General features: G+C 38.7%; 1 long non-coding RNA gene across 2 annotated transcripts; it reads left to right on the top strand.

Moving 5' to 3' along the window:
* The first annotated feature begins 35,759 nt into the window (after positions 1-35,759).
* LOC140231631 (uncharacterized) lies at positions 35,760-46,276 on the top strand. Of its 2 annotated transcripts, none has more exons than XR_011901448.1 (4): positions 35,760-35,861; positions 39,263-39,360; positions 40,969-41,044; positions 44,442-46,276. It is a non-coding gene; the product is annotated as an uncharacterized lncRNA (long non-coding RNA). The 2 variants fall into 2 exon arrangements; XR_011901449.1 differs by lacking the exon at positions 35,760-35,861 and adding an exon at positions 36,269-36,336.
* Positions 46,277-72,089: the final 25,813 nt, after the last annotated feature.

Here is a 72,089-nt window from a genome sequence, read left to right as displayed (position 1 = left end):
TCGATGGATAGAGCGGATGAAACACGTATGCGATGGGTACACAGCGGATTCGTAGCGTTTTCCAACGGATGGCAAGATTTTTTGTACGCTTTACATCCTCTTTGCATCCGTAAGTGCAGTGGGACCGGGCCTTTAGATTGGGAAGTGGTCCATAATGTGAATTTCAAGTGTTCAATCGATACTCGTTTACGCTCTTTTTATTTCAAAATTTTTCATAAAGCTATTGCTTTAAATGATTTTTTGTTTAAGATAAAGAGAAAAGATTCGCCTAACTGTACCTTTTGTGGAATATTACCTGAAACAATTGTTCGCTTGTTTTGCGAGTGTAATGTAGTAATGCCTTTATGGAATGATTTGTTGCAAATAATTTTAAAACATGATAGTGATTTTAGTTTGGATAATTTCAAGAAAATATTTGGAGTTTCTTCAGATAAATTGTTATTTTGAAATGGCCGCCAGCTGCGAGTAACACGTCACCTTATCACCTCTCCCGAATCTCATTTGGATATCTATCTTTGGATACTGATATTGACACCTCCTGCTATATCAACTTATCATAATGAGTACCCAGACAAGGAAGGTGCTGCCAAGGAAGGCAAAACAAGATAGGAAGAGTGATTTTGGGGTGGAAAACCGTGGCGCCACTCTTCCTTCTCCAAAGAACTCTACGCCGCTATCAAGAAGACGGGCCTCCACAACTAAGCCCGCCAGCCCACCCCGGGTAAGCAACCATCCCGAGACCACTGCAGCAGCAGCGGCAGCACCCTTGGCATCCGATACCATTGACGTACCCGACATATCAAGAGATTTGCATGACAAAGGAGCTGACGTAACTTCACCTGAAGGAATTGCCAGCTACTTCCACGAAGCAACAAAGAACTTCGAGCGGATGATAAAGAAAGCTGTGGAATCCTTAATAGAGAACATCAAACAGGTGGGGACACATCTGGGACAGGCGATCGAGTTTGAGAGCAGGAGAGTGACGGAGGTGCAGACCAGGAATCAACAGCTAGAGAAAAGAATGGGCGAGCTGGAAAAGGAGGTTGGTGCCCTGCGATTGGAAGTGGAGAAGCACAACTCGGCAATCAACAAGAGCGAAAGGTTCTCACGGCGCAACAACATCCGCATCGTGGGTATTCCCGAGTCCACCACCGGCGACGAGGATTGCCCAGCTCTCGTCGAGAAAATCGCGAAGGAGAAGTTTGGGATTAACATCAAGGTAGAACGAGCGCACCGTGATGGAAAAGCAACCAAGGATCGGCCCAGGCACATCCTCTTCAAAACCCTGTCGTACCGTGAGAAAGTCGACATCATGAAGAATCAGCGCCTGAAGCTCGCAAAGGAAGCGTACTTCATGACAGATGACCTCACTGCTGACGATCTGACTGAGAAGAGGAAGTGGTCCGCAGCCGTTCAGGAGCTGTACAAGAACGGCGTGAAGCTTCGCTTCTTTGCTGGGAAATGGAGGAACCAAACAGGAGTCCCGCACAACTTCCTCTCCTCCTGTTAGATCACTTCGGTGTGACTTCTGTATTCCTTCTCAATAACTAATTCATTATGTCATAATCATGTTCTTTATGTCTACTTCTATCTTTCCCCGATTATCCACCTCTCTGCCTTCCTTTCTCTGTCAATCTCTAAGTCTATACCGCGATTATGTAAATATTATGAATTTATAGTTAAATTTATATCAAATATCTCATTGTGTATGATGAATATTGTGTATATAGAATATTTCCAAAGATACAATCTGACTTCTGATGTATATTGTCTGCAGGGAGAGTTGATATAGCAACGATCTATGTTGTGAGATCTCAATTGTCCGATGCGGCTGCTACTCACGAGAGTAATTTGTAAATAATCTATTCTCTGTATGACTTGCTCTATTCCTTCCCTCTCTTCTTGTCTGTTTTCATCAATTCTTATGCAAATGGTCACGACCATGTCATGGTCCATGTGTTGTTCTTGTTTTAAATATGGATGAAATTAATTCACATTCACATAAAAATGTCCAATGTCGGTATTATTTACCTGACGAGTTCAATTCAGAATTCATTAATAATGAGCATTCTTTCAGTTTATTACATGTCAATGCCCGCAGCCTGTTAAGAAATTATGAAAATATGCAATTATTATTGTCTACGATAAATATGAAATTTTCCGCTATTGGTATCACAGAAACATGGCTTAACGACAAATCTCCCCCTTTATGTAACATTGATGGATATTCTGTTGTCCGTTCTGATAGAAAATGCGGACGAGGAGGCGGAGTCGCCCTGTTCCTATCACACACGTTATCGTGTAAAGAACGGCCTGATTTGATGTACAATGGAAATGAATTTGATTGCACATGTGTTGAAATTAATATGTATAATAGAAAAAACATAATACTTTGTGTAATATACAGGCACCCTCATACAGATAGTAATTCATTTTTGGATAATTTTGATGTCTTATTAGAGCTGATTAATCAAGAAAACAAAGATGTATATATTATGGGTGATTTTAACATTGATCTCTCGAGAGAAGAGCATATTCTTAGAAATAAATTTTGCAATATTTTGCAAGCAAATTTTTGTAATATTATAATTGATAAGCCCTCGAGAATTACGGTCAACTCATCAACGTTGATCGATAATATTTTTACGAATATTGACACAGATTATTCGAAATCTGGTCTCTTGTATAGTGATATTTCTGACCATTTACCTATATTTTTCATTTGTGGCGACACACAGAATTCTTATGTTAAGCAAAAACAACGTAAGAAAAAGCGGAAATTCACACTAGAAAATATATCATTACTGAACGATGATTTAATTACGGAAACGTGGGATGATGTATTGCTTTCTGCAGACCCAAACAGTGCTTATGACACCTTCTGGAATATATTCCTTTCTTATTTTGACAAACATATCCCCACAATTGAAAAGAAAAACAATAAAAAAATCAAAAATCCGTGGATAACAAAGGGAATTTTTCGTTCCATTAAGAAAAGAAATGCTTTATATAAAAGTAGTTTACGGTATCCTGATAAAGATAATGTTAATCGATATAAATTATATAGAAATAAACTTACACAGATTATTAGGCTCTCCCGCAGAATGTATCATACGGAAGCTTTTGTAAATGCCACTGGAAATATGTCAGCCACCTGGAAGGTTATTAATGACGTCATTGGTAAGCAAAAGAAGGTGTCAACATCTCAAATTACGAATAATCGACAAACGTTTTGTAATCCTAAAGATGTAGCATGTTGTTTTAATGAGTACTTTGTTAATGTAGGTCCTAGTCAAGCTTCTAAGATTGATCATGCACAGACAGATTTCTCGCAGTACTTGGGCACGTCAAACGATAATTCATTATTTTTCAAACCAACAGATTTTAGTGAGATTCTTGATATTGTGCATTCCTTAAAATCAAGTCATACATGTGGTCATGATGAAATGAGCACGTCTCTTTTAAAACAAATTGTTGGGAGTATATTGACACCTTTAGTACATATTTGTAATTTGTCGTTGTCAACTGGTGTATTTCCGAACGCATGTAAAATTGCAAAAGTTATCCCAGTATACAAAAAAGATGACTCTTCTTTTGTTTCGAATTACCGACCTATCTCTATTCTTCCTAGTCTTTCTAAAGTCATAGAAAGACTCGTTTATAACAGACTGTATGATTTTTTGTTACAAAATGATGTACTGAACCAAGACCAATATGGTTTCAGGAAATTTCATTCTACTGATATGGCACTAGCCCAGTTGTATGACAGAGTGTCGACTGCCTTAGCTGAACAAAAACATGTTATTGGTGTGTTCATGGACCTAAGCAAGGCATTCGACACTCTTGACCACACTATCCTTTTACGCAAATTACATTGTTATGGAGTTCGTGGCATTCCACTGGAATGGTTTGATGATTACTTATCGAATAGACAGCAATATGTATACTATGAATCGGTAAATTCTGAAGTTTTACCTATACATTGTGGCGTCCCACAAGGATCCATATTGGGACCACTACTATTTCTAGTGTATATAAATGATATCACAAATTCTTCTAAGTTACTGCAATATATTCTGTTCGCCGATGACACCAATGTATTTTGTTCCAATTCTGATTTTCAGTCGCTTTTAAGAACTCTTAATACTGAATTGCCGAAATTATCTACATGGTTTAAGAGCAATAGATTGTCACTCAACTTAAAAAAGACAAATTTTATTCATTTTCACAATAAGAAGCATAAAAATGAAATGCACCATTTGAATATTATGGTGGATGGTATATTATTGGAACAAAAAGAAAGTGTCAAATTCCTTGGAATATATATCAATGAAAATTTGAAATGGAATGCTCATGTGCAATATATCTCAGATAAAGTGTCTCGTAACGTTGGTATACTCTGTAAGCTTAAGTATTATGTCCCAAAGAATATTTTATTTATGCTTTATAATTCCTTGATATTATCGAACATCTCATATTGTAACATTGTTTGGGCAACTGCGAAAAGTCACATTGACAGTATATTCCTTCTGCAAAAGACAGCAATTCGTATATGCACCAATTCAGGTTATCGGGACCATTCAGATCCTTTGTTCGTAGAATTAAAAACACTAAAGGTAAATGATATTAATTTTTAGCAAAATTCACTTTTTATGTTTCGTTTGTATAACGGTCAGTTGCCATCTTCTTTTTTCTCATTATTTCATTTAAACAAGGATATACATTCTTATCCCACAAGGCAATCTGATAAATTTCATCTACAAAATCCTAAAACGGTGATGGCTCTGAAATCTATCAGACACACTGGACGTAATATTTGGAACTCTCTTCCTTCAGAAATTCGAACTTTAAAGTCTATGTATTCTTTCAAGAAAGCTGTAAAGACAATGCTGCTCTATGGATATCAGTGATCTTATAATGTCATTGCAATTGTATTGTATATGAAATTCCCTCGTGGAATTATCGTTGTTCTGAATTTATTGCGTAATGTTATGTAACCGACCATGACCTGTAACTGTTCACCTGAACCTCGGTGAGAAAATACTTTGCCATGCTTTGCTATTCAGAGATCCAGGTGTTCTAACTTTGTGTAATAGTGAAAGCAGACAGACCTCTCCTCTCTCCTTTCTCCTATCCCTATCTCTATTCAAGTCATCCCTTTCCTATTTTCCTATATGCTTTGTATTATGTACGAGGGCTGCATGCAAATCAAGCAATGCTTAAGCTGTAGCCCTTCTGCGTTATTCATTGCATCACTGTTCTGTTGGACATTTATGTACAGGCAATGAAGAAATGTATTGCTGTATATTCTAAAGGTAATGAAAAAACTAATTTTGTTAGCAACTAATGTTCATGTATATCCATTTATATGTATGGTACCATTAATGTATATGATATATGTTTATGTATCTGCATGAGCAATGATATAATGCAGGAACCAATAAAATCAAATCAAATCAAATCAAAATCTTTTTTGTTTTTGTCGTTAAAATATTTCATTTATATATGTAAATTTAAAAACATTATACAGGATTTTGAATTTTTTAAGTTAAACTTGAAAATTAAGAAAGAAATAGAGTATTATGTGGCTAAGAAACGAGGTAAACTTCATCTTCACTTTAAGAAATGGAAATTTGAGTTGTAAAACCCAGTAGATGTTTAACATAGACTGTATTTGTTAGGGTAGAACCTGCAAGATGTTATACTGGTGATTACCACAATAATTTGTGTATTGATCAAAATGATACTGCGTTCTTATTTCTTATTGATGATCTTATTTTCATTTTTATTTTTTGGTTCCATATGATCATAATTATTGTGTAATTTGTATTGTTTGTAATCAAGAAAATCAATAAAACATACAAATACAAAAAAAAACTATAAGCATTGATAACATACATGACTACAAAACCTAGAAATACACCCCATTGCAGGGAGATTTGAACGAAAATGGATATGATATAAAACTAGTTTGTATGAAAATTGGCTCTCGGGGTCTTTTGTCTGAAGGTAATGTAGGGCACCTGATTAAAAAAAAAGAAGATAGTTGATTCGGTAATTATGATAAATATTAAACTTATTTCGGGTCGGAATTGAATTCAAACTTCATTTTGTTATCCAAGGGATTTTTAAACTGAGATATTTAAAAGGGCATAGTTTTCATCAGAGGTGCATTCTTTTCATAATAATATCGTTTTATTCAAATTCATGAAATTTTTCCGTCGAGATGTTTTCATTGCAACTCATTGACAAATTGCCCTACATCGACGTAAATAAGCACTGAATTGATCAGTGTTTTAGTAGTAGCCATGATAAAAAATCATGGGCGTACATACTCGAGCAGGATTCGAACCTACGACCTCCTGATCACCGGACAGGCGTCATCTCCACTAGACCACCGAGCTTTCGCCCGATAGCAAGTGTTGGTTCCAGTCCTTATAGCATGCAGCGGGTACTGCTTTGTTATTCAAATTCATGAAATTCTTCCGTCGAGATGTTTTCATTGCAACTGATTGACTGATTTGTCAATCAGTTGCAATATCGTTTTAATTTAGTTATTAACTTTTCATATGCAGTGATATGCTCTTTTAACATCTTTTTCTTCATAAGTTTTCATAAATATCCAACCACCAGCCATGACAGCGGTTCATTTGCAAATTCATAATTTAATCATATTTAATGCTAACATGGTTTCAATCGTTGTTTTCGCTAGTTCTGATTTTGGCATGATTGGTACTAATGATTGTGAGGATATAGGAAAAACTGGCAACTGAAAGCACACATGATATAAAAAAAACAACATCATGACAATCATTGTCACTGGTGTTATTAAAAAAAAAAAAAAAATTGTCCATAAGTTATGAAAATTCTGTGGTTATTCCGGAGGGCTACGAAAACATTGACAAAAGCAAAACTATCAAGAAATTTATTAATGATTTTCAACATTTTTATCAGTTGAATTACGAGCATTGAAAACACCTCTGGTGTGATGGTGAATTAGGCAACCGTGTCAAACTGTCGCTTTATGTCTATTCATGTTGCGGTTGAAGCTGTCAAGGGTTGCTGCATGCAATAAAGCGAAGACGCTGCAGTTGCCTCTCCCTTTATTCGGGTATGGAGAAGGTAAGGGTCGTGGGTGTTTTTTTTATGTTTTGTGGGAGGAAGTTAGATTCTTAAGGACTAGGAGAATGAAGAAGGCATGACTGCTTGGCTCTGGAGTCAGAATGAAAGTGTACTTTATTCATTGTTCTCCAGTATATCAATCCAAAACATTTACATTTGATACATCACTGTACATCATGTTTACAAAACATGTCCAGGTGACTTTCCGGTGTTGTTTACGTTTACATCGCTGATATCGTGAGATGAGGTGAAGACAAATGACAGCGGGAGCGGAAAGGAAGTGGGAATAGAAAGTGGCTGTCAGCATATCAGAAGATCTTGATGAGAGAAAAAACCAGAGAAAGATAAGAACTTGACTGTGGAAGGGTGGCGGTGAGATGGATGACTATGGAATGAATGAGACATGCTGTTCAATGCTACAGCATAGATAGACATACTATGTCTTGTGCAGACACAATATTCCTTCCCTTCTTGGAAAAGAAACACATCGCTTATGTTGTCTGAAGATGAAATGATAGCCAAGAGTTAAGGAAGAGCAATAGACATAGAAATATACGGAATACAGTCACGAGTGATTTTCAAGCAAAACACGGTCATGATAAACTGAAACAAATTATGCTTTGCATGTCAAACTTCAGTGGAATATGAATCCATGCACTGTGTTATACATGAACTTGTATGTAAAATTATCTAACATCATCAACTTGTGAAGACAGAAATTAATACATCAACAGGTACTTTATGAGCTTTATACATGTACTCTGCATACTTGAATTTGGTATACCAACCAAGTTGTATCAAAAACATGCATATACATCGCATCTTAACCATAGAAACAGGAGATAGAGTATAGAGTGTAAAATGGAAGATAGTAGGCAAATTTGAGGGTACGGAGACTGCATTTCTTGCCTTGCTATTAAACGTGAATACATTTTTTTTTTTAGCACACTTGTAAACATTTCCGATAATATGCAATGCACGAATGAAAATCTTGTCATACGAGCAATGCAATATGAACTTCATTTTAAGCATGTAAACAGTGATCATTATCCGATTATAAGTTGTCCTAGCTTAGATTATGTCACAAATGTACACACAAGTAGTTATGTACATGTATCAAGGCTGTATGCATGGTTGTTTTAATGTGTATGTACACAGGTGGACCAGAATAATGGAGAACATTCTATATGATATAGATATAGTACATACAGGCTGACCAGATCAGAGGAGAATTTTCTACATGGTATAAAATGTAGCTACAGTACATGTATGCATGTGACAGGAAATACCGGTACATTATAGCTCACTCAATCTAGAATGATTTAACCCATTCCAGAAAATTCTGGGAAGTGCTTACATATTTGGATGAGTGAGGCACTGTCCCTGTAGCCCAGTGTGATTGGTAGTTAATTTTGGTAATGATGTTATGCACATAGGCAGTGAGTCATCCAGGATTCCTGGAATTTGGACTTGCTAGTATGTTCAGGTATGTGGCCCCAGGTTGAAGAAAATTACAGAATGTACTAGAAAGGGGTGAATGGATAGTATATAAGCTGGAGAAATTCTGCAGTAGGCAGAGTACTCAACACCTCTGCTCTGAGAGTTACGTCACTTCTGGCTCTGAAGCGACTTGTTATAGTCAGTCCTGTGTTACCTGCTGACCTGCTATACAAACTGTGTTTGTGGAGATAAGGCCTGGGAGACATTTTGCCAGCAGAGAATTAATTTGCCTACATTGGAGATAGACTCCATATTTTAGAGTCAACGGACATTATTACGGCAAAGCTGTGACGGGCTGGATTCTTTGCTGGACATTGTAAAGTGAATCATCATTCAACGCATCAACTGGACGTGGTCGTCATAACGTTTGGATTCTACACGTTTCGCTGTGAACCTTATACCGTGGACATATATCGCGGATTTTAGCCCGGATTAACATGGATTAATGCAACCTGTGTCTCTGGAGTTACGTCGTAGGAATCATTCATCGGCACGTCAAGGATTATTCATTTGTGCATCGAACGTCGCATTTGGACCTTTTCAATTAAAGGATTACCTGATTTCAGATACGTGTACGTGATTCCATTACCGATTTGTAATTGTTTCTATTGATCATTGTACTGATGTGAAAACCGATTACGAGTCTGTACCCACAATATCACTGTTAATAAACCGCCTGAACATTAGTTGATTGTTTCTTTTGTGCGATCATTCTCGGAGTGATTTTGGTCGTAACAAAATTGGGGGCTTGTGTCCGAGAAGTGAATTTAAAGCCAAAACTTAGAATTTGGAACGTTCCGGAATCCAGAATATTGGTACAGACAAAATACCAGTGAGTTGACTGTTCAATTGTATATTGTGTGTAATACATGTGACAATGTCAATCAGTACAATGGATGTTCAGGCATTTGTTCAGAGGACAGATTTGTCCCTCAAAGATTTGCAAAGGTTACGCAAATGTGATTTGACTGCTGTTGCACAGCATTTAAATGTTGATGTTCCACAAGGTGTAAGAAAGGCAGAGATTCTTGACTTAGTAGCTGGTCACATGGAGCTCAAAGAAGAAATTGACATTCCAGATCAAGCTCAAATTTCAGATCAAACACGGCTTGAGCTTGCTAAATTGCAAATGAAGGAGAAAGAAATGGAACTGGAAAAAGAGAAGATGAGATTAGAAAGAGAGAGGGAGAAAGAACAAAGAGAGATGGAAATAAAGAAATTCGAAATGGAGCAGCAAATGAAATTGCGTGAGATGGAAATGACTCATGCACAGACTTTTGGAAATCGTGAAAGGGCTCCCCCTGAATTTGATTTGGCAAAGAACATTCGATTGGTGCCAAAGTTTGAAGAAAACAGAGTTGATACATACTTTGTGTCATTTGAGAAGGTGGCTGACAGTTTGAACTGGCCACAGGAATTTTGGCCCATGCTCCTTCAAAGCGTGTTTGTCGGCAAAGCAGCTGATGTGTACTCATCTCTCTCAAAAGAGCAATCACGTGACTATGCTACAGTCAAGAAGGCAGTGTTGAATGCTTATGAGTGGTGGCCAGAGGCATACAGACATAAGTTCAGAAATTCGTACCGCAAACCAGGCCAGACACATGTTGAGTTTGCTCGTGAAAAAGAAATGACGTTTAATAGGTGGTATAGATCCCTGAAAGTGGATCAGGATTTTGATAACCTACGTGAGGTTGTTCTCTTGGAAGAATTCAAAAAGAGTGTTGCTTTCAGTGTGAGGTTGCACCTGGAAGATCACAAAGTGACAAGTTTGCATAAAGCAGCCTTCATGGCTGATGAGTATGAGTTGACTCACAGACATGAAAACAGACCACCTTTCGGAAATTTCTCTGGAAATAAGAGAGACAAAAATCAGTCGAGCAACCAACAGAATGCTGGTTCAGGAATGTTGTCGGCACCACAGCCTCAATCTGACAAAGGGTCCAGTACAAGTGCAAATGTCATCAGATGTTTTCATTGTCACAAGAAAGGGCACGTAAAGTCGCAATGTTGGAAGTTGCAAAATGGTGCAACGAAGGAGGTGGGATTTGTCATGTCAAAAAGTGTCCTACCCGAAAATAGTGTCCCTTTCAGTGAAACACAGGCCATTGAAAGTCGATCTCCCAAATTCAAAGATAGGCTGAAGCAGGTGGATGAGAGCTATCGTAGCTTTTTGTTTGATGGTGAGGTGACCCCATGTACTTCTGGTGAGGCAGGTAAACCAGTAGTCATCCTATACGGGGGCCTCTCAGTCGTTGATGGTGGATGGTGGTATGACTTTTCCACCAGATAGTGCAGTGAATGCAAAAGGCTTGATTCAGACTGTTGATGGCAGTTATATGTCAATTCCACTGTATAGAGTGGATTTGAAGTGTGACCTAGTTTCTGGTCCTGTTACTGTTGGGGTTGTTCCTGAGTTGCCCATGGCAGGCATTGACTTTTTGTTGGGGAATGACTTGGCTGGGGATAAGGTGGTTGCGTCTCCAGTTGTTTCGGATAAACCAGTGGTGGTTGCTGAAACTGAGCAGTTGCAGGAGGAGTTCCCTGGGATTTTCCCAGATTGTGTTGTGACTAGGTCTCAGGCTCGTAGAGCTGTTCAAGATGATGCGGATTCTGTTGATGTGGAGGAGAATTCCGGTGTTTGGTTGGCAGAAACCTTTTTCAAGGATTTGAATGATGGGGTTGCTGTATTAGGCTCCGAGGCTAACAGTGATGGGCTGTTTAGCAAGTCTTCCTTGGTTGAAGCACAGCAGGCAGACTCTGAGTTGAAAGGCTTGTCTCAGACGGCGTGTTTTGACGCTGAGGCTGAAAAGGTCCCTGAGTGCTATTATGTCAAAGATGGCATTTTGATGAGGAAGTGGAGACCTCCCCATAGGCCAGCTGATGAGGATTGGACGGTGGTCCGTCAAGTTGTTGTCCCTCCCTGTTACCGCGGTGAGATCTTGAGGATTGCTCACGAGTTACCTGTTGGCGGCCATTTAGGCGTCAGAAAAACAAAGGATCGGATCATGAGGCATTTCTATTGGCCAGGGTTGAATGTGGATGTGGCTGAGTTTTGCAAGACTTGTCACACATGTCAGGTGGCTGGTAAACCACAGCATTCAGTGAAGCCGGCGCCATTGATTCCGATACCTGCGTTTGAAGAACCATTCAGTCGGGTTCTAGTTGACTGTGTTGGACCTTTGCCTAGGACTAGGTCGGGTCATAAGTACCTCTTGACGATCATGGATATGTCTACACGGTTTCCAGAGGCTATCCCATTGAGAAATATCACTGCCAAGACTGTGGTAGATGCTCTAGTGCAGTTTTTCACTAGGTATGGGTTGCCCAAGGAAGTGCAGTCTGACCAAGGGTCAAATTTCATGTCAGGTATATTTCAAGAGGTGATGTATCGTTTGGGTGTGAAGCAGATGAAGTCGTCAGCTTATCATCCCCAATCCCAAGATGCGTTGGAGCGCTACCACCAGACCCTAAAGACAATGATTAGGGCATTTTGTGAGGAGTATCCCGAGGATTGGGATAAGGGCATCCCTTTCCTGCTGTTCGCAACGAGGGACTCCCCAAATGAGTCGACGGGTTTCAGCCCATTTGAGTTGGTGTACGGTCATGAAGTTAGGGGCCCACTGAAGCTCATCAAAGAGAAATTCATGACTGAGGATGATGAGGTCCACCTACTTGACTATGTGTCAAAGTTTCGTGAAAGGCTTTCAAAGGCTTGTGAGGTAGCTAGGGAACACTTGAAAGTGTCACAAGACTCTATGAAGAGAAAGGCAGACAAAAATGCCAAAGCCCGAACGTTCAAACCAGGTGACAAAGTTCTTGTACTGCTGCCCATACAAGGTGAACCACTGAAAGCCAAGTTCAGTGGCCCATACTGTGTCAAAAAGAAACTCAATGATGTGAACTATGTGATCAGTACGCCAGACAGACGAAAAGATCAGAGGGTGTGTCATGTAAACATGCTGAAAGAGTACTATGAGAGAAAGGCTAGTCAGCCTGTAGGTGTAGCTCAGGGGGTAGAAGAAGTAGTAGATGAAGAGGGAGAAGCTCAAGATGAGAATGGAAGTGCGCCCTCTAGTGCCAGGTTGTCTAACTCAGAGATGTTAGGGAAAGTAGATGAGGCACTGAACTATCTACCTGAAGATCAGAGGAAAGATGTGACTAGTCTGTTACATGAGTACAAAGAATTGTGTAAAGACAAACCAGGCTGTACCCCTCTGACTGTACATGATGTTGATGTAGGAGATGCTGACCCTATCAAGCAAAACCCTTACAGACTGAACCCGAGCAAACTGCAAAAAGCACGGGAATAGAGGTTCAGTACATGCTAGACAATGACATAATAGAACCGAGTAAAAGCAGTTGGAGCTCCCCAATCGTCATGGTGCCCAAACCGGATGGGTCTCAAAGATTCTGTATAGATTACCGAAAGGTAAACGCCGTGACGAAAACAGATTATTTCCCCATTCCCAGACTTGAAGACTGCATTGACAGGGTCGGAAATTCTGCATATGTCAGTAAAATAGACCTTCTAAAGGGATACTAGCAAGTGCCCTTGACCGACAAAGCCAGGGAGATTTCTGCCTTTGCTACACCAGATGGCTTGTTCCAATGCAAAGTAATGCCATTCGGCATGAAAAATGCTCCGGCCACCTTCCAACGGCTAACAAACCAAATCATTGCCGGACTTGACAACTGTGTAGTATACATTGATGACATCCTAGTGTATAGTGACACGTGGGAAGAGCACATTACACACTTGCGGCAACTCTTTGATCGACTCAAGGAGGCCGGATTGGTGATTAATCTGGCACAAAGAGTGAATTTGCAAAGGCCAAAGTGGTGTATCTCGGGCATGTAGTCGGTCAGGGACAGGTATTGCCAAGAGAAGCCAAGGTAGAAGCTATACTAGGCTTTCCCATCCCCCAATCCAAGAAGGAGTTGCTCAGATTTCTGGGCATGGCTGGTTTCTACAGGAAATTTGTACCGAATTTCAGCACTGTAGTCACCCCCCTGACAAACCTGCTGAAGGGCAAGGCAAAGTACACCTGGACTGATGAGTGTCAAAGAGCCTTCGAGAAACTAAAAGCAGTCCTTGCTAATGAGCCTGTTCTAGTAGCTCCTGACTTCCAAAAGCCATTCAAAGTGGCAATAGATGCTAGTGATGTAGGAGTGGGAGCGGTTTTGCTCCAAGAAGATGAAGAAGGCACTGAACGACCGGTTAGCTACTTTTTCAAAAAGTTGAACGCATACCAAAAGAACCAACCTTCACGAACTCTTCGACCCTCAACTTCAGGTCTCTTACATATTCCGTTTTCTAGGAAATCTTGGGGGGAACGTGCTTTCGCTCACGCTGGACCAACACTGTGGAATTCACTTCCTCGTGAGCTGAAAGACTCAAGCTCTATAACATCTTTCAGGAGTAATTTAAAATCCTATCTGTTTAGCAGTGCATTTTGAAGACCAGTGTCTTTTGAAGACAGACTTTCATGTCTTTTTTTTTTCTGCTTCTTCATCTTCTTCTATTACTGTGATGTACTTGTATTTTCAGTCTGTTTGCTTTGATGTACCTATTGTAAAGCGCCTTGAGCATTTAATCAAAGTGGAGAACGGCGCTATAGAAATTGTATGTATTATTATTATTATTATTAAGTACTCAACAATCGAGAAGGAGGCTCTCAGTCTCATCCTTGCCCTCCAGCAATATGAAGTGTACTTGACCAATAGCAGAGGGGAGATCACGGTCTATACTGACCACAACCCCTTGGTCTTTTTAGACCGGTTCAAAATGAAGAACAACATATTGTTCAGATGGAGCATGATGACGCAGCCATATAATTATGCACTCAAAATCAAACACGTGGCAGGCAAAAATAATGTAATTGCTGACGCTTTGTCAAGAGTGTAACATGAAGAGAGTATCAAAGGTGAAAAGTTTTCACCGCATATCACTTACAGTGTATGTGTTTTAAATAGCTCTATTAATGTATGCAAAACAGTTTGACATGATTGTATAAGCTTCGAGAATCCAAGCAATATCATTGTAAATGGTATCCATGAAAAGAGAACATGGAATTAATGCAGCTACAAGTATTCAAAAGGCATGTGATAGTACAGCTGTATGTGATTATTGTTGCTTGACTTGGATTATACCTCACATTCGTTGTAAATAACAATGAGAAATTGTGAAGGTAAAAGAAACCCTTGCTACGGCAAGGCTTTCTTTTTCCCATGGGGGATGGTGTCACAAATGTACACACAAGTAGTTATGTACATGTATCAAGGCTGTATGCATGGTTGTTTTAATGTGTATGTACACAGGTGGACCAGAATAATGGAGAACATTCTATATGATATAGATATAGTACATACAGGCTGACCAGATCAGAGGAGAATTTTCTACATGGTATAAAATGTAGCTACAGTACATGTATGCATGTGACAGGAAATACCGGTACATTATAGCTCACTCAATCTAGAATGATTTAACCCATTCCAGAAAATTCTGGGAAGTGCTTACATATTTGGATGAGTGAGGCACTGTCCATGTAGCCCAGTGTGATTGGTAGTTAATTTTGGCAATGATGTTATGCACATAGTTAGGCAGTGAGTCATCCAGGATTCCTGGAATTTGGACTTGCTAGTATGTTCAGGTATGTGGCCCCAGGTTGAAGAAAATTACAGAATGTACTAGAAAGGGGTGAATGGATAGTATATAAGCTGGAGAAATTCTGCAGTAGGCAGAGTACCCAACACCTCTGCTCTGAGAGTTACGTCACTTCTGGCTCTGAAGCGACTTGTTATAGTCAGTCCTGTGTTACCTGCTGACCTGCTATACAAACTGTGTTTGTGGAGATAAGGCCTGGGAGACATTTTGCCTGCAGAGAATTAATTTGCCTACATTGGAGATAGACTCCATATTTTAGAGTCAACGGACATTATTACGGCAAAGCTGTGACGGGCTGGATTCTTTGCTGGACATTGTAAAGTGAATCATCATTCAACGCATCTACTGGACGTGGTCGTCATAACGTTTGGATTCTACACGTTTCGCTGTGAACCTTATACCGTGGACATATATCGCGGATTTTACCCCGGATTAACATGGATTAATGCAACCTGTGTCTCTGGAGTTACGTCGTAGGAATCATTCATCGGCACGTCAAGGATTATTCATTTGTGCATCGAACGTCGCATTTGGACCTTTTCAATTAAAGGATTACCTGATTTCAGATACGTGTAAGTGATTCCATTACCGATTTGTAATTGTTTCTATTGATCATTATTGTACTGATGTGAAAACCGATTACGAGTCTGTACCCACAATATCACTGTTAATAAACCGCCTGAACATTAGTTGATTGTTTCTTTTGTGCGATCATTCTCGGAGTGATTTTGGTCGTAACAATTATGAATACACATCTTATAAACATGGTAAAGGGTTACACATTTCGATCAAACATAATGATTGAACAATAAACTTCTTTTGGAATCCCTTTCTTTTTTCATTAGTCCTTTTGTTTTCAGTTCGAGTTCTTTGTTGAAAAGTCCATCACTGGCCTCCATATATTTACAGTTATTTACAGTTATTTACAGTTCCTGTGGCACTGATATTTCTCAGCTGAATGTTCCTTTATATTTATCAGTCCACTTAGTTAACGAGTAAGGCATTCACTATGGTTCACATGATTACACCTGACCTGAAGTATGTAAGTCTGTCTGGTGGTCGCGATTGTCTGTGCGATCGTCGAAGCCCTGCTCCGTTCTGCTGCGGAGCGGTCTGACGGTCACGTTGCGTGTCATCGTGAAGGTCGAAGTCGGTGTGGTCGTCGCGTTCTCGCGAATCGGGCTTTTGTGGAGCGGGGATCTGGCGTATTTGCGACATGTATGTCATCGCTGTCTCGTTTCCCCTGCGAAGTTTTACGCTTCCACCTTTTCTCGCGATAACTACCCACGGTTTGGGGTCGAATCGCGAGGAGAATTTGTCTCGCTTTCTCTGCGTGATGATAACATGATCCCCCCGGGTTGACATTCCGTAGTCACGAGCGTTTCTTGTTGTCGTGGTACGCCTTCATGTTCGCTTTGTACCGCTGATCGTGTCGTCTCGCACTGGCGTACGCTCTGCGAGTTGGCGTTGGCATTGACGGCAACTTCGTGCGAAGCTCTCGATTGTATAGGAGCTTCGCCGGTGTCGCCAGTGTTGCCGGATGGGGGGTTGAGCGATAGACGAGAAGAAAAGCTAGCATAGCTCGATGCCAATCGCGGTTGCTATTCCTCGCTGTCCTGATCGCTTTCATGAGAGTAGCGTTGAATCTCTCTACTTCTGCGTTTGCTTGTGGATGGTAGGTCGTGACCTTGGTGACGCGGCGGTGTTTGACAGCGATCGCTTTCAGGTATTCTGCGAACTCCTGCGAAATAAACTGCGGTCCGTTGTCCGTCACGATTTCGTCTGGAAATCCATGCTGCGCGAAAATTTTATCTAGCCGCGATGTGATCACTTGCGATGTCGTTGATCGGAGGATTTCAACTTCTGGCCACCGCATAGCTGCATCTACGATGACTAGAAGCGTTTCTCCAGTCGGTAGAGGTCCACACAAGTCGATGTGGAGTCTGCTCCACGGAGCGCGAGGCATGGGCGATGGCTGGAGAGGCACAGAGGGAGGAGCTGGCATCTCAGCTTGGCAGGCTGAGCAGTTTCGAACTACTGTCTCTGCATCGACATCGATTCTAGGCCACCAGACTTTCGTGCGTAGGGCCTGCTTCAGTCTCACAATGCCCTGATGGGGCTCGTGTGCGATGTCGAGCGTTTGTTTTCGCAGCACAGTAGGGATGACGATGCGAGTTCCGCGAAGAAGAAGACCATTTTTCGTCGATAGCTCGTCGCGAACTCGTTGATACGCGGATAATCGCGGGTTGTCGGGCCACTTGTCTGTATTCACCGCATCGATCACCTGTTGGATTTCCGAGTCGGCTAGGGAGGCTGCTGTGATTTGTTGTCGCGAAAGTGCTCGTGGTATTGCGTGCGTCAGAATTGCGTCAATGTACTCTTCTGCGATATTTCGATCGCGATGAGGTTGATCAATCGGTAGACACGACAAAACATCAGCTGGGTTTGTCTCATGCACGTTTTCGTCTGCGAATCGAAGTAGTTATAGCGCTGTGGCTGTGTCTTGCCCAAGAAGACATCCACTATTTCCGTGCACGACAACGAATCGTGCTGTCGTTGAAAGTTGAGTCGAGCACGAAATTCTAGCGTTGAATTCCCCAATCACTGGCAAGGGGGTCGTTAACACATTTTCATTTGATACATCACTGTACATCATGTTTACAAAACATGTCCAGGTGACTTTCCGGTGTTGTTTACGTTTACATCGCTGATATCGTGAGATGAGGTGAAGACAAATGACAGCGGGAGCGAAAAGGAAGTGGGAATAGAAAGTGGCTGTCAGCATATCAGAAGATCTTGATGAGAGAAAAAAACAAATAGAGAAAGATAAGAACTTGAATGTGGAAGGGTGGCGGTGAGATGGATGACTATGGAATGAATGAGACATGCTGTTCAATGCTACAGCATAGATAGACATACTATGTCTTGTGCAGACACAATATTCCTTCCCTTCTTGGAAAAGAAACACATCGCTTATGTTGTCTGAAGATGAAATGATAGCCAAGAGTTAAGGAAGAGCAATAGACATAGAAATATACGGAATACAGTCACGAGTGATTTGTCAATCAGTTGCAATATCGTTTTAATTTAGTTATTAACTTTTAATTTAGTTATTAACTTTTCATATGCAGTGATATGCTCCATTAACATCTTTTTCTTCATAGGTTTCATAAATATCCAACCACCAGCCATGACAGCGGTTCATTTGCAAATTCATGATTTAATCATATTTAATGCTAACATGGTTTCAATCGGTGTTTTCGCTAGTTCTGATTTGGCATGATTGGTACTAATGATTGTGAGGATATAGGAAAAACTGGCAACTGAAAGCACACATTATATAAAAAACAACATCATGACAATCATTGTCACTTGTGTTATTAAAAAAAAAAGTCCATAAGTTATGAAACTTCTGTGGTTATTCCGGAGGGCTACGAAAACATTGACAAAAGCAAAACTATCAAGAAATTTACTAATGATTTTCAACATTTTTATCAGTTGAATTACGAGCATTGAAAACACCTCTGGTGTGATGGTGAATTTGGCAATCGTGTCAAACTGTCGCTTTATGTCTATTCATGTTGTGGTTGAAGCTGTCAAGGGTTGCTGCATGCAATAAAGCGAAGACGCTGCAGTTGCCTCTCCCTTTATTCGGGTGTGGAGAAGGTAAGGGTCGTGGGTGGTTTTTTTATGTTTTGTGGGAGGAAGTTAGATTCTTAAGGACTAGGAGAATGAAGGAGGCATGACTGCTTGGCTCTGGAGTCAGAATGAAAGTGTACTTTATTCATTGTTCTCCAGCATATCAATCCAACACATTTACATTATTTTGATACATCACTGTATATCATGTTTACAAAACATGTCCAGGTGACTTTCCGGTGTTGTTTACGTTTACATCGCTGATATCGTGAGATGAGGTGAAGACAAATGACAGCGGGAGCGGAAAGGAAGTGGGAATAGAAAGTGGCTGTCAGCATATCAGAAGATCTTGATGAGAGAAAAAACAAATAGAGAAAGATAAGAACTTGACTGTGGAAGGGTGGCGGTGAGATGGATGACTATGGAATGAATGAGACATGCTGTTCAATGCTACAGCATAGATGGACATAATATGTCTTGTGCAGACACAATAGGTGGTATGAGATTGTCGCACGGAGTGACTCTGGGCGTTGCTTGCAAGTGAGCTGGTGGTCTAGTTGAACTCCAAAGAATGAGAGCACGTGTTCCATGGCAACACGTACAATGCCTCTAAGCTTGATCTTCAGTTTGCGGTTTATTTAGCGTCCCAGTTGGCAAGATGGAAAGCCGTAACAGTAGTTTTGGCCATGCTCTTAGGAGTTTGAGGATGAGATCCCAATGCAAGACCGCATCGTTGCCGTTGGGTCTACAACTTTTATGAGGGCAATTAGGATGTGAAGTTCCAGCAGCTGCAAGGGGACGCACAGGAACGGTGTCGGGCAGTAGCTGGCCAGTTGGCCTGTTTGGCTTCGGTATGGCGATGATCAACATATGTCTTGCGCCAGATCTTAGGTATAGGCCTACCATTGGCCTATAAGTGAGGCAGTTGCTAGAAAAATGTTGTAGCTACCCAACTCCACGAGCAAACAGCTGATGAGGAACTTGGGGGGGGGGGGTGCAGGTCCTGTGCTTTGGCACTGTTTTACATTATGTCTACCTAAAATTAAAATGTTCTCTGCGAGGCGAGTAAAGGCGAGTGTGAATTGATAGTCTTGCCTATTTTTTGTGTCTTGCCTATGATTGTATAAATCATTTTGAGTAGTTTTATGTAGTTTATATTTGTTCTGTATCGATAATGATGTATTATGTTATGGAAACTTGTTTTTATTGCGCGGACTAACTGAAAAAAAAAAAAAAAACAGCCGTGGCTGACGTTCGTACCATGATTAAATAAAAAGAATGAATGAATGAATGAATGAATGAATGAATGAATGAATGAATGAATGAATGAATGCAAGAAGTAATTCAATAACACAATATTGTCTCCTGAATTGTAATTCACGCTTCATTATCTTGCGTCTCCATCACTGAATGCCTCTTAGTTTTCTGAGACTCAGACACTAGCATCACAGGCGGAAGTATTTGGACCTAAAAATATGGCCATTCAACCGTAACAACCATACGGGTAAAATGCAAGCCGCTTGGCAGCTCTTAAAAGTGTGTCTCTCTCGAAAATCTTCTCCAATCATCATGTTGTCACCACTGCACCTGCTCGTGTTCGTTGGCCTTGTCGTGAGCTCCGCACAAGGTCTCATTCCGAAGTCGTCGGTAAAACTTGTCGACAATGGCTATGCCGATGTTGTTGTCGCCATACACAGCCGAGTGAATGAGAGTGATGAACTCGTTCAAGCAATTAAGGTAAATAAAAGGTTTATTTTCTCCTTATCATAACCCACAGCTTTCTTGCAGCAGTAACTTTGATAAAAACAATGAGTCTAAAACCTGAGTGAACAAACACATAAAGTATATCCCTCGACTCTTTGTCATCATAAGACATAATAGTGATGGTGAATTATTTATAACATCATTTTCTTTGCCTTTGCCGTGTAATTGTGTGTTTGTATGTGTGTGTGTGTGTGTGTGTGTGTGTTTGCTTATCTAATGATCATGTGCCAACTACATTGGACCCGTCTATGATTAAGTTTTGTATGTAGCTTGTATAGCCGTCTTCAACAAGCCTCTTGCTTTCTTTAAGGTTTCTTTCCTTCATTAATGTTATGATTTCCATGACATTTGAATAATTTTGCAGATTAAAAAAAAATCATATTGATGTTGACCCTCAAATAAGAAGAGGTATGACAATGCGTTTGAAACCCGAGAAGTTTCAATATCGAACATTCTATGAATTGAGCTGGTGAAAACTTCCTAATTACCACTTTACAGATAATGGTCTCTGACGATGGATTTATCAAAGATTCGTACTCGTTTGCAAGACAGCATTTCAACAATGTTCAAGCAATGTTACTCACTTGCTCTAAAAGTTTGCTCTATCTTTTGATGATGTAAGAGCAACATTAATCTAATGTCAAAGCAATCAATGTATCCTATTTCCAATTTAGATATTATATCTCAAACAAAACATGGTGTGATCCTACTCCTAATGACAAATTAAAGGCATGCAGAATAGCTCCACAATATCTCTAGAACGAAGGGAAACGTTTCTGTTTGAAATATAAAGGGAATTCATTTCACAGCTTTCCATTAATTGTTAACACTGTTGTTGATACCCCCACTGTTTTTAAATAACACGTCAACATAAAAGGTATATTATCTGTTAGTCTACCTTTATTTTCAATCATCATGCATGGGCTCCTGGAAAATTGAGCCATAACTGAGCGGCATTACCCCTTTTTTAAAAGAGAGCACAACACGTCATGGTTTCATGCCATTGTCTGCTTTGACAATGTCTTTGAGGGGGAAGCGTTGTGAGAAGTAAAAAAAAAACAACAATTGTTGTCCTGGTTGCATGGAAAGATCTAGGGGAAGCATCTATCTGCCTTTAGGTTATAGTGATACCGTCTTTACAGTCTGTCATTATCTTCTCTCCAGCCTCTATCACAAACCATTATTCTATTGTCTGACTTTGTCATTTATGTACCTGCAGCCTTCTTCCATCCGTCAACGTCGCGTTAACAATGAGGATCTCCCATACCGCTTAGTTCGAAAGTTACTTATCTGCTTATCGACGTAACGAAATTCTGTTGTTGAAACTATAACCCAACCTTAATTAAAGGTGAAGTGTATTAATCATGAGCTCGGTAGAAACAAAATATATGATTTCTAAGTTATTTGTCATCTATGTATGTGTATACGTAAAGTTTGGAAATCTGAGTTTGTGGTTGTCTATTTCTTATCTCAGTATTAATCGACGCATATTATGTTGATATGAACAGAAAATGTATAAAATTTCCTGTAAATTGCTACCCTATTCTAGTTCTAATTATGGCTTACATACACGGAGGAGCAGCGATTTGAAATGTTGGATAAAAAGACAAAATTGAAAAGTTGTAAAATGACCCAAAGTTGGTAAGCCACGGATTTTGGCCCTTTTTACCATGTTTAATACTGACAAGTGAGTTTTTTAATGCCTGTTCGGTTGTTATGCGTTCTAACATCAGCATTCACTTGAAATCAAAGGAACATGATTGTGCTCAACTAAACAAACAACAAACAAATTTCAATATGAGCATTTAAAAAAAAAGAAAAGATATCGAGCTACTTATCTCGCCGAACTTTCACATTTACACATCAAGGTAATAAACAACTGAAGCGACAGGGGATTGATTTGCATGATCTGTCATCTTTGTTGTCAAAGGGATCTTTGATTTCATTAATGTTCAGTGCTTTCAATGAAAATAATCCAGCGGAGATATTCGCAGAACGAACGAAGGCGGGTCTGCTTTTGTCAGAGAGTTATTGTTGGCTTCTTTGAGGTCTTTTTCGCTCGGAGATGGTCAGCATGTGGAGGCGATTTCTCGTTGTCTGATCAGACGTCAGATCCCCTTGTATTGTATTTTCTCACTTCGTTGGATGCTTTGTGACGTTCTCCTGCTATCCTGCAGAGCAAGCACTCATATGTAATGGTCTGTTTGTTGTTGTTGTTGTTGTTGTTGCGATCTTCGAACATCCTCTCCTGATGGGTCGGTCATTGACATCTTCTGTTGCGTGGATTTTTTTTTTTTTAATTCTATCATTAATTTGTGATTGTCCCTGGGCTCACACCCTTTGTCTTTCAGCTACATGCATCTTTTCGGAACATCCTTTTATAACATTGTTTACACATGGTACACTGCAAAAAGGCCGCTGTTGATAAAAGACCGAGCTGGTGTTAAATTTCCTGTGCTCATTTATGGTGTTAGATTAATACCTCCGGGTGTCATTTCAAAATATAACATTGTCTTTTTTTTCTAATAGTTTCTTGTTACTGTTCTTATTGACATTGAACTTCAACTATTTACAAGACAATGAAGAGTTTTCCGATAAAATACTTGATTTTTTAGAAAAATAAAGTGTGAACACATTTGCACCACAGAACACCAGTTGGTGTGGTCTCCTATGAAGCTAGACGGGTGTTATACCATTGACACTAACACAAGCAATATCAAATCAACACCATGCAGTGTCATTGTTGAATTAACACCAGAGCAGTGTCAAAATATCACCAGCTACAGTGTCAAATTAACACCACGAAGTACCAGGTGAACTCTTTTCAACACCACCATAAAATACTTTCTAAAACCTGTGGGTGTGGTCCTCTAATGACACTTGATCGGTGTTAGATTTAACAACCATGGTGTTAAATCTGTCCTTTCCTTTAAAAACTGTCCATTCCCCGATGGCATTATTACTTAATATAATCATACAAGCAGGGCAACATTTTAAAGAAAAATTGAATATTGCTTCTGATGGTTCCATGCATGTGTCAACTAACTCATTACTAAGAGAAAGGAAAAGTAGTAGATCAAATTCAGATCTCGAAACCTTTTTTTTTTTTCGGAGTTCAATTTAACTTTATTGCAACAACCACATGTGCCTTTTCACCTACTTGCACAAGCAATTGTGGTTGATTTGTAATAGTTTTGTGTTGTCTGATGATATTCAATTCAATTCAATTCAATTCAATTCAATTCATTCATTTTCATTCTTTTTTGCCAACAAAACTATCACATAATAAATCTGGAATAACATCACAAACATAAACATTCGACTTTGCAAAAGATAAATGATACAGACAAACACAAGAATGCATACTGGCAAAAATACAAAAAAAAAAGAGAGAGAAAAGTATATGAAAAAATATGAAAAAAGGAAATGAAATACATAGCATGCATGGTGTAAAATATATATTTTTTCTGTATATGATTCGTTAATTCATAATCATCCATTCGTGCAAAAAACCATTGTTACCTCGTTCTTTCCCGAACGTTATCTTCTGCCAACGATAAGCATTATTGTGTGTAATCTGTATAACGTAGCTATCAAAGCTAATTTGATACATATTTTACTAGGTGCTTCAGATAAACCAGCTCGTACATAACTAGCTTATCTGTATATTTCCTACAAGATCCTTCTTTTTTTTTCTCGGTTGGTGAGGCACTTCACTCGTTTTCAAAGCGATACATAGCATATGATTGCCTAACGTAACAATCTATGAAATCCATAGTCAAACAAAGAATGAACTTGCGTAGAGAAGATGACCTTGATGGCTGGTCAATGTACTTTTTGAAGCATCTATTTTTGTTATTCTTCTTTGAATGCACTAAAAACTATTATCATTTATCACTGCATCATTTATCACTGCATAATATACTTCCCTTTTTTAAATAGTGTTTATTGTCGTCAGATGGAAATGCATGAAAGTACCATTTTATGTCATTCACTTCATGAATAATCATTGCAACACAAATGGCTATCTCATTGAGTTTAAAAAGATCACATCTGTTCCAATCACAAATTACCTTTTCTGCGCAAGCGCAAAGTGGAACTAACAAACTGGATTGTTTGATGTTTTCAACGAACTTTAGTCTTGAAAAGATAATTTCCTGTTAGAGAAATGATGCTAACAATAAACCCTATGCCAACCTTCCATCCCCCATACACAAACACACACACACACACACACACACATCAACATCCCTATCATTATACACCGTTAGTCGATTATCTCAAAGAAAAATCAGCTATTTTCAAGAATTTTTCCTTCCTAGAACGATGCATTTTTCGTCCTTGGAATTACGTTGTGAAAAATAGTTGACGTCGGTCTTCATGCAAACACTTGTTTGCAATCAAAGGGAATTTCCAGGCATTTTCATAATTTCATAATTTCATGTCGTGTAGTACATAAATCGGCAGCTCCATGATTAGATTTGTGGAAATCATTGTGGTCTTTGAGCAGAGAATCTCATAAATTTCCTTTTCATGCTTAGTTTGAAAACGAAATTATAAGAAGTGATGGTTAAGGATTCGGTTACGGCCTATAATCCCCAGTTGGTTACTTAAGGTTCGGTTGTACGCAGGCTCGTTATTCCCAACGCTCGTTATTCTGAAGGCTAGTCATTCCGAAAGCCCGTTCATTCGAAAGTGAAATAAAGATTGTTAATCCGGAACTTTGAACGTTTTTTCGAAGGTTCGTTATTCGGAAAATTCGTAATTCCAGAAGTGAAATAAGGCTCGTTGTTCCAAAGGTTCGTTAATCCCAAAATGAAATAATGTTCCTTATACCGAAGGATCGTTAGTCTGAAAATGAGGGAGGTTCGTTAATAAGAAGACAAATTAGGATGGCAATTCGGAAGTTTTGATTGTGTACTCATCTTTCTTTTTTCACTCTTGGATTAACGAACATTCGGAATAATGAAGATTCCTATCATTTTCGGATTGACGAACCTTTAAACAAGAAAAACAAACATTAGAAATAACCCAACAAAATAATGTTAATAATAACAAACCCTATTTCGACTGTACTGTATAGTAGCTAGCTTCACCACAAGAAAGCATGAGTGGGAGTTCGTAGTTAGAATGCATGATTAGGAGGCTCACATATTTCAGAAGTGATAACAATCTAATTCCATTACAATACCGGTTGCTGAACAAAATGTCACCTGAATAGAATTTATGCATATTTTTTTTTCTTTTGTTCTGCAGTCTTGAGCCCCCACTCACGGATTCTTAAGGTGCATGTCATCTTCCTTGTTCATTGTGATAAGTTATAGATATGGAAAACATTCTTATTCCTTATCTCATGCTTATTTCAGTCACTATAAATTCTAAAACTATGTACCCAGTATAACCAATTTATAATCATCCAAATGTAAGAGTCTGAGAATCACCCGCAGTTCTCCTTTAATGCTGATTCTTATGCTCCGCCTTTGCGAGCCTATACACTGAGCAGTTTGAGCACAGAAGATACGGGTCACCTTTATGGCGTGCATTTGTGTGTATTTGTTATTTTTTGGTTTTATATTCTGCTTATTTTTTGACGTTGTTCTTTGTTTTAAGTCTTGTGTCATTTAACTAATGATTATTCTGTAGCTGTTCTGGTGGTAACTGTCCTGTGAGGTGACCTGGGGGGTAATAATAGTTAGTTATCAGAAGGGTAGTTTTCAGGAGAGTAATTTCAATTTCAATTTCATTTTCGTATTTCTCGATGGAAAATACATAAAATATAACAAAATATAATAAGACAGAATGTCCAGCTTGGATATATACAAAAAGAAATAGGAATACAAACATATTATAGCGGTCGATGTGTCATTTTCAATCAAAGTAAAGGATGCAAAGAGAAATACGATGGAAAGCTTGTTGAGTGTAGGTCCCAAGGGTCCCAATATTGTCTCGGAGGGAGGAGGTGATTTCCATATAGTCTGCAATCGCACACTATTCAAACAGTAGTTGAAATACCTAAAAACATGTTACTGAAATGTCTTACTAAGGAGTTTTGAGAAATGGAGTTCCAACTGGCTGTAAACATTCAAACTGCTGTCGGTTTTCTTTGGACGTACAAAAGAATTCCACAGGTGCATTTGTGCCTTTGATGATCGGGGTTCGATGCCGCCGTCTTTCCGAGCAATGTGATCATTCATTTGGAACGCTAACATAATGTTGTTGTATTAAAGGAAATTAAATTTCAGCTTATAATAAGGCTTATGAAAAAGAAAGTAAATCATGTCCAGGATTATGTCAAAAAGTGTAAATCTGAGCCGTACGTTGTGAAAATATGTGAAACTGCATCCTTACTGGAAAGCGGTTTTAATTATCTTTCCGATCACTTCCGACAAATGAAACTGATAAAATGGTATTATCTTCAAGTGTAATTCTCTATTAATTCATATGTTAGATTAGTGTAAAAACATGCAAAGTCGAGTAATCTTAATTCTTATTTCATCAATTTTTGTGGAATCTTTATTCGCCCATCCCTGTGCCTGTACTTTTATGTACAGCTCATGTTTCATGAGAAGGGACGGCGAAGAGTAATTGCCATCATAAATACACAGTCAGTCCGCAGCACGTAAGCTAATGAGCCGATCCGGCAAGATTTATTCAGCACTCTCGTTGACGATCTTTGCGTTCGAAAGGTGTCTCGTCGTGCGAGATTTTGCGAGACTTTGATAAGGCTATGGTTTTCACAGTGTAGCGACTTGTACATACATTCGTCATGGCTACAAGTCACCGTAAATTGTTCTCCAGACTTTGATCTTTATTTTGATACTAAATTTGCGTATAATATCGGACCTTATCATGACTAAATAATCAGTTGAATTTGCGTAAATTTTACCTGCTTTTCACGGAAGATTTTGTCGTCTAAAGTTCTTTTTTGGTTCCTGACCGGATTAAGAAACTGTTGTTTCTGATTTTGACTTTTTCGTAGAGAGGAAACTTAGATGCTAATCATATATTGGAGTCAAGGAGACGCAAGCATGATTTATACTAGTTTTTCCGTTTTGAAATGTCTGTAAAATTCACTCCTAAGCCGGAAGTATGCTCTACACAAAGTGTACAGTGGCGCGAAAGAGCTCTCTCATTGGACAGTGCTTGCATTCAGCGCTTGAACTACACGCGTGCCTAGAAACCGCAAGTGGCATGAAACCGTTATGTAGCAGCGTAATGACGTAATGCAAGCGCTGAATGCAAGCGCTGTCCAATGAGAGAGCTTACTCTTGAGATTGCACGGTTTCAAGCTGATCAGCACTGACATCGATGTATATTTTACTGGTTCCTGACCGGATTAAGCAACAAATTGTCAAGATTCTTACATGGATACAAAGATTAGGAGATGGACTACCAAATAAAGCATTTTCATTGAGACGCAAGGTGAATTTGATATTTTTTTTTGACGTTTTGAACGTGTACTGCACGAATTACTTTTTTCATCAGTTTTCAAGCTCAAATTACGCTATGATATTTTTCATTTACAATAATTTGAGTCACATGTGACGATAGTTTACATATTTTCCTTGAATTCGATACCAAATTTGTGAACATAAGGTGTATTTTTGTTGTCGAAAGCCCAAGGACAAAATCCCCTTACGCAGCTCATTACGTATGCAAGCCTAGAGCGGGCTTGCATACGAGTTGAATAAATACGAGCGAATTATCGGGTGCTGCGGACTGACTGTACATATCTTCCTTTGAGAGAGACAAGTCATGATGCAAGCCACATGAATCAATTGTCTTCCTATCTGTGGGTAGCTCCAGTTTAGCACATACTTCAAATATTTCTTAGTGGCGGCATCAAACATGGGATCAAAGGGAATAACACTGTTACTCGGCTTGTGCCGAAAGGGTGGGTTGGGTGGTGGCGCGTCGCGTTGATGGGAACACCCCCCTTCGTCAAAAGCCCCCCCCCCCCCCCGGTTTTGCCGAAAGGATGCGTTGGGAGCGTTGGGTCGCGTCGCGTTGACTGGAACCCCACCCTTCGTCCAAAGCGCCCCCCCCCCCCTCCCCGGTTTTGCCGAAAGGGTGCGTTGGTACTTTTTCTCATGTAATATTAAAAGACGAGTTTTGAATTTATGTTTAACCTTCAAACAACCATTTCAAAGAGGCTATCGTCCTGATCGGTTTACACTCTATTACCACTTGGTCTACAGCCAGTTGGTCTAATAGACTGTTTAATATCAGTTGGTCTACTAACCAGTTGATCTAGTCATCATTTCGTCCAATTACTGTTTGGTCTAATTGTTATTTGGTTTAATTACTATTTGGTCTACAGTCAATTCGTCTAATAATAGCCATTTGGTCTATTTTTGGTCTAACACCAATTTATATCATCAAATACCGATTTGGTCTATTATGAGTTGGTCTAATTCCATTTCGCCTAGTCATCAAATGGTCTAAAATAAAACCAAATTTGTCCAATATAAATTTGGTCTACACATCATTAATTTTGGTCCATTTCCCAGTTGGTCTAGCCTCTGTCTATCATCATTAGTCTACGCCCATTTAGTCTAATAACCATTGATCTTATTGTCATTTGGTTTAATAGCCGGGTGCTGTTCGTTATTCCGAAGGTTCGCTATTCCGAAGGGTCGTTAAACCGAAACACGCAATTCCCTATACCTAGAGGTTCGTTAATCCGAAAATGAAAAAGGGTTCGTTAATCCGAAAATTTGTGGCGTTATTCCGAAGGTTCGTTATAAAGTTTTTCATGATATGTTTGAGAAAATATGTGATAAGCATGCACCTACAATAGAATATAATGTATCCCAGAAAAAGAACAGCCCAAAGAAACCTTGGATCACATCAGCGATTCTTAAATCCATCAAGAAGAAGCACAACTTATACAAAAACTACAGGTCTTCAAATTTTAGTGACGAATACGGAAACAAGTATAAAAGGTATCGAAACACTTTGGTAACAGTCATTAAAAATGCAAAGAGATTATATTATTGCAATTCTTTTAATCGTAATAAAAGTAACATGACAAAGACCTGGGATACTATTAATGAGTTAATTGGTAGAAAGGGTAAGAATAAGCATTTGGATATAGAAAAGTTAACTATTAATCAAGGTGGAATTGATAAAGTTGTATCTTCTGAAAATGAAATAGCCCAAGAACTCAATAACTACTTTGTCACTGTTGGGTCAAATTTGGCAGAACAAATACCAAATGGGCCTCCTAATAGTTGTTTTCAAGATTATTTGGGTGCCAGAAACACAAAGTCTTTGGCTTGGAAACCTATAAGAGAAGAAGAAATTATGGATATTGTATATGCTCTTGATGCTACAAAGTCTCATGGTTATGATAATTTGTCAATAAGATTGATCAAGGACGCAGCACCATATATTGTTTCCCCATTGACTTATATCTTTAATTTGTCATTGGAAATGAGCCAATTCCCAGATGCACTTAAGATTGCAAAAGTGACGCCTTTGTTCAAGAAAGGTTCCAAGGATGACCCAGGTAATTACAGACCTATTTCGGTTCTGCCAGTAATTGCAAAAATTTTTGAGAAATTAGTCAATGGTCGTCTAATGGACTTTTTAGAGTCCACTAAAATTTTGTACAGACACCAGTATGGATTACAGTACAAAATTATCATTAATCAATTTGGTTAATACATTAATACATTCAAATGATAAAGGTGAAATAACCCTTGGTATATTTATAGATTTCAAAAAGGCGTTTGACACAATCAATCATCGCATTCTTTCAGCGAAATTAGAATATTATGGCATAAGAGGCATTGTGTTGCAGTGGTTCAAAAATTACCTCTCAAACCGATCGCAGGTATTGTGCTACAAGAATGAAGTATCCAGTAGTAGAACGATAACATGTGGAGTACCACAAGGATCAGTGCTAGGACCCACACTGTTTCTATTATACATCAATGACTTACCTAGCTCATGTAACTATTTTCAGTTCAGACTATTCGCTGACGATTCAAATATTTTTCATACATTTCCTAAAGGTACAAAGGAAATTGATATGAATGATGTAAATGGAAAATTGAATGAGGTACAGAAATGGTGTATTGTGAATAGATTAACTATTAACTTGAAGAAAACAAATTATATGATTATTAAAGGACCAAGACAACCAATTGCAGTTAAAGGTGTGTTAACAGTCTCTGAAACGGTTATAGAAAGAGTAAATGTAGCATCTTTTGTAGGTATCCAAATTGATGAGACCTTGATGTGGAAGGATCAGATTAAATGTATCAACAAATGCATTAGGCGCAAAATTGGCTTAATCTTCAAGTTAAGATACTTTGTTCCAAGGCATGTTCCCATGCTTTTATATAAATTCTTTATACAATCACATATACTTTATGGAATTGAAGTATGGGGAAGTACCTACAGAAGCCACTTAAATTGCATATTTTTAGCGCAAAAAAATGGCCGTGAGAGCAATTACATTTTCCCCCTTAAGAACAGGTTCTAGGCCATTATTCACCAGTCTAGGAGTGTTAGATGTTTTTGACCTGCATAAGCTTGCAGTGTCAACCTTTGTATATGATCTACACAAGGGACATTTACCACATTCTGTAACGCAATATTATGAGCCAATGAATCATGCATACAGGACTAGAGGCAAAGATCATTCCATGCTTAGACTCCCGAAATGTAAAACGACACATGGTACATTTTCTATATCTTTTGTCGGATCAAAGTTTTGGAATAGTTTGCCCAAAAATGTTCAAGAGGAAAGAACAAGATCTTCATTTAGAAGAAACCTAAAAAATCACCTGTTAAAAGAAGTTTAGTGATGAAAAGAAATTTCAGTGTTCAGTTTAATGTACTTCTATAGTACAGTTACTTTAAAAGAGTACACCTTGCAATAAGCAGCTTAAATATACATGTAGCTATGATGGGAGAACCATTCTCGACTAGCACTTGTGCTAACTTTTGGTTCCCCCTTTAACAACATTATCTTCTGTTTTTCTATTCTTTTTTCTATTTTTTTTTCGATTATTTTTTTCAGAACCTCTGTCTATGCATATATGTCTACATTACATACTTATTCATTCTCTTTGCCTTTTCAGTGATAAATGTATCACAACGAAACTAAATGTATTATAACACATGTATTCTTATGTAAGGTAGATATAAGTATGTAAAATATATGCTTGCAAAGCTGTAAGAACCTTGTACAAAATCATTGTATTCTCATAAAAATTTCATGTTATTGTATCTTACACTGTGGAATTTCATGTTATCATGTTATCATATTCATATGTATGTTGTTAATAAACTCAACTCAACTCATTGGTTAGTCAGAAAATGAAATTCGGAACAATGAACCTTCGGAATAACGAATCTTAGGAATAAAGAGCCTTCGGAATAACGAACCTTTGGAATAACGAGCTGTAACCCTAATAGCCAGCCTCCTGGTCTAATCAGGTACCATTTGGTCCAATCATCGTTTCGTCTATATGACCAACTGGGCTATTTTTTTTTTTTTTTTTGGGGGGGGGGGCTTTTTATTGATGTGTACACCAAATTTATATTGGACATTTTTTTTTTATTTTAGACTATTTGATGATTAGACGAAATGGAATTAGACCAACTCATAGTAGACCAAAAATAGACCAAATGGCTATTATTAGACGAATTGACTGTAGACCAAATAGTAATTAAACCAAATAACGATAAGACCAAACAGTAATTGGACGAAATGATGACTAGACCAATTGGTTATTAGACCAACTGGCTGTAGACCAAGTGGTAATAGAGTGTAAACCGATCCGGACGATAGCCTCTTTGAAATGGTTGTTTGAAGGTTAAATATAAATTCAAAACTCGTCTTTTAATATTACATGAGAAAAAGTACCAACGCACCCTTTCGGCAAAACCGGGGGGGGGGGGGGGGGGGCTTTGGACGAAGGGTGGTGTTCCCATTGACGCGACGCGCCACCACCCAACCCACCCTTTCGGCACAAGCCCTGTTACTCCATCTCTTGAAACTCCTTGGACTTTCCAATTCCAGAGAATGTTCACACAGGGATCCAGCTACCTGTATACTGCAACTCGGAACAAGCTCTTCTTCAGAAATGTCACTATCATCATACCTTCACACTGGACTCCCAAGCCGGAATACGGTCCACTTGGAGAAAACAGATTTGACCTGGCTGACGTCATCATAGCTCCAGCCAATCCGCTGTGGGCACCCGATCCATACACCTTGCAGATCCAGGGTTGTGGCAAGCCCGGCAGCTTCATTCATTTCATGGATGAGTATTTGACCGACCCGGAAGTCGAGAACACCTATGGCAATCTTGGTGAGTCTTAAAAGAGACATTTTTTTTTTAAGTTTTTGAATCATTTATACTTCAAGAGGGCAAACCAAGCTCTCTAAATTTGAAATCTGTTGCGCTGTTAATTTTTTTTCCATGGAATAAACAAACAAAATTGGAAGCGCACTTGCTCAACCATGCATTCATTCTTTGATTTGTTTCATAAATTCACAGTACTAACAATCAGCGAGTATTTCATTTTCAATTAATCCTTGGGAAAGAAACAAGTAGGCATATATAGATCATCACAAGAATGCAAACTCTACATGGAAAAAAATACATAAAAGCTTCACTATGTAGTTCACCTGCTACCCACGAAGGACAATAAAAAATAAAAGAAACCTAAAATTGCATGACTACAGATAATTTCAAGTGAAAGAAATGAACAAAAAAAATGTGAGACAATAATTTGAAAGAAATACATCAACTTACTCTAGCAACGTTCATTATGCACTTGAAAAACATACAGTTATGATTAAAAAAGAACCGGGAAGATGAATAAAACCAAAACCTCAACTTCACATTCCTTCTAATTAGCAACGAAACATTCGGATCTACGTCCACAACACCCACTGCTTTTATAAAAGAATTCTTGAGTGAGATCATTCTTTGTCTCACCGTTGAGTACAAGGGCGCCGGAAGCGGGGGGGCAGGGGTGGCACTTGCCCCCCCAAACAAAATGTTGGGGGGGGCAAAACGAGTTTTTGCCCCCCCAAAGTGCCCCCTGTAACAAATAATTAATCACTGATTTAAAGACCAAAATTAACAATAAAGGCATATTTCTTGTCTAAATGTTGTAATTTCATAACTGAAAATACAAAAATTTTCGCCCCTTACGGGGCGAAAATTATAATACACTAACAACATACATTATTGTATCTATACACTAATAGTAACTTATGAGTAAATTTAGTGTATAGATGGTAGCCTCGTGTCCTCGAGTGTGCCCGCTGAAACATACCTTTAGTAAACCTTATGTTTTTCATTTTCTTCTTTGCTATAGCAGTATATGTTTTATTGTTCGAACGATGCGATCACGTTTAAGCTTTTAATGAATACATTTCAGATAAATTGCAAAGTGAAAGTGGTTCGCTCATTCTGCCCGTATCATAGTCCTTCGCAGTAATTTCTTTTACTATTCTTTTACTCAGAAATTTGATTTAAAATGCTCTATAAAAGCGACTTTTATAGTCTGTTTTTACAAAAAGTCTCTACCGTGGGAGGGGGTATCCCCCTCCCACACCCTCCCCCGCTCGGTCGCTTTGCTCCCTCGACGAGGATCTCACACCATCACAGTCATGATATACCCCCGTATGTTAAGATCATGGTCCTTCCAACTGATTTTTTTCAATATGTTAATTCCCTAGAAATTTGCTTTTAAATGTTCTATAAACGCGACTTTTATACTCTGTTTTTTACAAAAAGTCCCTACCGTGGGAGGGGGTATCCCCCTCCCACACCCTCCCCCCCTCCCCCCCCCCCCCCCGCTCGCTCGCTTCGCTCCCTCGCCGAGGATCTCGCACATCACATTATTAATGTACTCCCGTATGTTATGATCATAGTCCTTCCAACTGATTTTTTCAATATGTTAATTCCCTAGAAATTTGCTTTAAATTCGCTATAAACGCGACTTTTATACTCTGTCTTTACAAAAAGTCCCTGCCGTGACATCCTCGGCGAGGGTGTGGGAGGGGGGATACCCCCTCCCACACCCTCGCCGAGGATGTCACACCATCACATTATTATGTACTCCCATATGTAATAATCATAGTCCTTCGCAGTGATTATATTTCACTGTTTAATTCCTTAGAACTTTGCTTTTAAATGGTCTATAAACGCGACTTTTGTACCCTGTTTTACAAAAGCTCCCTACAGTGTGTGTGTGTGTGGGGGGGGGGGGGGGGTATCCCCCTTTTCACCACCCCCCCCCCCCCCCCGCTCACTCGCTTCGCTCCCGCGCCGAGGATCTCACATCGTCACAATGTGCCCCCGCTGAGATTTTGCCCCCCCAAAACCAGAAGTGTTCCGGCGCGCTTGGTTGAGTATATACACATAAACAAAAACTTCCCTTATGGCATTCTCAAAAAAGGAAGATGCTCACCTTCTATATTGTTTGTACAGTAAAGAGCAGCCGATGACCCCCTTTTCAGTGCGATGATAATTCGATTAATTAGCATGCTCTTTAAAGTGCGTCTGCACTGGCAAGAAACATGTCTAGCGCCATCATAAGGCTCATTTTTCTCTGTGGTGCCCAGCATTTCCCCCATAATGCCAAGCGGCGTGCAGCAATTAACCCCTTCCACACTGAATTCTGAAATCCCCATAGACTTAACACACAGACCACCAGGTTCCCGTAGGGGATGGTCTTGCAGCGCAGCGGCTTGCTTCGATCCCGCATTATGCGCAGTCCAGTGCATAGTATGTATACCATGATCGATGGTACATCCCATGATTATGCGTACGTTGTCACGTAAATCACTTCGCGATCTGTTCGGTGCTTTCAAACACTGTCTTCAACACTCAAATCGTTTATTCTGATCTTTGTGTCGAACTTCAATCTGCGTGCCATTATGTCGCGGATACGACTTGGTAAATGCTGGATCCAGTGGGAGGAGGTGCGAGCTGTTTATCGGCAAGAAATGAACAAGATAAACGTTGCCCTTCATGGCCCATCAAGCCATTTAACACAGGATGACTTTGCTGGTCATCTGCTGGATGTCCACCACTCGCACTGGGTATCAGCACTGTGTGCCAGGATTGCGGGATCAACCCGTTGTGAAAGTTTCTACATGCACTCAGACTGAGTCAGAAGCCTCTGATAAGCCAAGGTGGGTGAAACTCAACTTGTATGATATATAATTGTACCTATTTTTTATTCAGTTGCAAATGACATTCACTGAACGCTGAATTTATAACCTTCCAAATCCATGTAACGATAACGCTACCGTTACTTGAATTACCGGTACAGTTGTACCGCAGCGTTGATCATGCATTATAAGATGGCTAAGTAATTTCCAGCTTGCTGATTGGTCAAAGTGTACCACGTGATCATTCGCGAAAAGTGTCTATCCCTGCACGCCCGTGGGATTTTCGCGCACCCAAACTGTCTAATCCACGGTTGAAATTTTCGCGGTGTTCAAATTTTCGCGCATTTCGCGCAACCAGAAACTAGCGCGACCCGGCCAAGCGCGAAAAATTAGTCACGCGAAAATATCCACTTTTACAGTACGTAAGTATTCAACACAAGCTGGGATGGGGTAATCTCGGGGAAAGCCTAACGTTACTCTGGGCCATTTTCCAACGGTGAGTACAATTTCAAAATCTTTGATATTCGATTTATTTCATTATTTCTTTCTCATACAAGGTATATTCACCTCGCGTTTGAAATTACTTAGCCATCTTATAAAAGGAATAACGCATTTTCCCGTCGTTGTTCAGCGATATATGCAGTGCACTCGAGGTTTCTTCTTCGCATGCACACTCCACACTCGCCTTCGGCTCGTGTGGAGTGCGCATGCTCAGAAGAAACCTCTCGTGCACTGCATACTCGCTAAACAACTCCGCGGCATGCGTTATTCCTATAACTATCGCGATGAACGATGACACAATTTAAAACAGCCTTATTCACATTTTTTTTTTAATGATTATCACAATAAATACTGACGTCCAACTTACGACAAAAAGTACTATGATGACACAATGACTCGACCTAGGCCTGATTAAGTCAATTAGTGAACGTGTACGGTCACAGTAGTAGACCCAGCCGTACATGTAAATTATCACTAGCCGTATATGAACGTTTTCATTTTTAGCTTATTGTTCCTCACTAACCCAGCCTCAACAAATTGTCAAAATTTCTAGGAAGGGAAATCATGATCAATTCAAGATATGTTATCTGTTTTCCAATTGCAATCTCGAGATTGGTGTCATTTCTCACATGTGTGGTAATATTCAGGGGGACAGCACATCATCAGCTGTACATATAACGTTACATGTACTTGTAGGCCTAGATCTACAGTAGGACTAGGAACCGCGTGTACATTTGCTCTGGTACTACTAGTCACTACTAGACTACTAGTGCTGACTGTAGTACTAACGTTAGATCTGTAACTCTTACCGTCTAGTTATCTTAGTACTAGCAAAGATTTATGTGCGAGAGATAACGCATCTGGAGCTTTCATCACTCATTGTGTTGGACTTCATGAAAACTCAATAAAGAGCATGAAATTTGAAGGAATATTTTTCTGCACATCGTGTAGTACGGTATATCTAAATCAGCTATTGAAAATAATTTTTGGTCGTACAAAACCTTATGGTAATAAAATGCTTGACTACATGTACAGTTGTAGCGACAGTCTTATACAGGGCAGCTTGCATGCAACGTTGCAGACAACTGGGTGCAATTGAACTCACATGGTGACCGGCAATAGATTGCGCAGACCTGCAGCCTGTGCCTCCATGGGATATGGGTTACAAGTACCACTTATCGCACAATCCTGCAGGCAACACCTCCACTGGTTACAAAAATAAGATTTGGTATTCAAACCCTTGGACTGACTGGAGGCCCTGGCTGCAGGATTGCACAATCTATCGTTGGTCAGATTTTGTGAGCTCACTTGCACCTAGTTGCCAGCGCCGTTGCATTGCGAGCTGGACTGTATGAAAGACGTAGACATAATTCATTATGCCTTTCATACATGTACGTACCTGTACTGTACTTTTTCGAGTATGGTTACAGTTGTAGTTCCCTGTTTCGATAGGTTGTATAATATAACAACTAAGGACAGTTGGGGCTCAGTAACTGGACACCAATTTTACTAAGATTTAAAATGAGAAAATTTGGGTGTTTTTTACGTCAAATGGCCAAGGTCAAAGAGAGCATATCAGAATAAATTGATTTGATTTGTGGGCATTATTGGAAATACAAGGCCAGAACAAAAGGAAGGTACAGGCACATTTGTACAATGTATAATTGTCACACATGCAAAACTGCTATTTCATACATTTACACTGTACAGACCCTACACGCCAATGTACACTCCCATCAAATTCAGCACCTTTTCTTTGCCATCATAATATCAATATACAGTGTAGTAGAAATACTGATTTCTTGATGTCAAGATAGCTTTGTAGCGGAGTAATTGGCTGTCCTTGAGTGGTATACCTGATCAATTATGTGAAGCCAGATGAATATTGCACGATGGACGAGTGTAATATTCGTCAAGCTGAATGCAATATGTCTGGTATACCATGAAAGGGTAGCCAATATTATGATTATTATGTAGATCTGCCCCCAAAGATGCGTGAACAGTGGTTTGGAATTCATGGAAATCGCTTAAATTGAAATTGCATTTTACACTAGTTTATGAAATGAAAGAATTCCATGTCTCATCCACCTTTACTGGTACGAAAGCACAGTCGCACGCTACTCTAGCGCACTGTCATACCATCTCAGTAGGCTACCGGGCCATGCAGTATGGTGTATTGTTTCACAGAAATCTTTTACAGTAACCTATTGGGATTTTCATCTTTCTTCAACATGGTCATTGCTGCATGATTGGTAATAAAGGGGACAGACTACATGTTTTTAGTGTGCTGCTGAAACCTCTCATATAATATTCACTAATGTGATATGAAAAGTCTGGGGTACAGTACATTTGTATGCATGGTATCCAACTAACATTATGTTTTATGCTGTACTGCTCTTACCATGATTTACCTTGATGTTGGGCATAAAGTATACACGATGTATAAACTTATTTGCCCCTGTGCATCTTCTTTGTGTTAGTTCTCGGTCATCAGAATAATCTGACTTACTTGTAGCCTCTGCAGCTGATAGCACAACATCACAGACAGAAACCATCTCCACCTCTGCAGTTGCTGACAAACATTGTACAGCATTGTCTTCTATGAGGTTGTGCTCCTCTGAAATATGTAGTGCATTGTCAATCACCTCAGAATCCATAATGTCCAGTGGACGATTTTGATTGCATGGAAACCTTACTCTTTGCATGCTCTGCAGGTTGATTAAAAAGGTATTTTACACACAGAGGTCAGCTACAGTGTCTAACAGAGCCCTAAGGCGATGTCAATGTTTCAAGGCACTCTTGGAATTTTGTGCCAATGGAAATACATTGTGTGGAATAACAATGAGATTTAATTTTTCTTCAAAGTTAGATGTCTTTGGTTATATTGTGTAGTACAAGCTGTCAGTTCATATGTTTTTCAGAGCAACTACTGCTGAAGATCTACCTGCAGGAAGCTCTGTCCAGATACGTCTCGAACTCCCAAGGACTCAAGAATTGGGCCAGCCGGTAGATACTTCAAGTGAGATTTCTTGAAGCGTACATTGTAGTATTGATAGGGTCCGAAATTTATTTTGTGATCATTGTTTGTTCTTACAGCATAATCCTGTCGGGATGGATAACAAAAATATCCTATAAACCCAGAGATGCCGACTATTCTGGAATATTCATTAAGCCTGTCAATAGCCCTCCCCCATACAGTTTGTTTTTCCTGAGTGGCTAATAGTACGTGTAGATGGTTGCCTCTGAAGACACAGTACATGAATAGTGTAATGTATTCATACACAAACCTCCTTATCATCTGTTCGGTGATACGAAAAAAAAAAAAAGGTGACTTACAGTTACTAAGTAAGTTCAAACTCAAGACCTTTATTGGTCAACTAAAGCAGTCATGACATTGGGATGAGTTATTTTGATTTGGATAGATATGCTGATATCTAACACCAAACATGGAAAATAGCTCATGATTGGCCAATTTCTGGATACCTTGTAACGAACAGTGCTGGGAATTCATCTGACTTCTTGAGTCTTTTGCTGATTTTACCCATAAAATAGCATGCAGTATTTAGGATGTATCCTGCTGGAAACATCAAGTTATATACCGGTACTCATTGTTCCTGTTATTTCTTTCCAGAAATGTTCTGCTGAAGTGGAAGTTTACCATCAGCAAAATTAGTGTTATTTTAAGTTCTGCAGCCCAAGATATCTTCGGCCTCGTATCTCAGAGGAAAAATGCCAGCTGAAATAACTTGTGCATTGGAAGCAATGTTCTGAATAAGGAATGAAAGAATGCAAATGGCCATCCAAATGATCCAAATGTTCCTCTCAGAGAAAACATAAAAAAACATGTTTTCTTTGGTCAGAATACTGCCTTTAGTATACCAGACGATGTTTAGTTTGTGAGTTATTCAGAAAAAATGTTTTTATTTCGTATACCGGTATACAAATCAATTGATTTTATGAAAACTCTTAAAACCATTGCTTTGATAAGAGTGTGATCCCTCAGCTACATTGTAAAGGAACAATACATGTGTACTCTATACTCTACACAGTGTGTCCTACAGTGTATACCCATTGACCAATTACCATTCAATTTTAGGAGTTTGTTGTGAAAGAATGTTTGTAACCTTTACTTTTTGAGAAGTACACTGTATTATACTCAAGATCATTGCTGCTGTTTGCCACACATCATACTTTTCATGGTAAATGCACTGTACAATGATTGCCTTTTCAATATGTTATTCCCATCCATATTAAAAAGACAATATCGTGATCACAAATTGTGTGTAAAAGAGCATTTGCAACACCCTATATCTGCACTTTTTTTCAGCCAATTAGCATATAAATATCTTTGGGTACTTTTTTTTTTCACGTATCCCTGAGAATTTTCTTGACCATAATACATACTGATGTGTTCTTTCTAGGAGTGTTGTGCTACCTTGCTCGTTGATAACTAGGACTCTAAAAATCTAGGATCAAACTGTAAAATTTTGTACTCGACTCGACATGAAAATGTCATTTACTGACACTCATTCGGAAAATATATGTCATTAGTATAATTGAAAGTAATTATGACTTTGTTGCATTACATGTATGTGGTTAATTAAGTATGCTTTGTTTGTGTTTACAGCTCCTAGGAGAGCTCCTCTGCGCAGAGGAGTGTTGTTTTCACCGATCAACTCTAAGACCCTCCTGAACCAAGTCAGGTGAGTATCAAACTAAAAATTATCATTGTTATGCACAGGCTTATTGACAATAAAATGCCCACAAATTTGACCATGAATCCTTTTTATTCCTCTGTCCGATGGGTGCTTGAGGCATGATATTTTTGGGTTTTTGGTCTGTCTGTCTACTTTAGTATACGCGATAACTTGAGTAATACTGAGCGGAATTTGACTAAACATAGTCCGACTATGAAGTATGATTGGGCAATCACTTGATTAGAAATTGGTCGTAGGTCAAAAGTGAAGGTCATCTAAAACAGTTTATGCAATAACTCAAGACTGTATTGAGCAAATTTCAGCAAACTTGGCACAAGGGTAAAATATGATAGGGCACTAACTTGATAACATTTTGTGTAAAATTGGCAAGAGTCAAAGGTCAAGGTCAAATTCTAAAAATTCACTGTGTGATATTAAAACTCAAGACTGGATCAAGCAAATTTCACTAAACTTTGCACAAGGGTGAAGCAAGGTGGGATAATCACTTGATTAGACTTTGGGTAAAATTGGGTAAAACTTCAAAGGTGGATGTAGCAAATCTCAATAAACTAGAGCAATGTACAATGTACATATACCTCAAACAAACATAATGAATGTTCGATATTCTGAAGGTTCATTATTCCGAAAGTTCGTTACTCCGAAACACACATATTCCCAATACCTAGAGGTTCGTTAATCCGAAAATGAAAAAGGTTCATCAATCTGAACATTTGTGGCGTTATTCCAAAGATTTGTTAATCCGAAATGATATTTGGAAAAACAAATCTTCGGAATAACGAATCTGCGGACGGAAGAGCCTTCGGAATGACAAACCTTTGGAATAACGAGCTGTAACCCTATTGGGTACCATGTTACCAGGTCTAATAATTGGGGTCTGTGACAAGACTATGCTCTTGGCGCTGTTCCCAGGCCATGACCAGGTGCCAGTTGTAATACGATCTCACGAAAGAATGCTTGTGCGCGCCGTGTTCCTTTGTCGGTAGCCCTTCCCAGGCCCCAACCCTGTCTAGCACTTCTGTCTCTTTACTAGTAGTTGGTGTTTTTGTTTTTCTGATGGTAGTGGTCTCTGTCTTGGGTCTGTGTGTGTTTTGCATCTTTCATGTGCGAGGGGAAAAAAAAGAGACAGAAAAGAACTTCAAGAATTTGAGGAAGTCTTGCGGATTTTCTTTCTCGTCATTCACGCTAGGGGAAAAAGGAGGGGGGGGGGTATTTTTTTCTGAATTGTTCATGGCAGGGGAAAGAGGAGACAGGGAGAGAAGCGTTTGTTGCTCTTTTTTCTCTTCAATCCTGTTTACATACATTTAGTTACTCTGAAGCATTGATAAAGATTTGCTGCTGTGAAGTCAATAGGACATTAAAATAAGAAGCCTCCCATTTACTTCTGTTCATCGAATCTTCACCTAACTACTGAGTATGGTAACAGGAATAGCAGAAATAGTTCTGGTTACCTTGACATGTGTGTGCATGGAAATCGTGGATGCACTTGAAAAATAGTAGACTTTTTGAAGCTTGAAGTTTGTTATGAAGCCACATATACAAAGTACAAGTTTTGTACATGTAGGGCTCATCAGTTGTTCGATTTCGGTATGAATTTGGAAAGGTTGCAACACAGTTTAGTTAGCACAATTTCGTCAATTCCAAATCAAATTTAGGAGACAGAATCAATTTTCTAAGCCAAGTATCGGAAATCCCAATCAGAGCTGCATATGATAAATTGATATGTCGTGTTACATTGTATCTTGTAGTTTAGTAATGACCAAAGATTCAGGGTTACCTCAAGAAAATCTGATGCATTGCTAAACGAATTACAATATGGAAGATATATTGGTACAATGAAAGATTTTCTACATGATTTGACTCACAAATATTGATTAAGTTGACTGACAAAATTATGTACCTGAACCCATATACTCAACATATAATATTTTAGAAACGTATTTGCCATAAAACCATCATACTAATGTGACGCCTAGAGCATATAAGTCCAAAGACAATGTTTTATAGTGGTAATTTAATCGCCTGTGGCTTGTGGGGTTTGATAAGACGTGGTTTGGTTTTCCCACAGACCGTATTGAATTTGGAGGAGAAACTTGCAATCTGCTCCATAAACCATTTTCGTACTGTATCCAGATTTACACAATTACATGTATACTTGTTTCCTTCCATGCGCTCATTGACAACAATTCGAAGAACTTGTCACAGACAGTCAGAATATATAATCTTCCTTGTTCACGACGCTGTTACAAACTTCACATGAGCGCGGACAAAGTTTGTTGGGTTGTCATTATTTGTTTACAAAAATACAATCTGAATACATGAGAAACCCGTTCATTAGCATAGACAACAATTCTAGAACCTGCAACAAACAATACTGGACACAAGAGACACAATATGTGACAGTGCACCTCAAAACGAACATAAAGTCGCACACACTGATTTTGCTTGAGGACTGAAAATAAGTGAAATGGGTCAACCTAGCCGAACTTGACTTTTTCATATTTTCTGAAAGATCGGGTCTTCTTTTACATTATGCTAAAATTTGGTATCGTAAAACGGTCAGGAAAGTGTGTTTTTTAGCAGTTTATCTCGAACATTTTAGGTAGAATAGTGTGATTAGGTGTGTCTTCAGAATCCCTTTTTCATTTCTGAAAAACCTTGTCCACACTCTTCACTTTCAACTCTTATAACTTTTGAAAGGATAGTGCTACTGCTTTGAAAGTTGGCATTGATTATGGACAGAATGTGTTAATGAGACATGTATACTTTCAGTTTAATCTGATAATCCCTTCATTGTTGTTACTCTGGTGGTTTACTTCCTGTTTTTTGTCCCATTCATCGCTCAGCCAGCACGGTTTGGTAAAGATTAAGCGCTTGAATAGACACTGTACTTCAGAGCCTCTTTTCTCAGTTCACAGTTTTCCTGAGTTTGTGCTTTCTTTCCAAAATTTAGATAGGTTAGGAGAGTCCATTTGATTTGAGTTATACATCATTTTCAAGCTTAGAGTCTGCTCTTTCGGAATATGGTCTTAACTAGAAATTCATGTCTGGCGACGTTTTGTTTGTTTTGAGGTGCAGGGTCACATATGGTTTTATGCTCCTACTTGCTCCCGAAGCTCGGACAAGCATCGCATGAGCTCGAACAAGCTTTTAGGGTCGCCATATGGGCATCCTTTATTGCAGCAACAAGTCTTAATACATGATAATATCATCTATTGCCATTGAATGTTATGATGTCTAGTCAACCAACATGCAAACAAAAACAAACAATCAACAGTCAATGAATTAATGCATGCGCATTTTGTGTTACAGTACTTTTGATGTACAGCTGTAGGCAGAATTTGTTTCATTATTTTTCTTATTTATTTCTGTCTCTCATGCGTAGGCCAAGGTGGAGGCGCTCACCAGGGATCAAGTCAATGAGCTGGCCATCACGAACTTGAAAAGGACAGCTGGACTATTCGAAGATTTCTTCGAGCAGTTTGTTCATCCACCGCCACAGCCGCCACGAGAGCCAGAGCCAGAAGCCGTGCCTCCATGGTGCAAATGTGGGCGGTGCAGGGAGATGGCACATGACGTAGAGAAAAAATACTGCAGAAAAGCTAACATGCAGTGTCACTCGCTCTCTGCACGATTCCGTCGCCTCTGTTTGGACCCAGCTGTACTCGACATCGTTCGCCACAACCTGGAGAACCAGCACGCCTGGGCCGCAGACAGGGGCAACAGATCATACCGTCACGCGTCATATCGCACATACATTGTACGTCCATTGGCAGCACGACAAATTGGGCGCTGGCAATCGAAGAGTGGTTCCCTCCTGTTCTGTCTGGGCCATTAGAACCGAGTACAGTACTCATCTGCTAACGGGCACTATGTAGGTTATCAGGAGGTCAAAGGGTACCGAGATGGTTATAGGGTCGAACTTTATACTCCTTCCACAACCATTTTCCTTGTATCTATGATCTTGCAACATACTTTCAATAGACGACACTGGTTGCTCTTAGTTTGGTTAGGTCTTACGATTATTCTATGAGATGTGTGCTCATAGTACATGTAACATAGTGAAGTATCCCTTTGTTGTAGGCCTACTATCTATTACGCATGAGTGATTCTTTATGCACTTATATGCAGGTATCAATTACTGTATGAGACATTATGTTCATTTCAAGACACTAGTGATATTGTAAAATGCTGAATAGGTGAGTACATCTAACAGAACACGCCAGAGATGACGAACTTCCTTTGTGGCTGATACATGTATAAAACTACATGTGGAAAAAAAAAATTGTACAAGACATTTTACCGATATGTGTATACAAGTATGTATTGGATGGAGATATTTCTAAACATTTTCTTTGTATTTTTATTGTCTGCAAAGGCTGCAGATATTTCTAAACATTTTCTTTGTATTTTTATTGTCTGCAAAGCTACTTATTATGCCTCCATCTTGCGGTAACTAGTTATTTAGACTTTGTTTCACCCCATCCCTATGCTAAAACGTTTGTATGCACATTCTGCCAGCAAAACATATATGAATATGATATGCACATCCTCATTGACAGAACAGGGTTTATAGTTCGTGAGGTGGGATGCTTCTCTATATTAACACATGGCGGTCTATCTCCTACCTCCATGATAAACTGTTGGTTTGATGTAGACTGTGAAGTTCGCAACTCGACATCATCATGGATTTGAAGGTTGAAAATGGCAAAGCCTCTTATCCCCCAAAATATACAAGACAGAATATGTGCAAGATTTACATGCAAACGGGATGTGCTCACCCTTGTCAAAATCCCTGTGCAGTGGATGGTGAAAGAAATATATAATGTAAGTTGGTGTGTTGTCATTATGCCTACACATACATTAACTGTGGTAGTGAGTGTTTGGTGTATTTCCTACAGATCTCGTTTTGATAATATATATTTCTCTGTGGTTGGTTTTCACATTAGCACAAGCTAATCCTATCCCTTTAGCATTTGTACATGATAACCATGGTACTATACATGTGTATTGAAACAGTTTCGCAATAAACACAAAGAGCAAAGAAGGAAACAATCACTCGTTTCTTTTTCTGTCCTAGGTGTCCTGAGATTTATGCAACTAACTCTGGTAAAGAAGGAAACGCGACTTCGTTTCTGAGTCCGACATCAATACTCACAAATCTTGTGTTCCACTTTGTTCCACTCACCTGCATAGCGTACTAGACCAGTTTTGTAGTGAATTTCAAGTTATATTTTCGTCCCTGCTTAGTGGCAGAAACAGCTCAGAGAACCTGTCAAAAATAGTTGCATTCAGAGTTCTGACTGAAATTCCTCCTGAATGTTGGAGAAAACACCTTATGAGCTGGAACAAGCTCTCGAATTGGTCTAGAAATCATTGGAAGTATGCATGAAATTTGAACACTAAGCCATGTCTTGCTCGACTATTTCAGTTACCACACTAAGGTCAGAATTCCTAATCACAAGTAGCCCGCATTTCATGTAGAAACATTGCGAACGACATCCGATTATACAGGTCACAAAAAGATACATTTATCGATACGATATGACCACTTTATTTTTATTTTGAGGTTATTGAGAATTTGCTAATTGATCTGTAGAGGGAATTTAGGCGTTTTATTTGCCAACCCGCACGACAGCAGAGCATTTTGTAACGTACAGTTGTATTCGAACAGACCATTTCCATAATGTATTCAAATTTATGAACATTTCCTTACCTGCACCGTGACAGAGACTATTCAACCTGTGTCAAAAACATTTGGATCCAAAAGATAGAATACAGGGTTAGAATTGGTTGCTCGCAAAGGGTTGCTATGAAAATCCTTTGTTGCAGAAGTTTGCATACAATATGCAGTACACTAATAACACGGTATGCATTCCGAAATTTATCCTGTCACAAGCAGTAGACAATTTTAGTTGTGTACACGTATTAAAATTTATGGACATTTTTTCTTCCCCGAGTGATGACAGTTCATGTGACTTTTTGCTAAGACGATTACTGTCTTGAAAATCAGCGCAGATTATATTTGCTGAAAAGGGTCGGACATTTCGGTCAAAGTTTCGGACAAAGTAGAGATCCTTTGTTCAAGAATACACAAAACCTATAATATCAGGAAAGCACTGTATGTCGTATACATATTGTATTAGATTGTGTGTATCATGCATCTGTCCACATGACAAATATTCCTAGTGATGATATTCCAGCAGAATTACACCTGTTGTTTACTGAACATCATTACTGGCGTCATGTAGGGTGTACATGCCTTTTGGTTATTTGTTAGTAATGACAAAACCTTAGTGACGGCTCAATAAACGTTCGTATTGAGTTCACTTCTACAATCATGGATTCCCTAGCAACCCTAAAGCTATAGACAGGGCTCATGTAATGTTTGTCTGAGCTTCGGGATAAACCAAGTTATAACCCTGCACCTGCATGTGCATGGATTCCGTCTTTTGAATCAAATTTTCTGCAACATTATCTTTGGATGGTACTATAAGTAGTCAGTGTGCAAAGGGACGAAATTATAAAGTTGAATTCATTACGAATCATTAGTGCTCACGGATGAAAAGTTTTGCAAGGGTACAAATTCAGAATTGGCAATATGCACCTGCCTACTGGCCTAACTAAGTCCTTTGTGGTCTGATCCTTCTGGAGATGTGTGTTTGGCAAACGATAAAGAGTAATACACCTGAATCTCCTATATCTCGGTATAAAAATACCTAAAATGTTATTCCTTGGTGCGATGCTTTCATAAGTTATTCAGCTGAAAACATTTTCTGTGTAAACCTTCAATTTCGCTGGATATACTGTAATTTCCATGGTCCCAAGGACTCCTTCATAATGAGTTTCTATGCAAGCCTTTCACTTGCTTCTTTCGGACAATTTCTATATTATTTGGTAGCCTTTGCTGCGCAAATTTCAAGAGGTTTGTTTTTAACAGGGAGATGGAATCCACTGAGGCCTGGTTTTATGTATGTTGCAGAGTTGCCATTTCTGAAATACTTGTCCATTAGATTTGTTATTCTGTGACAAGACTGATTAAGAGCATTTTGCAGATTGGATTTCAACGCTTCATGAAGTAATTTATCATTATTATTATTACTGTATCATTATTATTATTGTCACTACTATACTACTACTGCTTCTGCTGATACAATTACTTGTACTACTAATACTACTACTATTCTTATTCTTATTATTATCACCATTATCATCCTCATTGCATTGTTACTATCATCATTATTATAAGGACCTACTATCTTCAACCACCTACTATCGACCATCTTCAGTAACATTCATGGACACGGGTTTTAGTCGTCCTTCTCGATCTTTACTGTTTTGGTTCCTGGACTGTTTATTTTTTTTTTTTATTTGACATATTCATATTTATGCATGTGATTCATGTTTACAAGCATTTGTACAGTTGTAGCCGTAGGGCCTTGACATTGATTATGATATACAACTGTACATGTAATGAAAAAATAAACAACACAAAATCAACTATGCAAAACGTACGGGAAAGTGAGGTATAGCGAAACCGTTATCGGTGTATCGCCTACACAGGGAGATAGGATACCGCGGAGATCGAGGTGGGTGATAAATTTTCGTGGAAATGTGATTGATCGTTGGTACAATACGTGTTCATGCTGTGCTACGTTTATTTACGAGCTGGAATTGACAACCAACAAACTAAATGCGATCACTAATCACATGTCATCGTAATTGACCAACCCATAATCAGGCGAATAAATATAGTTCAGAAGTTACAAATCCCAGCTCGCTGGCCCGACGAAGAAACCGACGGTCACATTACAGTACTAGTAATTCACCGCCCAGCGATGTTTTTCTGCTCGCTACGCTGGTGAGTAGGTCATTGGGCTGAGTGAGTGGATTGTCGTGGATCTCTCTCGCGACAAGTAACCCGTTCCCTCGCGATCGGCCGAAAGATCGAGGCCGCGCCGGGCGGGCCGGGCTGGGCTCTCGGTACCCCACCATAATATGCACTGCTTGTGTGTTTTTTCTCGGCTCTGCGTATGCGCACAAGCTGCTGTGAGATCGTGCGCTGACCGGCAGGCGGCGATCAGCGCAGCCACAGTATAAAATAACGATGTAACCACAGAACCAGAGTTTTGACTAGAGTTCCGTGGATGTAACCCGGCCACCGGAAGTTTTGATAGATGGCGCTCTTTACAAAAAAAGTTCTGGCATTTTCATCTCGGCAATAAAGATGCTATGTGATTAAAGGGGCCCTGAAATCCAAATGCATGTTTTTGTTTTTGTTTTGTTTTTGTTTGTTTTTGGTTTTGTTTATGGTGTGCCATCGTGTTACCTTCTTTCGATGTCATACTTGCTTTTGCTGTTGATCAACGTTTGACCACGTTCGGGGCCAAACTTCGCACAAAATTGAAAACGTCATATTCGTATGACCCTCTTGTATCAATATGATTTTGGGACAGTGTGACGCCATATTCAGGCTCTCTGTTTTGAGTCCACACATTTTGTGTGCCCATCGTTTCTCAAGTTTGGGACAGCTTGACGCCCATGCAGAAATCAAAACCGACGATAGTCTCCATATTAAATGCGCAACGTTTCGTTGTAGTCCCGTTAGCAGCCAGCCAAAGTCGTGGATTAAATTATTTGACGTGACGTCACTTCCCGCAGTATAACTCTTTGACTTTGCATAAGTCACGTGATTTCCAAAGTTATGACCAATCATCGACTATAGACCATTTAGTATTACCTGACAGGGAACGAATTAATACCATGGGATTAGGGCTCCACGCAAAATATTTCTTGTCCTTTTCTGGTTTGTTTTGTTTTTGTTTTAGACACACCAAAACTATATGATTTCTTGGAGTTCCGTCTCCTTCCGGTATCTGTCCGACATTGTCCCTTGACCCCACCCCTTTCACTGCAAATAATCCGCGGTCCCTGAGTATTACCCCAGCTAACATTTGGAAGTTTTCTGAGCGTTCTTGAAATGTTCCAATTTCGTTATTTGGACGTTTTGTCAAAACGTTTTCAGAACGTCTTTTTGTGGAAGGTTTTCGACGTATTTAAAACAATTTAAACGGATGCAATAAAAACGTTTTTTAAACGGTTAAAAAATCCAATAAAGAACCTTTCGGAATTATTAAGGACCTGCAGAAAACCTTTTACAGATGTCAGTAAAACCTTTTAAGAATATTCAACACGTTCTATGGACGTTCTGCGGACGTCAAGAAAACCTTTGAAAACCGTCTAGAACGTTCAAAAAACGTTTTGAGAACGTCTAAAGAGTCTTATGACCCGTTCCATAACGTTTAGAGAACGTTTCATATCCATCTAGAACGTCCAGAAAACCTTTTAAGAACGTCTAATGTTTATTTTTTATCGGGTATTTAAAAATATTATAGTTATGAGATTATACAGGCACAATCTGGGATTAATGTACCCTAATCCTAATGATATATAATCCTATCCTAACCTGTTCCTAATGTCTTACCACCTATACCTATACTATATCCTATTCCCAATTGATAAATCTGTATCACATTCTTTTATATACCAGCAAAATGTTGTAATGCATGAAGACATGGTTACTAAAATTAGATCACACACACCAGGCCTATTAACATATGAAAATACCTATTCATAACACAATTTGAAATTGTGAATAATTGAACAATAACGTAGGCAAGTTTATCTTTAACACAGAAAGTTTGAACCCCGCATAAATCTTTGGCTTTCAATGTCTTTTATCTATTTCCACTAGGTTTTCAAATCTTATATTTTCTTATTTGAATATTCATGATAAAGAAATCAATAACGAACACGTAGCGGACCAAATAAAAACTTCTTTTAAATGTTCATTAAAGGCGAAGTCGACGTAGCAGACCTAATAAAAACGTTTTGTGGACGTTTATAAAGGACGAAGACGTAGCAGACATAATAAAAACGTTTTGTAACGCCCACTGACGTTTTTAAAACGTTTTCCAAAAACAAACAAACAAACAAACTGTACTTTGCAGTAAATGCTAAGTCCCAACTTCGACGTTGTATGTACGTTTTAAAAATGTCCATTTTATACGAAGACGTACGGTACCTTAAAAAAATAAATAAATAAAAAAATAAAACGTTTAGGAAACGTTCTGAAAACGTTATGTGTTTGCTGGAACCATCATTACGTTTACCATCATCACCGTACTTAATCTGGGATATTAATCCGCAGGGCGAGTGCTGGTGCACGAGTGGGGACACTACCGTTGGGGGCTCTTCAACGAATACCCTGACCCCGTGGGAGACCGAGAAAACGTGGCCTACTTTTACCAGTCAACCCTGCATAATAACGAGTGGAGAGCTGTGACGTAAGCGTGACATTAATGGTTCTTGCTCCGCATATAAATACTAGAAAGTTTCATGTCAATTAACAACATGATGTGGGGTAATGCGACGTATCACTCCCGGTTCCGTTTGTCCTTCTCAAGAGCTTTTAATTTCATAAAACGTTGTAGGCCTGTACTGAAAGTATTTGGAATTGTACTTTTCAATAGTTTATTTATTTCCATCATCAAAAAGAAAAGAAAAGAAAAAGTTGACGGGATCCAAAGTGATACATTTTTTTTTCATTTCTCTTACACTCGTCTGATAAAGGATTTTTTTTAATACAATATAAAGTATATACACGAATGATGTCGTAAAAAAGAAACAATGCACTTTGCCATGGCAACAAAAATAGTAAATAATCACAATGATGGAAAACAGTGTTCCACTAATAAAAAGCCAAGCTTGTGAGACGTGGAACACTGCAACAAAACAACAACAGCACCAATTTGTTATACCAATAAAACATATTCATTTTAAATTCTTCTATATACTATTGTACATTTTACTCATTGATATAATGATGCTGATACTATGAACAATGCTTACTAGGATTTTTAGAATGCAAACGTATAAACTATGTAACATAGTGGCACAGACACTATGGGGCCAGGTATGCCAGGAAAATTGAACGGAAAGGAAGATATGCAATCGGCCACAAAAAACATAACGACGACAACAACAACAATAACACAAAACACAGAAAAAAACAGAACTTGAGGAAATGCACTCAGACAGATACTGGACAACGAAGAACGAGGAAACTTTATAACGTTGTACATCATCATTGATCATGGAGTGTAATTCATATAACATTTCACCTTTTGACATCGTTTGTAAGAACCTAAATGTCAGTGTGTCGGCTATATCATAAAAATAATCAAAGTTGTTTCAAAAACCAACAGGACAGGGTAGATATCCAGTACACTTGGCTTTCTTCTTCACTAGACGTAGGTTACAAGACATGCTTTACACTAGCGGCTATAATGCTTAGAAAGACGGCAATAAAATCTAACTTCACCTTACACAGCAAATTCATCTTAATCCAAAATTAAGAAATGATGTTTTCGAACGCACATAACCCTCATTTATCTAGAGTAGATACGGTATAGAGTCGCATTTGAAGTGAAATATCATATATAAATATATATATATATATATATATATATATATATATATATGTGTGTGTGTGTGTGTGTGTGTTTGTTTTTGTGTGTGTGTGTATTATGCGTATATATTATGTATATATATATATATATATATTTGATTTGTGTGTTTGTATGTATGTATCATATGTATATATATATATATATATATATATATATATATATATATATATATATCAGGGCTCCACACTAACTTTTATTTTTGGCGGCACGAGGCGGGCCACCAAATTTGCCCTTTTTTGAAACTTGGTGGCCCGACTTTCATTTTTGGTGGCCCCAGGCCACCGGGCCACCGCTAACAGTGGCTAGTGTCGAGCCCTGTATATTAGTTCAAGTTCAAGTTCAATCATAGTTATAAATATTATACATATTTATTATTCAGACTTGGCACAGACGTCGTTATGACAATTTAACAGCATTTGATTTTAGGAGTAATTTAAAATTCATGTATGGTTCTATTGAAATGAAATATTGACAACTCGTAGTGATTATTTTATTTTCATTTCTACTCCAAAAGAAAAGTTCTTCACCATAGGGTACGAAGTTTATAAATTTGTAAAATCATCTGGCTGACTGGCAGTATTATGACAGTTCTCTTGTGTCATTAATTTCCTTTACCGCTTCACATCAAGGTTTTCCCAATAAATTAGAAAATAAAAGAAAATTTCCTCTTACCCCGAGTTCACTGGGGACAGTTTTGGATCGCAAAGCCACTACTTTTCGAGAGTGACTCACTTACTATGTCTTCTTTATCATGCTTGATAGTTGTCCAGATGAGAGCTTCTTTGATCTGTTAAAGTACGCTGAGCCCTCTCCTGAGGTTTATAGGCCTTGCTCTGGTAACCCGAGCGACGGTTACGAGGAGGGTTGTGTATCAACCGTGAGGAGCCTTAACGGAGCAACAGCTTCCATCATGTTTGGAAACTTTCACCCTCAGGTTAATACTTTTACACGTTTGTCTGTCTGTTTGTTTGTTTATTTGCAACATTCATGAGCTCTGCCTCCATAATCATGTTCATTTTCCCACTTCCTCCCCCTCACTGAACACTTGTTTTGTTCGTTAATTTTGAAATGTGGTGATTCGAGTGTGAAGTTCTTTGCTGGTCAATTTTCTTTTAAACGATGTAACCGTAGGCGTAGAGAACAAACTTAACATACGAACAATACTTATTAATTTCTCGTTTTCCCCAAGGCATTTAGTTGAGCGTCCATGTGGGAACTTCATCCCCCTTTTCCCCCGATTTGTGTGCTTTTTCTTTGTCGTGTGTAAGCGTGTGTGACGAATGTGTTTGCTTGCGTATGTCTTTGGCATGTGCATTTATGTGAGCATGTATTCAATGTAACATTTATAGCGGAATGCACGACATGGGATCGAATTAAGACCTGTAGACCCAAATTCACATAGACGGTCTAAATTTACTCTATGGATGATTGCCAGGTGTTTTTGATACACGAAACACACACACACACACACACACACACACACACACACAAACGAGGTGCATCCTTCGTTATCAATTACTGTCAGGCGTATGCGCCTTGTATAGAAGCCATACGTCCTGTTCTAATCCGTGGACTGAACGTCAATACTGATTAAGATCAAGGATGAGGGATGACCTCTAATTACCAGGACAGCAGTTCGAAAAAAAAAAAAAAACAGAATGGCGGGAAAATCCTTCTTTAGGTAGGATGATCACGAGATGTGCAAAGATATCTCTTGCAAACCGGAGATTGGTTTCATTTGTCAAATTCAGTCGATAATTGTTCCTCGAAAATGTAAATGTCCTTTCAAAGTATACATTCCCAAATGCGATTCTGGTCTGCATGCCTCCACGAAAGAAAGAGAAAAAAATGGAATATCACTGAAATACCATCAATTTACCCTTCACAGTTTACCATTCAAAGTACCATTCAGACTTACCCAGATAATTGGAAGATCTAATTTGCATATTGAAAGATAAATGAATGATACCACTCAAATTTACCTTTCACCCCTTCCAAAAACATTTCAGTGATGTACCATTGATGTTTATTACACATTGCACCTTCCGGCATTGACCACCTATCACTGATCGACATACCGTTTAACTACCATTTTATATACAATGTATTCCCCTTTCACCATTGCCATCAACATCCACATTATTTTTAGATCGTTGACATGCCATTCGTCTTCCACTATTATCAAACTTACCATCCAAGCTTAATTACTGAAAAAAACAATCAGATGTATTTTAGTTTTCTCCAATATTTTCCATAATTGAGATAGTCAATCATGAATATGCAGGATTGGTATACAAATCAAGAAAATATCAAAGTGCCCTACATGACGTAAATAAGCACTGAATGATTGATCAGCGTTTTATTAGTAGCCATGGCAACAGAAATCATGGGCATACATACTCGGCAGTATTCGAACCTATACGATCAGGAGGTCGTCGTGTAGGACATTTTGTTAATCAGTTGCAATAAAAACAACTCTTATGAATTAAGACACTTATGAATTTGAAAAAAAAAGAATCAATAGAAATGTACAAAAAGTATAGAAACAACTATAAAACTCAGCTATCTTCAAAGTCTGTTGGTTTTTATGGGTTCAAATGTCAAAGAGAAACCGCCAACTATACGACCAACAGAAGAGCAGCATGGTACCCTTGAATGAATTATTACTATTTACCAGTGACCATTCCATTCAAACATCGCTGAGACACTGTCCTTTACCACTGATCTTACCACTGATCAGTTACCACTGAATCGGATGTTTGCCATTGATCACTGAGATTAGCTATACAGACCTTTCAAACAAAGCTTACAAATGGCATGACCTTTTTCCACCTTTGATCTTTACTGGTCATTTTGAGCGACAACTTGGATCTCAGCATTTTTTTAATCAATGACCGTTGACCATCCGTGACCATTGGAAGCTTACTTTCACCTTTCACCATAAAAATCGCCTATAACCACTGGATGCTTCCCATTAGAATACCTTTCACCATTGAAGGTTACAACCGACCACCTGTAGCTTATATCTGAAGTACCTTTCAACATTAAAAGTCACCAATAATCTCTGCAATGTAAGCATTTAGCACCTTTCACCATTGACAGTTACCAATGACACTGGACGCTTAACACGGAAACACCATTTTGCCATTAAAAATCATTAATAACTTCTGAGAACTTACCACTTGAAATGCCTTTTACTCATGATGTACCTTGGCGCACCATTCAATTATTTTTGTAAGGGTGCAATCATTATGTGCACATATCGGGTTTAATCCCCTCTGTACGTGTCCTTAGTACTTAATAACACAATCATATAGTTATCGCCCTATCTTTCTAGATTGAACATTTTTGTAGCAATGATACAAGCGATCCAAGTAATCTGCACAATCGCGAAGCCATCAACAAACACAACCGTCTTTGCGACTCAAGAAGTGCATGGGAAGTGATGTTGGAACATCCGGACTTTACAGGTACGCAGACAATCTCAAGAATATTATGTAAAGCAGCCTTTGCTGAATAGGGTAAGAATTAGTTATTTTTCTTCTATACTACTTCTATTGTTTGACGAAAACACAAAGGGAAATGAAACGTATTAACAGTCATATGCTTATTAATCTTCATGTGATATCGATTTTCATTCCATATTCAGTAGATAACAATAACACCACACCCAATCAATATTAATAATGTGTCTGTGCCGCATTATTGAAACTTAATCTTAAGAATTCGTATTACGAGGTATTTTCGCGCTTTTGACAATACACAAACGATGTGTTCTTATTCAAAGTGTAGATCAATTAAGGATGAATATTAGTGTCATTTGCTCATTGTGCACGGTGAAATCTAAACATCTATTCTGCTAATTAGTGAATAAATCTTTTCCGTTGCTATACTCCAGAAATGAAAATTCAAACAATTATGAAAAGAAATGTGCTTTCATTCACATACGACAAGCGGATGCAACATGTGAATAATATAGCTATTGAAAGCATCATTGTATTATGTTTTCATGAAAAAGTCAATCTCATAAATTCACTTCAAATGAGATAATGATTTATCGGCTCATCAGTCACTCGGCATCTATTAAAAAATGTTTACCAAAATGCATGTTTTACATGTACCAATTGAAATGAATAGAAACAAACAAACAAACAAATTGAAAACGAAAAAATGAAATTCTGTAATTCCATGACGTTATGACCTGATATTTTATGATCCTTCCGTTCTGTTTGAGTTTTGTCTGGACCGCAAAACCTACATTATTACTTTGTGACTAAGGCAATGACGATATTCTTTGAAACAGGTCCGTAATCAAATTGTTTATCATTGTGACAATGAGGTTATAATCAATTTCTTTGTTTGTTTTTTTTATCTCAAGACTCACCGAGTTCTTCCCAAAACCTGACGTCAGCTGACCTCACTCCGACCTTCAACCTCGTCCAGTTCGAGTTTGCAAGAGACGCCTGTAGAGTTGTTTTGGTAATCGATACATCAGGAAGCATGGCCGGTGTGAGTTGGCTTTCCGTTTTGTTGTTTTGTTTTGTTTTGTTTTGTTTCGTTTTCGTTAAATGATTATACATTTTCATCAGGGAACGACATAGGAAGCTGGGGATTGCAGCTCCCAAAATGTTGGCTCTTTAAAACAAAACGAAATGTTAAAATACCAACGACCCTTAAAAGGCCAAACCAGAGCCCTATTGACCCCACCCCTCAAAAAGTCTTGCGGCAGGTGGACATAAAACTCAGTTTGTATTTTATGCTCATATTTGCTTCCCCTCCCCCCCCCCCCCCGAACTCACACACACACACACACACACACACACCAGGCCGGGAACACCAGGGGATCCGATTCCCCCAAATTAACAGGGGCGGATCCTGGAATTCAGTGAAGGGGAGGCACCTTTGCGCCTCCCTCTGGATCTGCCACCGAATTAAGTAATAGTTACAAAATCTTCCCTTCTACAGTGCGTATCAGAAACATGGTAATCCAACTTTAGAGGGCTAATGTTTTATAGTTGTCAGCTGTGGAGAGCGCATTGTTGGTTATGAGGAAAGGGGAACTCTTCCTCTTTCCACTAATACCTGTTTATGTTGTCAAACGTTATGCATGACTGAGCACATGAACTTTAAAGACAACAATTACAAATTGCACTTTTGCCAAGTTTCCGTGTTATTGCGAAGGAACAATGCATGTCTCACTGTGATGCATGGATGGGATCTGTCAATGAAAGTGATCAAATCATCAGGTCAGACTGTACGACTGCAGATTCGTGTTAAGAGTTTATTCTAACGTCTTATGGTTTATTACCTTTCACATGGCCACGTTGTCGATAACTTGGTTCTTCCCATTTAAGGCGAAACCATTATCCATTTTACTCTCTTGATATTCAAGACACGGTTTGTCACTGTGAGCTATGTGTTGAATATGAACAGAGAAAAATGGACTGTGTGGGTTGACCTCTGTGGAAGCGATCAAGTTATCAAAAAAAAAAAGGCCATGTCAAAAGTTATGGACCATTTAGGAGAAAATCTAAACACAAACCCTGAACACAAATCCTAAACACAAACCTACATTCGTACAGGCTGGCCTATTTGGCAACTTTCATTGACAGATCTCATCCATGCAGTGAGACATGCATTGTTCCTTCACGATAACATGCAAACTCGGAAAAAGTGTAATTTGTCATGTCTGTCCTTAAAGTTCATGAAAATGAATGGCCGACTTTATCGTCAAATTGATGGGTTTATAGTATGACAAAATATGAATGAATTTGTTAGATGTGGCCCAGAACTCCCATATCACAGGCCAGAAACGCTCTATTTAAAGTAAAGCCAATGATTATCACAAAACGTAGGGGGCCTACTTTCAATTTTGTTTTGCTAAATCCAGAGGTGGCCGGGACAATATTTCAGATCCACGTTTTGCATTTTGATTATATCTTTTAACAGATGTAAAGTGATCTACGAACTTGGCAGGTGAAGTAATATGCAGTGTTCTAAATAAACAATAGACAACATATCACGACCCCCTGTAGGCCCAACCCCCCCCCCCCCCTTCCCCGAGTTTCCTGTATTTTCCCCCTTTAATAATAGTTTGGAACATGCGTTCAAGAAGAACTTCAGTTACTCTGGTGTGATGCAGAGCGACTGGATGTCTTTTTGCTGTTTTGTTTTGTTTTGTGATAGTTTTTTTTTTTTTTTTGGGGGGGGGGGGAGGGGTATTCTTTTAAGGAGAAGTTAATCCTGACTTATTGCTTCAAAGATGCATTTTGCACGAAGCGGAAAGAATGAAAATTATCGAAGCCTTATCACAACATCTGATTCTCCTCATCTCTTGCCTGTCTTGGATTTCGTTTCTTCACGAGACTACTTCATTTATAAATAGCAGAGATTGGAATTTTATTCAAGCGAGTTTTAAAAATGTAATATTTGAAAGGCTGAGTATCCGGAATACTTTTAATCTATTTCCATGTAGGAAAGAATAACTCGTGTTATCAGCGCCGCTACGACATTTGTGGACCTAATTCCCACTGGGTCCTGGGTCGGCATAGTCTCTTTCACAAGTGCAGCATCAATCAGGCACGCGCTGACACTAGTCGCCAGTGATACGGAGCGCTCAACCCTCAGCAACGCCATACTGGCCCTTTCCGCTGGTGGATTGACTTGTATCGGATGTGGTTTAGCGACAGGACTTGAGGTAGGAATATGACCTTACACCTCCCAGTTTTTAATGAGAACATCATTGAACTTTTAAACTGAAAACATATTCGAAACCGTAATTTTCAATCTAGTCCATTTGCCATGGTAAACGTCAACCACACGGAACTGGGCACAGGGATTGAAAATAATACCACCGATACCATGATATCGGTCACAGCCCTATAAGTGAATTAGATTAGATGATGATGACATCAGGATAAAACTTTTCTGTTGACCTTCGAGGATGCGTCTTTCACAAAGTTCTAGTGAATATCGTTGATACGACATGTCTGAATTAAAAGAACTATAGTGAATATCCTACTTCGAATAATTGACTTTTGAAAGACGAAGTAGTGATACAATTTCCTAATTTCAAGCTAAAATCAGTGAGAAAAATTAAAATGTATATGTTGTCAAACATATAAAAGATATTTTTGAATAGTGACTGAAATTGCTATTTTGGGAAAACAATTCATGTGAGTGAATGATATCTTTTCAAATGGAATGTGGTCCCAGAGTCTGGCTGAGCACTGTTGTGTGCTTTCATACCGTCTCCTCGAGTCAAAACACCCTGTCCCTGGGATGGGACATAAAAATGGAAGGTTTGTGTGTGAAAGAGCCATAACACATGCACGTAACATGGCCGACGGAACCGGGGTGAGGGGAGCTCGGGCTCCCCTCCGCCCCCCCCCCCCCCCGACTTTTTTTTTTTTTTGCGCGCAAAAAAAAGGAATGCAAAAGGTGTCACTATTTTGGACCCCCCCCCCATACACACGCACACACACACCTTTTACCCGGAAGTGCGTAAGTGGCACTAGAAAAAATAGTGTGTAAGCACATTGTTTGTTTGTTTATTTGTGTGTTTTTGGTTGTCAGCTGAAGAAACCGGAAGTGGAATCATAAAGATGAGATGGAGACCTTTTTCTTATCCTTAATTGTCAGCTGAAGAAACCCCGAAGTGGCACTAGAAGTTGCGCTAAAGGCCTTTTTTTTTTTTTTTGCTTGTTAGCTCATGAAACCCCGAAGTGGACCCCCCCCCCCCGCCCATGCACATACATACACACACACACACACACACACACACACACACACACACTTTTGAAAAAGTTCCACCGCTGTGAGTAAAAGATCACACTTCATTTGTTCATCGCGAAGACTAGGGTGTTTACCCGGCGAAGTGGTTCTATATCTCAATATCCAATGGGACCCCATGGAAAACCAGCTAGTGCCGTTGAATATGAGGTATCAAGAGTACTTCTCACATGGAAAAGAAAACATGAAATATCATCATACACACAGTCCAACACACATTTAGACTCAGTGTTCGATCTTGCAATGGCCGTCGCATGGAACAATATAGATTAGTCCCATTGTCAGCATGATTGTGGACTACAGTATTATGCGGTTCACAAGTTCCATACGGGAGGGACAATATTGGCAATTGTTGGATGATAATTGTTTTGTTATACGATCATCCAGTTGTTGAGATCACACCCCTCTGGCGCTACCCAAGGAGGAACCATCTTCCTTATGAGTGACGGGCTTGATAACGGCAACCCGCCCTTAGCCACTCACCCTGTGCGAGACACACTCCGGGATCCCGACACAGGTGTCCGGGTCAACATCCTGACCATCGATCAGGGCACGACAAATCAGCTCCACGATATAGCAGAGGAAACTGGTAATGTTGTTTCTCACTTAGAATATAGAAAAGTGAAATAGAGAAGGCAAAACACAGCAGAACTTGCTGTTCAGTGATATGTGTGAAATGATTTAAAAGAAATGTGAACAACCAAACGTATAAAAGATCAACTCAAAGGTATAAGACAGACTTTTTAGAGAACCTCATCGTCGTCAACGAACGCTAACTGCCTCCGATCAACCAAGTTTTTCGTCTACTAGAATTTCACTGTTTCCTTTGCAGTCACTATGGCATGCTAAAGGGTCCGTTTAATCCACACACAGACGATTCCGCTACGAAACGGCTTACATTCACCCATGTTTGCTATCATATCAAGAAGAACCACCTTCAGTTCTAACCTGATCTACTTAATCGCTTTTATATAGAAATGTTTTAGATAAAATGTCATTCAAATTCATGATTTTCTTCCGTCGAGATGTTTTCATTGCAACTGATTGACAAATTGCCCTACATCGACTGTCAATCAGTTGCAATGAAAACATCTCGACGGAAGAAAATCATGAATTTGAATAACAAAGCAGTACCCGCTGCATGCTATAAGGATTAGAACCAACACTTGCTTTCGGGCGAAAGCTCGGTGGTCTAGTGGAGATGACGCCTGTCCGGTGACCAGGAGGTCGTAGGTTCGAATCCTGCTCGAGTATATGTACGCCCATGATTTTTTATCATGGCTACTACTAAAAACACTGATCAATTCAGTGCTTATTTACGTCGATGTAGGGCAATTAGTCAATCAGTTGCAATAAAATGTCATGTAAAAGAAAAAAAAAAGTAAGTTTGTCACTAATCATTGAGAATGAGAGACTTAAAAATTATTTTGGTGTACCAAGTTTTTATGTTCAAATAACTATTGGGAGGGAAAAGGACACAAAACGTGTTAGAATAAGTGAGACTGTGACTTTTTATTGACATGAACTTTTTTCTCGTAGGATATTTACTGGTACCAGACAATTGCCAGAGAAAAAGGCACAAAAATAGGCCTATATGTAATGAAAAAGAAATGGCAGATGATACATTTATATATATATATATATATATATATATATATATATATATATATATATATATATATATTACTGGGTCACCTTCGACTGGCAGTCTGCTGAAGAATTTAAGTTTTGTTTGTTTGTTTGTTTTTTTTCTGGACAAAACAGGTGGAGATCCCATATCGTATGATGCGGGTTCCGCGTCCAATTCAATCAATGACGGACTACAGATGTTGGTGCGTGAATGTGGGGAACTGACTAACGTGTCGACAAGCATATCGGTAAAGAATTATGTCAGATAAATTCAAAACCTATCGTAGTGGAGGTCATTACAATAATGAGATTAACCCCAGCTTCTTTTAATCTTTCTTATTAGCGTAATGCGACGCCAAAATACAGGAAAACTTGGTTTCTGTTTTCGCTGTGTACAAACAACGTACGCTTTATATGTTTTATTTTCATTCTTTTTGTTTTCATGCTATCGTATCTTCAAGCTGCTGCTTATTTAGCGACAGACTGTTATATTCATATCCCACAAATACATTTGAGCATTCTTCAGACAAATCATCGTACTTTGTTTCTTTATCCTAGTCTAGGTCCAAGTCTACGCGGATTTTGTTTTTCGTCTTCTTTCAGTCTGTTATCAGTCTGCTGTACACGCGCACTTCTATGTTATGTTCGTATGTTATGATCATGTTGATTGTAGGATTTATTGTTTAAAGAATGACTATTATTTTCGTTTGCAATATTGTTCAATGAGGAAAGTGTGAATAGATTAGGATTGAAATCGTCCTCCAAGAAACCTCTACGCGATTCTGCGTTGGCATGATTGGCACCCTTTTGTACTATCCTCTATATCCTTGACGAGTGCACTTGTAAAGAATGATTTGTAATACTTGTTTTAGGGAGAGTCGTATTGTTTTTACTCTAAAAGTGTATCTGCACTGTATTCATGCAGGGCTTCCCTGATGAAAAGCAGGTCTGCGGGATATTAGCAGAACTGAAGGGTTAACTGTTATTAAGATAGCAGTGAAAATAATTATGTCATGATAATATTGTGAGAATGAGCACTATTTCATTAATGATTACAATCATTCTTGTCACTATCTTTTCTTTGATAATGTCTTTCTTATTTTCCAGTCATTATATTGGACCCCATGGAAGAAGAGAATCATTCCAATAATGAATATGAAATGGGCAGTCCATTCGTTTATGTAATCTTTGATCATTAATGTATGATAAAGTTTTTTGTGTTTTTTAATGTGAAATGGAAAATAAACACTCATAAGCCAGAGGCAGGGAGAAACGTGCACGTGATTTTATCTTAAAGCCTACAATAACATAATGTTACTTTCTTGTATAAAATGCAGTTATTTATTTTCTTATCTGGTTGTTTTCCAGTTACTAAGCGAAGCGTTTACTTTGAATTCTGGATCTGATAATGAAACTGGAAATGTTTGGTTCGACGCCCTCATTGGAAGGAACACTCGTTTTCTGTTCACATACACAAATGCGGGAGGTATGACCATTAAAGAAGAAATCCACTCCAGAATTTCATGAAATAATTTCATAAATAGACCCAAAAAATCCATGCTGAACAGGGTAAAAATAATAAAAATCAGATAAGAATCCAAGAGGTTGTGAAATTTTGAATTTCACATTTTTTCGGAAACACTTGTTGACCCGTGGTTATGAATATTTAAATCAGCAAATGTCTTATTCATTTCATGTACAGAAATGACCAAAATCTCATATTTCAGCTGTAAAGATATAAAATGTGACTTAAAACCACCCAAAATGAATAAGAACAGATGCCAACTCTGATATATTTTGATTTGGGAATATACATTTACCCGTATTAGTTAAAAAATAAATTTTTTCCTGAATTTCATTGTTAAATATTGTGAGGGCAGGACATCACGAACTCTTGTGTTCACAAGCCTGGTCAAGAAATGTTTTCCGAAATAAAAAAAAATAATGAAACTTCAAACTATTATACCTCCTTATTTTTTATCTATCCGATTCTTGTCTCTTTTCCTGTTGTGTAGGGAATACTGTTCTCTTTTTTTTTTTTTTTTTTAGAGTTTATTTACTTTTGGGGTGGAGTTCCTGCACACTGCACAAGTATTACAGTTTTTGTACATATGTGTAAACACTATTGTAAGTATTAACCTAGAAAGAGAGAGAGAAAAAAAATGGACATAACCTATTTACAAATTTGTGTGATATTTTTTATCCACTCCTTGCAAGAGGCAAGGAATGAGAATGTATAGAGACGACCCAAAAAAAAAAAGAAAAAGAAAAGAAAAAAATAATATATATATATATATATATATATACTTATATATTATAAAATACCTGAAACAAACATTATTCCTGCAAAGTCCTGCACAAACTAACTCACAGCTCCTGCCCACGTTTCCAGCGACGTTTCCAGCGCCGTTTCCAGCATGAACCTTTATTATCTTTAAAGGACAAGTTCACCTTCATAGACATGTGGGTTGAGTGAATGCAGCAATATTAATAGAACACATCAGTGAGAGTTTGAGGAAAATCGAACAATCCGTTAAAAAGTTGTGAATTTTTGAAGTTTCTGCTCAGTCACGGCTGGATGAAAAGACTACTATAGCTTGCGATGTCACATGAGTGCAACGATTTAAAGAAAGAATAAAGAAAATTCAACATATTTCCATTTTCTCGCATAACAAAAGAACACTCGACTTCTCTCTTTCAGAAGGCAGGGGAAATAATATTACCCTTAACATACGTCAGTAGCAAGTCGAAGAAATGTGCACTTTATTCAAAAAGTAAAGTTTTGTGAAATTCTCTTTTTATTTTCCTTATATAGTTGTACGCATGTGACATCATACACTGTAGTAGTCTTCTCTTCCAGCAGTGACTGCGCAGATACTTGTAATATTCTTAACTTTTGAACGGATTTTCCAATTTTCCTCAAACTTTCACTGATGTGTTCTACTAATATTGTTGCATTCTCTCAATCATTATATATATGAAGGTGGACTTGTCCTTTAATGCTGGTCTGTATTAGGGCTTATTTACAAGAGTATTTTGTAGTGTGCCTTGCAGGTTGGATAAAGTATACTATATATGTAGCTTATTATAGGTCAGCTGCATTAATCGAGGAGTAGAACTCGATAATACTTCATTAAGCGAAAACCGTTTTTTGTTTTTTTTTTGTTTTTCAGGGGGATAATGTCATACACATTCACATAGAGAATGTAGAATTTTTCACAAAGTGTAATTTTGAATATTTTTACTTTAAAGATTGTATGTAGAATTGCCAAAAATAGGCCATGTTTATCGTAAAGAAGAATGGTTCAAAGAGGCTGTACGAACACAATATCGTAATATCTCCTATTGTATAAGTAGCATATGAGCATCAATATTCTATAGAATCTAAGTTATCATTTCTTGATGGTATTATCATTGATCTTCATTTATGTCTTTCCAGGAATAACGGTCTCCATCACTCGCCCCGACAACACTGTGATAACATCAAGCAATCCCGAGTACAATGAAAATACATCGAGGAAAACGATAACAATATCGATATCTGGTGTGGCGCAGGTATAGAACTGAACATTCGTAATAGAATCCTAACTCAGTCGAGTTTGTGTCAAGAATAAATTCCGAGACAAATTCCCCGCATTTTACTTTTCAAAATTTGCGGTTTACAAACTATTTTTATAGACCAGCAAATTGTGTCGTCGGTAATATGTGTACCCTGAGAATATTCCATTCAGCAGTGTTCGCAATACGTATAATACGCGATTGTACCGGCCACGTTTCGTATTTATATCAAATTCGACACGGGCGCTCTGCCAGCTATACGTGTCTTAACGAATTTTCTTAAAATTTTGAATAGAGGATCGCTAGAATGCAGACTTTGTTAAATTTCAGTGATCACAAGGAGACGAGTCCTTCTTTGGTATGGTAGACCTTTCTCCAAGTGCTCAAAGAGCACAACAGGGCGTATATCCATCATGGCAATGCCACATAATATTAGTACAAATTGTAGTATAGTGTATTATGTAACCTCTTAGCAAGGAGCGTTGTGCACCATTACCAGATTTCTATCAAAAAGTGGAACAACATAACTGAGCACGATTGAAGAGACCAAACAGCGGTTGGATGTATATGACGCAGGCTGGTCTGATCTCTCTGATGACACTGGAGCTCACCAGATGTTGTTGTTGTTGTTGTTGTTTTGTTGAAAAAAGAAATGGGAGCACCGTATCTATTTTGGTATAAAATGCAGGTCCTTCATGATATACTCTGAAGTCCTATAATTTGAGGATACACTTCAGTTGCGTGACAATGTGTATTTCTTTTGAAATATCTTTTTTTTCTTTTTTTCTTTTTTTTTTTACAAATGAGCAAAAGCTAGGGAATTTATGAAGTGATGATGGTCTTATATGCTTTTCACTTTTCTATGTATCATTAACATGAAATGACATCTATTACAATATAATGTTTATCCAGTTGATTGAGCATCCACTTTGTTTAATTGTCACCCTCAACTATAGAGCGGACAGTGGACGTACCACATCCAGAATCAAATTAGCTCCCAGCAGTCTGTCACGCTATCCATCACGTCAGATCCAGTTTTCGAGGATGAGGACCCAATCACCATCACATCGGAGATCAATAACTCCGTTTTGGACTTCTCGAATGACATCGAACCGGTGGTTTTGTACGCACAGGCCAAAAAAGGTTTTCAACCGGTCATTGCTGCGAGCATCAAGGCTTTTGTCGACCGACCTGGCGGGACACCGTTGGAATTACCGCTGCTAGACAACGGAGCAGGTATCATTTTAACTCATTCCAACGCTTTCCAGTAGCAAATATGCATGCAAAATATTTGAAAGTATATTCAAGGGTACTGTTTACCAGGTGCCAGGTAAAAATGGCAGAGGTAAAAATGGCAGGGGTAAAAATGGCAGAGGTAAAAATGGCAGAGGTAAAAATGGCAGGGGTAAAAATGGCAGAGGTAAAAATGGCAGAGGTAAAAAATGGCAGAGGTAAAAATGGCAGGGGTAAACATGGCAGAGGTAAAAATGGCAGAGGTAAAAATGGCGGAGGTAAAAATGGCAGGGGTAAAAATGGCAGGGGTAAAAATGGCAGAGGTAAAAATGGCAGTGGTATATAGAAATGGCAGGGGTAAAGATGGCAGAGGTAAATATGGTAGAGGTAAAAATGGCAGAGGTAAAAAATGTCAGAGGTAAAATGTTAGAAGTAAGGAGAGCGATTTCGTCAGAGATAAACGTATGAAGAGGTTTTGAATGATAGCCTAGCCACAGAGCAAACTGTATTTATCGAATTATCAAATCCAAACTGCAGATTTGAAGAATGTTTATTGAATTATGTTTCTAAGAGAGAGCACTCTCATTATTCTGAGTTTGATTCAAGTGCAGTGGCGTAATCTGTCTGTTCAGAGGTATGATAAACCAGCTAAGAGCCTAGTAGGCCTATGGGAAATCATTTCTCATTATTCAGTATTATAATTATTATTATTGTTATTATTATTATTATTATTATTATTATTATTATTATTATTATTATTATTATTATTATCATTATTATTATTATTATTATTGTTATTATTATCATCATTACTATTATCTATCATTAAAAGGGGGTTCCAACAATGCTGCAAAGCCCTTAAACAGTATAATCCTACGTTGTTTCGCCCAATGAAGTTATCACACACACACACACACACGCACGAACCCACTTTTGGTATAAACATATGAAGAGCTTGCTTCCAAAAGGCACTAAATCCATCATTTTTATGGATTTAGCGCCTTTTGGAACAGGCTCTTCATATACAGTGTAAATTTACTTCTATACGCAGATATACATACTCACACTCTTACACAAACGCATTCCGCTCACGTCCAGGCTAGTATATTGTCATTATTTTTCATTTTTTGAACTGTTTAGTGTAAAGAAGTGAAGGAGACATAGTCGAAGCAAACCGCTAATTTTTCACCTGCTCTATGTTATTTTCTCACATTCAGGTTTCGTAGGAGCCTATTTATCTCACAAGGCGTGATCACAACATAATGTAGAAGTAAAAATACAAAACGCAAAAAACAAACTACAGCAGATGTATCGGCAGACATAAGTAAGCTCTTGCAAAATATTTTGTTACATTGTTCAAGTATCACATGGCGCAAAAACAAATATCTGGAAGTTTAATGAACACTTTGTGGTCACTTTACGAACTTATGCCTATTAAAACTGGAGACGAACTTTAGCTTTAAACTGTTCTGGTGAGAGAAAAAACCGATAGTTTGCCATGGGATTTCTTTCAATCATTGTTGAACGAATCCGCAGGCGAAAAAAATGTAAATGTTTGATTCCTTTCAAACTTAGCTGTTGCCCCAAAGCATGGGCGTAAATCCCGGAACACACCAGAATCAGGTCAATAGCACCATTAGACCCAGAGATAATCGCAACTGTAGATTTCAAATATTGACCATTTTGAAATCCAATATGGCGGACATAAATAGAGAATTCCAAGTGGCCCAATATCTGAAAATGTTTGCATTATGTTAATGTATATTAATGTGCCAAATGTGGTGCTTGTATCACAAAATGCACGATAGGTTTGCTAGAGGGCTTTTTACACTTGTAAATTTTTTGCTTAGTCCCTTACCAACGGTGGGGCTAAGGGGGGGGGGGGGGGCCTTAGCCCCAAAGTTGGTACGGGACTATCCTTAGCCCACTTTCTGTTTACACTCGTTTTTGCCAAAGTGGGCTAGCCCCACCGATAGTCCGGTACTATCTGGCCCTGCAAAAAGCAGGGTTAGCACCGCAATTGCGGTGCCAAGCAAGTGAGTGTAAACAGAACGAAAAAATAATCCGCTATATGAATATTCATGTGGATTGGAAAGTCCGGGGCTAAGAAATACGAGTGTAAAAAGGTCAGTTTTCTCCTTAGCCCCGGACAAGAGATAGTACGGGGTACGGGACTAATTGGCGAGTGTAAAAAGCTGAAAAAATTGGTACGGGACTAACGATAGTCCTAGGTCTCAGAAAGTACGGGGTTAAGAAACACAAGTGTAAAAAGGGCTTAAGCTCCCCCACTAAGAGTATTTAGTGATACCCCTTTATATATAAAACATTTTCGTGTAATTAATGATTTGTTTAACCCCTAATTTTGGGGGAATGGGACATCAAGCGGGGAGAAATGAGACAACCTGGAGAGAAATTGGATAACCATCATGACCAAGGTAGGATTTACATGTGCCGCGGGGAGAAATGTAACACTGCCCTATTAAATTTCTCCCGGTGGTAACAGAAACAGTAAAAGATCCCTGCAAATTTTTCATACCTGCATGTCTGTTATCAAGCAATTTTATTTTCAGAAGTTTGCACACTTGTCAAAATTCATATTAACATAGTATAGGACCTACCAGATCTATAGTAAGTTTGATATCTTACGGACAAGATACCTGTAGAGCTGTATAGCGGTTAATATGTCCATTTTCAGGTGTACCAAGGCTCATCTTTTTACTGATATGATTGGATTGTTGACTGGCTAAGCATTTTTCAAGTTACATGAGTGTCCAATATTTCTCCCCATGTCCCATTTCTCCCCGGTCTCCCCCGTGCTTAATTTCAGAAGGTACGAAAAGCGCGTATTGCGAGAAAGGTGTCAGAAACATGAAGAAAAAAAAATCTGTCACTTTTACCTCGTCCTCTTGCATTTCAACGACTGAAATTTTATCAATGGCACTTTTATCTCTAGCATTCTGACCACTGACATTTCGACCACTAACAATTTTACCTCTGACATTTTTTACTAATGACATAATTATTTACCTCTTACATTTTTACCCCTGCCATTTTTACCTCTGCCATTTTTACCCTTGCCATTTTTACCCCTGCCATTTTTACCTCTGCCATTTTTACCTCTGCCATTTTTACCTCTGCCATTTTTACCTCTGCCATTTTTACCTCTGCCATTTTTACCTCTGCCATTTTTACCCCTGCCATTTCTACCTCTGCCATTTTTACACCGAACCGTTTACCATGTGGGAGCAGTGATGTAAAAACAAACGTGAGAGATATCAAATTTGATGTATAATAAATGTAGGTCAGTTCTATCACAAAATATCCTACCATATAAGATTATCGCAATGAAACCTAAAATATATGGAGATATCACTACTTTTCTATTAAAATGAACCATAACTTTAGACAGTTTAGTCTGTCAACTTTTTTTATTATCACTATTGTTAAGATTTTGTATATCTAACAATATCTACCATTGTTTACACTGATTCAAATTGTTCAATTTTTTGTTTCTATTACTTACTGACATGTTAGAACTATTTCGAAGCACTAAAGCTGGTTTTTTGTGTGTGTCTGCAAATTGTAAATAATACCTTTAATAGGGGCAGACATAACTGCAAACGACGGGATATACTCGAGAAATTTCCTTGGCTTCACATCAAGTGGATTCTATAATCTTAGAATCGTCGCAGAGAATGATGGGAACGCCAAGATCCTAAGCCAACCCAGCGGGTCCAGAGCTCAAGCATACATCAGCTTTAATGATGATGGCACGATAGCTTCGAGGCCATCGATTGGTATGTTGTACGAAAATGAAAAGGGAATATCGTAGTCCTTTTATGAGCTTGATTTGTCTCCCATAATTTATGATGTCTTAGCTGCACGTCACCTGCTCACATCTGAATTGAAGTATATTTTCGCTTTTGTATAAATGCGCTGCGTTTTATACTTTCGAATGGTATTTTCAATGTTATGCCACGAAACGGTATACATTGTTGTATGTGGAAGACATATGGCATTGCATTGTGGTTTGAAAAAAACTACATGACCAAAGGAAACTTCGTGACAACTGTGACATATGACTGTAACTGAATGAAGTGCTTGCTAATAGTGATCACTCGTGTATGTGAAAGCATGCCAAGTAAGGAACAATGTCTTTAATGGTCTCTATTCTAGCTGTCTGAAATGCTCTGTAATATTTCCAGGGATGAATTGATCTGTGAAAATTTTCATTCCTTCGTTGTCCTAATTCTTAAGCACGAAAAGGCAACTTGACCAAGTTCAAACGACTTAAACAGCAACATCCCCGATACCTTTCTCATTCGACAGGTAGTTACCCGGTACGTTTTGCAGGCGACATGGTGCAGGAACTGGAGGTTGAAGATGCTCCTTCCTTTGTCAGAGGTTCATCGACTGGATCCACGAGCATCAACAATGTGCCACCCGATATCATGAACATGGACGTGTTTCCACCGAGCAGAATTCTCGACCTCCAGGTGACTTCGACGTCCGTTGAAAACCTCACTGCCGTGCTGACATGGACCGCACCGGGGGACGATCTCGACTCAGGAACAGGTAAAGGTTTTCACTGACGTTGATACTTGATGCTGGCAGAGGATTATGATATGCTTTGGCAAATTTACAGTCACTCTGCTGGGGACATTTCATGAAGCGTGTTTTTTCTTTTTCGACAAATTTGTCGAATAAACTTGCTGTCAGCCAGTCAGATGGAAGGATTTCAGCAGCTGATAACAGTTTGTCAGGAAAAATATGTGACGAAACACTTCATGAAATGCCCCCCTCCCTGATGTCTTTACATGCACTTGGGGCGCACTTAAGCAGCAACCGTCCTACATCATGGAAACACGATTCTTTTGCATGATATTCAACCGTTTCTGTCTTGTCTGTGCTACAAAATATTGACTGAGTGTCTTGTAATTGAAAACAAACAAATAAAACTACAAAAAGGGAAGTGCCTTCAGCAAAGTTCACGCATCCTTTTGGACAGCGACATTTCTTGGCACCGAACTCTTTTATGCTCCTTTGACTTTGTCCACTGAACTCTAATTTCCAGCTTTTCATGACATTAGTATGTGCTTTTCTTTTAATGTTTGTTATGATGATGCTTGTACGGAAGTCGTTCGTTAAGGTTTCCCTCATGTGCAAAAGTAATGACATCATTGCCATATATATATACATGTATATATATATGTGTATATATATATATATATATATATATATATATATATATATGCACCAGCAAATCTTCTTTGAAACATTGACCTTCCCTG

Source organism: Diadema setosum, chromosome 8 (assembly GCF_964275005.1).
Source record: "Diadema setosum chromosome 8, eeDiaSeto1, whole genome shotgun sequence".
Lineage (NCBI taxonomy): Eukaryota > Metazoa > Echinodermata > Echinoidea > Diadematoida > Diadematidae > Diadema > Diadema setosum.
The sequence above is the reverse complement of the archived record's forward strand: the minus strand, read 5'-3'. Positions and strand labels throughout refer to the sequence as shown.